General features: G+C 39.2%; 3 protein-coding genes across 3 annotated transcripts; 2 read left to right on the top strand and 1 right to left on the bottom strand.

Moving 5' to 3' along the window:
• The first annotated feature begins 9,525 nt into the window (after positions 1–9,525).
• zfand2a (zinc finger, AN1-type domain 2A) lies at positions 9,526–13,982 on the top strand. Its single transcript, XM_083931665.1, has 10 exons — positions 9,526–9,642; positions 10,805–10,905; positions 10,988–11,082; positions 11,446–11,577; positions 11,652–11,803; positions 11,897–12,037; positions 12,131–12,206; positions 12,303–12,379; positions 13,403–13,487; positions 13,671–13,982. Exons 2-10 carry the CDS (start codon positions 10,851–10,853, stop codon positions 13,707–13,709), a joined length of 852 nt encoding a protein of 283 aa, XP_083787791.1. The 5' UTR covers positions 9,526–9,642; positions 10,805–10,850; the 3' UTR covers positions 13,710–13,982.
• Positions 13,983–33,943: 19,961 nt separating this feature from the next.
• galr2b (galanin receptor 2b) lies at positions 33,944–39,754 on the top strand (the record flags this gene model as incomplete). Its single annotated transcript, XM_083931271.1, has 2 exons — positions 33,944–34,317; positions 38,971–39,754. 2 exons carry the CDS (start codon positions 33,944–33,946, stop codon positions 39,752–39,754), a joined length of 1,158 nt encoding a protein of 385 aa, XP_083787397.1.
• A 9,472-nt stretch (positions 39,755–49,226) lies between these two features.
• On the bottom strand, positions 49,227–71,779 carry axin1 (axin 1). Its single transcript, XM_083930718.1, has 11 exons — positions 71,655–71,779; positions 68,132–69,103; positions 61,825–61,965; positions 60,680–60,776; positions 59,473–59,610; positions 55,864–56,393; positions 55,606–55,770; positions 55,294–55,488; positions 54,989–55,096; positions 52,375–52,524; positions 49,227–50,761 (listed from the first exon to the last, which is right to left on the bottom strand). Exons 2-11 carry the CDS (start codon positions 69,025–69,027, stop codon positions 50,635–50,637), a joined length of 2,547 nt encoding a protein of 848 aa, XP_083786844.1. The 5' UTR covers positions 69,028–69,103; positions 71,655–71,779; the 3' UTR covers positions 49,227–50,634.
• Positions 71,780–72,089: the final 310 nt, after the last annotated feature.

The following is a 72,089-nucleotide window of genomic DNA, read 5'->3' as shown; positions in this document are numbered from 1 at the left end:
AAGAAACTCTGCCTCGAAAATTTCCCTCTGATCCTACAAATTCTCTCTCACTCTAATCCCACAATTAAAAGTTTCCTCCCATCTAATTATCTGTAATTGTGCCGCTGTCAAAGTAGAATGGAGAAGTGAAAGCGATTGATTTGGACTTTTAATTCAGTTCATTTCTGATAGAAGAGAAAGTAATTCCCTTCAAATTACCTCATTCAATCCTGACACCCTAATGCCCTTCAAAATCTTTTTTTACTCCCCAGCATTTATATATTAAAAATGAAGCTAGAATGACTAGTGCCTCCTAATAATAATAACCAAACTTCCATTAGAATAATAATTTCATTTCAATTAAAACTGACTTATCACCTTTGCTAAAACGTGCTTAATATGCCGAAAATTATCAATGCTTGAAGGAGCCCAAACTGGGGAGTCTAATTGTAATCAGCAAATCAGAGGTGCTTGTCGCTGCCGTGCCTTTGCAGAGAGGCAGTCTCGGAAATAGAACTAATTTACTCAACTCCCCCGGGAAATCCGCTCAACAGATTAACATTTTCAAAATATAGTAATGATATAATTTGAGAAATGGTGACGCCAATTTGTGAGGAGCCTTTGTGCAGGATAATTTGCATTTTTTTTCCCTTCACCACCGCCTGCATTTTGCCCCCGTTAATTACAGCTCCGCAGATGAAGGGTGTGCTGTTTGACTCAGTGCTTATTATTCAACTTCAATATAATAATTCAACTCTACAGGAATATAAAAAAGTGTAGTCTATCCACATTTTAAGACATCCTCCATATAATCCCAAATGGTTTTGGATGGGAGAAAATATGAATAGGTGCATATAGCTCCGCCTGTCACTGTGGATATGTGTTATTAAAGCTCATATAGCTGCTGTGCATGACTATATGTTTATAAGAAAGGCTCGAAAATCATGGGTTTGTTTGATTTTAAGCATCTTGGACAGCATCAAACACCCGTCCATTACAATTTCCTGAGAGAGATAAATAAACTCCACTTCACAACATGTCCCCTTTTACCTGCACATTATGCACGTGTATTCAACTGTGTGATGCATCTGCACTCTACATGTTGACAGGACTTACATCCTTAAACTTTGGAGTATAAAAACTGAGGATAAAGTTGAGACAAGGCCTGAAAATGTAGTTATTTATTATCATCATCAAATACTAACTTGCTCGGCTTGTGTAGTTTATTCTGACTGCAGCCAAATTGGAAGTGATGGCAGGATAGCTAAAAGTCCCTCGCCATTTCTGCACATTACAAAAGATCTGGTAGAGAGAGTGGTGACTGTACTCTGCAGCCCAGCCATCTGCTGCTGTACAGAAAATACCATATACCCAAGAGATATTTCCTGTAGAACTACACTGTAGCAAAACAAGACAACGTGTTCAAACACAAAAAGACAGATTGACGCTTAAATGTGAACTTTTGAGATATGCTCAGCAAACTTGAGGGATTATGTTTTACCGTTGCTATTGCTGTTCTTTCCCACAGAAAATTATGTTGCAAAACATATATACATATACATACATTTTGGGCATTTGGTTGTTGTCTCAACATGTCGTTCGACAAGTGGACTTTCCTGTCACATTCTGCAGGAACACAATAACTCGCTCACCCTGCATTTTGTGATAAATCACTCACACCTTCTATAAATATATATATATGGCCACACTAGTATACCTAAAGATCTTAAGGCCCTTTTGACCTCTCCATCCGACCAAAACCTCAAAAGACCCGCTTCACTTGCATAAAAAGACCTGTTGTGCCCTCTAGTGGCTGTTTGCTTTCCAGTGTTTATTCTATATGGTATGCCGCAAACAAGAGTATTGACAGATACACGTAAACAAACATAACAAACAAATGTTGGGTTTACCACAAGGATGGACTAACTGTAAGATTGGCAAACAACTAGGACTGGGTGATATTGGTAGAGCTGGGCATTATGATGATATCGTATAAACCATATAGAAATGTCTATCTACTTTCCTTTATTGTTTCTATTGCAAAACCAGCAGCCAAACTGCATTACTGCAATATTTGGATGATGCTTTACATTCTGATCCCTGCATGTTATATTCATTTTGCACTAAAGATCTTGATAAAATTATAAAAAAGTCAGTACTTTTCAATTGTCAAGTCTTTAATTCATACAAGAGTATAACAAAAGCGAGCTTTACCATGTACCGTGTGGTTATTAGACTAATAGTAAACTATCAACTTATTGAATTAGCAGAAAACATGTTACATCCTTATATACATCCTTATAGCAGGGTAGAACATTCTGGCAATATCGCCCAGCCCTAGATTCATTTTGTTTCTTCTATCCTGATATAGGTCGTTTCATATCTCAGAAATGATATATATCACAATAATTCATGTCTTTTGGTAATTCAATAAATGAAATAGATAAGAAATAACCACTGTATTTTTGTTTATTCCTGTGTGAACCAAAAACTTACTTAATTAATACAAATGAATTTACTGAGTTCTTATTTCATCAAAAACATTAGTGCAAAATGCACAAGGATCAGAACTTAAAGCATCGTCCAAACGACATAAATATTGCACAGCTCAACATTACAATTCTAACTGTATAGATTAATACAGACATGATACATTATCATATTGTTTTGACAATATATACGTCATATCACCAAGCCCCTACAAACAGGAGGTCCTAGTTTTCTCCATCACTCACCTGACCTCTTGAGTTCACAGTATTCAATCGGTTTGTTATTACTCTTTTAGATGTTACAGTAAAACATTCTGACTCACACAGTGGCCCCACAGACTGAATGACATTTTACACTCTACTGTGACTGGTAAGGACATCAAGGGCCTGTGTATGTACTTTTTTTATACACACTCCCAAAATAATTCAAGCTGCCGAACATTCAAAGAGATGTAGCTAATAATGTCATAAGCACAATAATACTAATATTTTGGTATATGGTCTGCAATATTTATTTGTATATATTTTCTTCTTTGTTTTGTGAAGATGACTGGAAACACATTTCAAGTGTTTTTTGTCAGCACCTTCCTTTTCTCTGCTAAAGAACAATGGACAGAAAAATAGCCTTTTGGCTAACACTAGCACCTTTTCAGTGATGTTGATCAATGCGCATTGTTCCTGATAATAAAATATACTCTAGATAGCATTCAACCGCACTGCTGACAGATTCTGTAATCCTCTAATATGACTGATAATTGCAAATTTAACAACAACTGAAGAAGAGGAGTGGGTCTATGGCCTGTGAGAGAGCTGCTGGGACGTGTGTGGAGGGCCAGGTGTTTTCAGAGTGGTGCCATCTGGACACAGCGTTAGCAGCTTATGAAGCAGGTGTTGCAGAAGGGGAGAGAAATGTACGCTCTGTAACTGCCCGTCTTTTGCTGGTGATGCACTCTCACATTACATTTAATATTTCAAAAGAAGAAATTTGTTCTATTAATGCAATTTACTTTATTGATCCCTTTGTAATAATTTGGTTCTCAAGCAGCTGAAATATGCAAAGGAGTAATGGCAACACTGAAAAAGTCATGACTATCCACTTAAATATTCATATATATTATATAGAATGCAATATAATATATATTATCATATAACATATTTGAATAAATGCAATATTCATTCACTCTTCTGAGAATTTAAAATAATTATTATGTAATGGATATTATGTTGTTGCACACAAAACCTTGTAATTGTATGCAGTTTTGTAGGGTTCATTTTATAGTGAAAATTAAATGTCAAAATTAAAATAGAACAAAATACACATGTTGTATTTGCAAAGTGTATATGTCGTCACTATAGCCTCTGATCCCATGTATATTCATGGTTCCTCCTCAGCTCAGTGGCTTGCAGAGGAATCCTGCTGCCATCAACTGGTAACATCTGTAAAGACACTACTCAGTCTGGCAGCATTTAAACAAGAAGTTCTCTGCTCTGATGAATTCACATTTTAAGCCATTAGTCTGCACGAAATTTTGGGCTGTTTGCCATCTACACCATGTTGGGGTCGATTTTCGTCCATTATTCTCGCTCATCTGACAGAACAGTCGGCCTGTGAATATTTGTCCAGGTCATCGTTCCCCAAAGCAATTTCAGTCAAAAGCAACTGGACTTGGTTATTTGTCTAGGAAGACGTTTCACCTCTCATCCAAGAGGCTTCATCAGTTTGTGTACGCAATTGACCAGGCTGGGACTGGTCCAACTAACTGGTGTGGAGATCCACTTATTGAACCTCTCACAAGGCCGATGATGTCACTGGAACCCTTTGTGCTCCAAGTGCCAACGACCGTCATTAGAGTGACAGTCGTTGGTGGGAAGAAGGTTTCGACTTCATTAGTGCTCTATTGAGTTTTAACGACAGTCGTTGGAGTCACAGGAGGCCATTTGTGAACAGTTTGTCTTTGAGGTTAAACTGTTGAATCTCCTGGGAAGGGATGAAAACGCTGCATTGTAAATTGGAGATAAGTGGTGTCTCAGACCTTCTCCTTTGTTTAGCGCTGGTTTCTCTACTTTACATAGATGGCTTCTTTTACTCCTCTCTCAAACCATCTGTCCTCTCTGTCCAATATTTGGACATTGCTGTCATCAAAGGAGTGGGCTTTCTCCTTGAGATGTAAGTGGAGAGCGGAGTCCACAGGAGTTAGCTCTCCTGTGTTGGGCCATGCATTTATGCGTTGGTTGTTTTGTTTCTCCAATGTAGAGATCTTTGCATTCCTCATTGCATTGGACAGCATAAACCAGATTGCTTTTGTGGGTGTGTGGTGTTCTGTCCTTGGGATGTACTAGTCTCTGTCTGAGTGTGTTACTGGGTTTGAAATACACAGGGGTGTAGTGTTTGTTGAAGATCCTGAGTTTCTCTGATACCCCAGCCACATACGGAATGACTAGGTTTTTTCTCGTTTTCTTTTTCTTTTTCAACCACTTTGGATTTCTTTCTGGAAGCAGCTGTCGTTTTCAAAAAGGTCCAGCTGGGGTATCCACAAGTTGTGAAGGCGACTCTCAGGTGCTTGCGTTCTTCCCCTTGGGCCTGTGAGCTGGTGGGTAGGTTATCAGCTCTGTGTTGCAGTGTTCTGATAACTCCAAGCTTGTGTTCCAGGGGGTGGTGAGAGTCGAACAGTAGATATTGATCTGTGTGAGTGGGTTTTCTGTATACCCCAATGTGGAGGCTCCTGTCATTATCCATATGGACGTCACAGCCTAAGAAAGCCAAACTGTTCTCCTTGACTTCTTCTCTTGTGAACTTCATGTTTCTGTCCGATGAGTTTATATGTTCGGTAAAAGTTTGCACCTCTTTGGATTTGATTTTAACCCATGTATTGTCCACATATCTGAACCAATGGCTGGGGGTTACTCCTTTGAAGGAGCCTTGTCCTCCATGTATAGATTTGCCACAATAGGGGATACTGGTGAACCCGTGGCACAGTCGTGTTTTTGTCTGTAAAAAGTGCCATTGAACTGGAATAAAGTGGTGTTCAGGAACGAATCCAGAAGTTGGCAAATGTGGTCTGGTTTGAGATTTGTTCAGTTGTGTAAGGAGTTGTCCTGTGTGAGCCGCTCTCTTACCGTGGCCAAGGCCTCCATGGTTGGAATACAGGTGAACAAGGAAGTCACGGTGGTTTCATCTGGATCCATTTTCAAGTCTCTGACTTTTCACAAAGTCTATGGAGTTTTGGATGTGGTGTGGGGTGTTGCATACCAGTGGTGCCAGGATATTGGCTACGTACTTGGCAATGTTGTAAGTGACAGAGTTTATGCTGCTGACAATGGGTCTGAGCGGGGCCCCTTCTTTATGGATTTTTTGGAGTCCATATAAGCAGGGGGTTGAGTCCTGGGGATAGAGCCTGTAATCTTGTGATTTGTCAATGACCCCTTCTTTCTGTAGTTGTTGTAGAAACTCTATAACCTTCTTTTTGTAACAGCTGGTAGAGTCTTGTTTTAGAGTTTCATAAGTGTTAGAGTCACTGAGTAGTGCAGAGATCTTCACCTGGTAATCACTTGTATTGAGAACAAGCGTGCATTTACCCTTGTCTGCTGGAAGGATTGTGCTTTTGTGGTCTTGCTCAATGCTGTTACCGCTTTTCTCTCCTCAATGGTGAGGTTGGAAGGGGGGGGGGGCATAGCTTGGAACAATGCTGCTGACACTTTTAACCTTAGCTGTTCAGCCTCAGTTCCAGTAAGGTTGTTTTTCTTTATAGCAGATTCTGTAGCTGTAATCAACTCCACTATGTGTACCTCTTTTGGTGTCATGGCAAAGTTCAAGGCCTTGAGAAACAACATAGTCTTTCCGTATGTGGCTGGGGTATCAGAGAAACTCAGGGGAGACTAGTACATCCCAAGGACAGAACACCATACATTCACAAAAGCAATCTGGTTCATGCTGTCCAATGCAACGAGGAATGCAAAGATCTTTACATTGGAGAAACAAAACAACCACTGCATAAACGCATGGCCCAACACAGGAGAGCAAAGGAAAGAGGAGTAAAAGAAGCCATCTATGCAAAAGTAGAGAAACCATTGCTAAACAGAGGAGGAAGTCTGAGACACCACTTATCTCCAATTTACAATGCAGCCCTTTCATCCCTTCCCAGGAGATTCAACCGTCTAACAAATGGCCTCGTGTGACTCCAACAACTGTCATTGAAACTCAATAGAGCACTAACCAAGTCGAAACCTACTTCCCACCAACGACTGTCACTCTAACAACGGACGTTGGCACTTGGAGCACAAAGGGTTCCAGTGACATCATCGGCCTTGTGAGAGGTTAAATACCTCGATCTCCACACCAGTTAGTTGGACCAGTCCCAGCCTGGTCAGATGTGTACACAAACTGATGAAACCTCTTGGATGAGAGGTGAAACGTCTTCCTAGACAAATAACCAAGTCCTGTTGCTTTTGACTGAAATTGCTCTGGGGACAGAACAGTCCAAACTCAAATTCAAGAACATACTTTAAGATCCATTTTCGGTAAATTGTCAAAAGATTGGATGATTGGACTTGAGTTTAAAACATTTATGTCAAACTGTGATATCGGAATTATGCAGCTCTATCTCACTTTTTTTAATAAAACCAAGTTACACATTTTAATGAATGCAGAATATTACTCTAGGCTTTTTCAAAGACTCTTTGGGGGTTTAATATTTAAAAATATAGCAAGCACGTAACTATTTTTCTATCTGGCTCCCCAAATCTTCAATGGACAGTTTATCACAGCTGCTGTCGACCCACTGAAGAGAACCTTACATTTCCAGGTTTACGATATTGAATTTATTATGACTCCTATTAAATCTAAATCAACCCTCAAATTGGCTAATCCTGAAATAAAGTTAAATAAAGACACTTATTTAAGATATTAGATTATTTATTATCCGAGGTGGAAATTTGTGCGTTAAAGGAAAAAGTCTGAAGAGGTAGAAACTGTTTAAGCGGTTTTAAATAATAAATACAGCAAAAAGACTCATGCAAGGATAGTTAGGAGGTAGTGGGTAGCCTCTGGAGGTGTAATAAAGCAATGAGATCTCACAGAATGTAACTGCAAATCTATTTAAACTAATACCAAGAGTTCCCATGGCAGCTAACAATCTAATATGGAGTACTCCGGACATAACCGGGATCAGGGCATTAGGTAAGACATTTTCTGTAAGCCTAATATTTTCTCAGTTTATTACCTTTACTGTACGCGGAGGGAGGACAGCTCAAATCAAACAAGAATAAAATGCAATGAAGTCAAATTCTACTTTCTTCCCTGATTAAAGTAAATTTGATTAGGACAAATTCCCTTGTATCTCCCATGAAATACTGTAGATAAAAAAGTTGCTCCTTAAATGCAACATTCAGACACTGCCCAGCTAAAGGAAATGAGAAAAATAATACTTGCAGAGTTCAGTGAGAACATATATTTAATAAACCTGCAGTTGCCAATTGGCCTTATATTAAGCAACCAACTTTAACTACTCTCTTGCTGGACACTTAATGGGAAGCTCTCAGGTAAACATGTCTTCACACAAACACACGCACAAACACACACACACACACACCCTGTCTCCCACCCCTTACCTTAATCACTGATCCAATGGGAGCACTCATTGACAGGGTTCGGGTTTTCCAACATGTTTTTTGAAAAGTATAGTATAAAGTGTTTACTTTGAAACGTATATTTCAGGAGTGTCATCTGTCTCCTCATGACTCTACCTCCACCCCAGCTTGCAGATGTGTAAAGATGAGGTAAAGGGATTCCCTAATGAAAAGACTCCTGCAACCTGTTGCATCAGCTGTGTGTAACTTCATTATTACTGACTTGTGATTCATGCATTACAAAAATAAAAGCAGATCGTCAGATTTTCTTAAAAAAAATTGAGTTAGTATGTGCTTGTTATTATACATTTGACGTAATTGTGTATCGCGATATATGATTACATCATGATGCGATTCCATGTGAAGCAAACACACTCAGACATTACTCCACACACACACACACACACACACACACACACACACACACACACACACACACACACACACACACACACACACACACACACACACACACACACACACACACACACACACACACACACACACACACACACACACACACACACACACACACACACACACACACACACACACACACACACACACACACACACACACACACACACACACACACAGGAAGATTAGTTGCAACTAGATTAGGAAGTAGACTACAACTGTGGTCATTGCAAACAATTTACATAGACTAGTCATAGTAAAAGTGTATTCACAGGACGTTATGCCATAATAATGTGTGCATCGATAGTTAATGCTGATTTGACTAAGTTAATGTGTTACAGTCTCCCGTCTCGACCACTGGAGGGCAGCAAACACTCATTACACATAGGGTTGCCTGTATGAGCTTTCAAAACAAAAACAAACTGCTGTATTTTTCAGTCTGTATATGATAACTTGCCAAATATAATCGGACAAGATAGAGGGAGACAAATATAGAGGGATATTGGGGGCAAATACAACAAAATCAACCCGACATTGTATTGGCACACACCATGCTCTCATTTTAAAATTGTCTGTATATTATCCTACAGTTATGGTGCAATGAATCCCTCAGTGCAGCATTTCCCTTGCACATATGCACTTTTTTATATCTACAGTAGATATTTGTGTAATCCTAGTGTTTCTGTATTGTGTGCTTTTCTCTGGTTTATTATGGCATCTCAGATTTGCTCCAAACTAAGTTTCGCTGTAGTTGTGTACAGGGACAATTAAGTATCTATCTATCTATCTATCTATCTATCATTGTGCTCATAAAACGAATACAGTATTATGACATGAATGTGTAGAAATGATGGAGTAGTCTTTCTAGACCTTTCCAGACATGACCACTAGCTCTTAACTTCCCATGTCATGATGACTGGTGTTCTCCTGACGTCATTACGGTGACGCCTCTGTCGTTGGGAGGAGCGTGCGTGACGCGTCAAAACTTGATGAAAACAGACAGATCAGCGACAAACAGGCAGTGGTGCTCAGGGATCATATTAAGGCACGGCGGCCACAATCGGAATTTAACTGGATTACATCGTTGCCTCCAAGTATAAAACACAGCAGACCGACGAGAAAACGGGATTAGGTGAGTGAAAAATTAAACAAGATGAGCTGTCAGACACGAGTGACGATCTTAAGCTTTGATTAACGTTTTAAAAAACAAAACAGTTAGCTAACGTTAATACTGTTTACTGTATTTATGTGGAGGGAGAAGTGTATCACACATGTTTGTCTTAACCCGAGTCAACAATCCTTTTAAAACAAGAAAAACAATGTTGGTTCAACGTTATTGCTAACACAAATTAGCTGCTAGCATTTGTGTGTATCGTAGCTGACGTCACTTTACTGATGGCCATTTGAAAAAGGAATATTTACATGATTTGGTCACAGTAACAATAATACGGTCATTTCTGTTTGCTGTTAACGTTGGTTTCATCTGTAAAGCGGATGTATTTAGCTAGTTATGTAACCAACATAATCGTATAAGTTAGCCTGGCCTAGTTAGCGAGTTAGCAACCTCATAACATTTAGTTTTCAACTGTTTCCTGGACCAAGATAAACTTTTTACAGCCAAAACCAGCATCATTTAAGCACTTTAAGTGCACTAAAATTGTCCTGCTAACGTTATAAGACATGGCATGTTGATATGATAGTAGCAACAACTAACATATGAATGACACAGCTCATTTCAAGGCTAACGTTTTCTAGCATGCACCCTTTTCAGTGTTTATCTAGTGTGTGTATAAGATTTTTTTTTTTAATTCAATCAGGTTTGTTTACTTATTTCTTATATTTTTATTTAAAAATGTATTTATTTAGATAAATATACAAGAAATTATAATATATTAATATATATTTATATATATATGATAGGAATACATAAGGAATACATTGTATTTTGTAAGATATCTGTTAAGTTACGGGTAAGGGTATAAATTTGGTTGAGTTTGAACCATAAAATAAAAAATATATAGGAAGTGGTTAACTATATAACAATACATTATGGAGAAGGGTTGGGATTTAATAACTATACACACTTCTTCCCACTCCTTTTTGAACATGTCGAAAAAGAAAAAGGAGAAAGTATTTGTTATTCATGTATCTTTATGCTTTCTAGTTGTGTTATATAATTTCTCTGGATTATTCTATATGACCTTTTCTGTTTTCTTTTTTATATGTTTGAAATAAAAAAAACACACTCTTCTGGTTCACACAGACTGAACATGTTCTTTTCTTCCTTCCTTCAGGTTGTTCAGATTTCACCACTGTCGGCTGTCAAGGTTTTTCTAAGTGATGGAGTTTCCAGATCTGGGAGAGCACTGCTCCGAGAAGACTTGCAAACGTTTAGGTGAGTACTTCTTCAGGAACGATGAATGTCCTGCTAAGTTTAATTTAAAACCTGAATTTTAACACCTCACTTGACATTACAGATTTTCTTCCTATGAGATGTGACGCCTGTCAAGAGATTTTCTGCAAGGACCATGTAACCTATGCACATCACAAATGCATGTCATCCTACAAAAAGGTAATTTGATGACTGTTTTGCAGTGCAGCTTTTGTACTATATTTACAATGTTATCTTTAGTTTGCATTTAAAGGCCACAAAATGAACAGACATTTGGGTTGTTTTTACAATGTAATATTTATGTCTAATTAAATCACTAACTTTTTTATGGTTCATAACCTGATTGCTGTAAACTTGAGGAAAATAGGGAATCTTATATCTATGTAGTGCATACACACATTAGGTTGCATTACACAAGTAATTGATACATCTGTATTCTCTGTCTTGATATTGTATTCCTTTATACTGCTAAGGTTGCAGTAGCCATGCTGATAATATTTTCTCCTGTGTTTGTTAAATGTCTGATTTAATTTGATCTTGTAGGACATCCAGGTCCCAGTATGCCCTCTGTGCGACATCCCCATTCCCATAAAGAGAGGGGAGATGCCTGACATTAAAGTTGGTGAACACATTGATCGGGATTGCAAATCGGACCCTGCACAGAGAAAGAGAAAGGTTATTATAAAGCGGTGGTGTATTACCTTACAATTAATTTGAATCCAAACAATGACACAATTTTTTTATTTCAGATTTTCACTAATAAATGTTCTAAAGGAGGCTGTAAGCAGAAGGAGATGATGCGAGTGACCTGTGACCAGTGTCATTTAAATTACTGTCTTAAACACCGGCACCCACTAGACCATGATTGTAAGACTGATGGGAAGCCACTTTCCAAATCAGGGTGGGTATAGTGGTGCTATACATTCAGATCATGCTATCTGTTAATCTGAATATTGCATTAAGAATAGCAGACTTTTTATTTTTTTTGTCGTAGAAATGCTGCTTTAATGAGGAGCCAAGCTGCTTCCTCCACCTCGACCTCCACCTCTGCCTCTGGTTCCAGTTCATTTGGTTCAGGATACTCTAGACATGTTTCCAATGGTGTGAGTGCAAACAACAGAGGCAACAGCAATGGGTAAACAATTTTACTTATTTTTTATTTGAAATGCATGAAAGAAATTGAATCACTTTTCACTTTTGTTGTCATGTTTTTAATTTATTTCCTCAGCACTACCCAGCGGATCCCTACTTCCGTTTCAGCACAGAATGTAATCCCACCATCAGCATCTTTTCAGGCTGGACTGGTATGTACATTATTTCCCTGACATTGCTTGATTAATGGTTACCAAATGCAAGGAAAATATAAACATGAGTATGTTGCGGTGGTGCTGTCATTTCAGACAGAGGAGCAGGCTTTACAAAGGGCTCTGGAGATGTCTCTGGCTGATTCGAGGCCGACAGTTCAGCCAGCCCTCACGTGAGTAAAGGTTCATTTAACACACACACACACACACACACACACACACACACACACACACACACACACACACACACACACACACACACACACACACACACACACACACACACACACACACACACACACACACACACACACACACACACACACACACACACACACACACACACACACACACACTAGGTATTACAGAAGGAAGATGCTTGTGGCTAGGGATGGAAATTGATAAGATGTTATCAATACTGATGCCGGTGACGATTCTCCTCATCAGTCCGATTCCCTTATGAAAGTAGACCTACACTGGTTTTAGCATCAATGCACAGTTTCATAATCTCTGAGTCTGAACACAGTGTAGATTAAATGAGAGAATATTTGTATAGCATTTGTTTTCATTTAGGTTTTATTTATAGGTAAAATAAAAAACTGCCTACGTATTGCAAGTGTTATTATAACCGTTAACAGACGTGCTGGGAGGCAATGGCACCCGTGTAGTGTCAAATACATGGACTCCCTGGAATTTAAGCCCATGTTGTGTCGCAAGATGTTTCAGCATATTGCTGGTGTTATCACCCTACAAGCAGCACTGTCATCATCTTAAAATGTGTAATAAATTAACTCTTTGGACGGTGTCTTCCTCTCCGCTATGACTTCTTGTTGCAAATTTCCAGCAGCGCAGACACATGCGTTTAGTGTCATTGTTTTGCAATGCTCAGTTGTCATAACAAACATGCAGGCAATGATAAAAGGTAGTGATAGGCTCAGAAGGCATACAAGTCTTGATTTCCATCCCTACATGTGAAGATTGAGGAACAGTTGGTGTAATTGATGTTGTAATTTGATTTAACAAACTGCTCTAATGCTGGCAAGGCTATCAAGATATAGGTTAATATACTGTATATGTATATACTGTACTATATCAGACATGTGGACAGATGTAGTACCTTTCTTAATAAGGTTACAAGGTGTTGCTTAGTTAAAGCAAAAACATTAATCAATACGTTTTCTTTGTTTGTGTCTCAGCCCTCAGGAGCAGGAGGATCTGGCTCTCGCTCAGGCTCTCGCTGCCAGTGAAGAAGAATACAGACGTCAGCAGCAGAGACAACAGGTACCCGGAAAGCTTAGCCGTCAGTAGCATGCTTACAGGAATGCATGTAGGTACACTGTTGTTATTGCAATCCATCCTCTTTGAACCTTTCTTTATTGCCAGAAAGCCAAAATTGCCTTTCATTGGTTTTGAATTAACTCATTTAAGAGTCTTTGTTTCTAACTGTATTTTCTCTTTGTTTAGGGGAGAGAGTCCAAACAGTCAAACTGCAGCCTTTCTTAATCTCAGACCACCATTTAGACCGCAAGCTGCGCTTATTATCAACCAGAACCTGCACATCTGGGATATCGATATCCAGGATCAATGATTGTTAAATGAAGAAATCCTCTACCAAGTTGCTGAAATATTACCGCCTTCTACAATAAAAGCACACACTTTCCCAGCAGGATCTGTCATTTTTACTAATGCTTTGCTCTGTAAATATTTTATATGCTGCTCATGATGAAACCATTATATTACCACATCTGAATATTGAATAAATTATTTCAAAAAATGCGCCCCGAGTTGTGAATTGCTCAACTGATTTGAAGACACACTTAACACTGAGACTCTGATGCCCGTTTCACTGGAACTGTGGAATTTAATAATCAATTTATTCAGCTCTTCAGCAAGAGGGTTTGTTTATAGACCTTTTTAATGAAATTCCATTGCTAGGCAACAGCCTTGGCCCTTGTTAACTTCCTGCTGGCTGATGTCACTCACCTGCAGTGCAACAGGAAGTAAATAGGGACACATTTAGAATGTTTACAATCCTTGAATAGGTCTATAGACGACAGGCAGTTTCTCACTCATTAAACAAAATAAAGCATCCGCTATATTGTTTAATAACACTTTGTCTCTCAGACTGTCAGCAGGTAATGAAGTCTCAGGACTGAAACACTGTAAATAAAAGGCCGCACAGGTGATCAACAGTGTACAGGAATTTTTTGTATTAAGACCTTTGTAGCAATTGTTTCCCAGACTTCAAACTTTAGGATTTATATCACAACTGCTGTGGGTTGAGACAGTTATCTTGACAGACTTAACGTACATTTTTGTATATTTTATGTACAAGAGGGATCAACTTTGACTATTTTAGGCAGGTACATACTGTATATTCTAATTCAGTTCTTATGTTTTAAAGTGATTACTGACATGGAGTTAGTTAGCTACAACTGTAGAGATTATATGTATATATCTGCATGTTTTCACCCCTGCACTTTCTTGCTACTAGAGCTTAAAGAATTAGCAATAAGTGTTGATATCAATTTAATAATTCATGTCATTCATCAAGAAAAAATGAGAGCCGCTGCTCCTTTGCGTTGAAAGGAGCCAGTTGAGGTGGTTCAGGCTAGTAAGGATGCCCCCTGGGCGCCTCCCTAGGGAGGTGTTCCAGGCACGTCCAGCTGGGAGGAGGCCTCGGGGAAGACTCAGGCCTAGATGGAGAGATTATATCTCCACACTGGCCGGGAAAAGGGAAGTTTGGGGTCCCCTGCTAAAGCTGCTGCCACACAACCCGACCCCGAAAGAGCGGTTGAAAATGAGATGAGATTTTGGGTTTCAGATCCCTGACATTTGAAGATCTGTTCCTTTAACTATGTTTGTATATCACTGAAGTACATTTCTGTTGAGTTTTGGATTGTTGATCGGACAAAACGAGGTATTTGAATAATGATTGTGGAAACATTTGTGGCTATTATGAACCGTAGAAGAAAAAAAAAAAAGTAAAAATGATTTGAAAATGTACTTGTTGCAGTGAGAGTTATCCAGGGTTTGTACAACAGAGGGCAGCAACACCTCATAGATATTTCATTGCTTCCATGTTTACTTCACAGCTGCTTGTTGGAATATACCCCTGCTTTTTTCGGTTTATTGTTCTTTCACAGATTAAATTGTTTTATAAAATCCGGCCACTGCACCTTTTGTTCCAATATTTTTGTTTATACAATGAGGAGAAGCATTGTCAAGGTCGACTGGGGAGTTTGATGTGGCACAGCCATGCCAGCAGTTGAAATGCTGTTCTGGAAAGCAGAGCTGTGAGTTGTGACGACTGACCAAATCCATTTATAAAATATTAAGCATGGCTGAAAGGTGTACAGCTGCTGAACAAGACCTTCAACCTGCTGCAGGTAGCATGCGTCACAGTATACGCAATCACTGTTATCGGATGCCAATATGGGAATTTTGAGGCAGATGTCTAATGAATGTAAGCCTTTTTTTTTATAGATTGTGCAGTGATTTTGTGCAGATATGACTATGAAGGTGCTCAGAAGTGTTACATGAACAATATCAGACAATTTACATGAAGAATAGATTTAAATAAATAGCTATAAAACACCATTTCTAAATCAACCCGAGTATCGTTTTTTGCTTAATGTATTCTGTAAAAAAGTTTTCATTTCAGTGCATATCAAAAAACATATACGCCGATACTGTTATCTTTGTGATAGGCCAATATCATATCAGTCTGGCTCTATTACAGTTCATCAAAAGACACTGTACTCAATATTCAGAACACATTCAGTAGCATCAAACAAATATTTGCTATGCAAAGATATAACGGATAAATGGCGTCCAGAGCGGAGACTGAAGTCTGATCCAATTGCAGCATCTTGCTGCTGCATACATTTGCACATTCATGAGGAAAGTAATTTACTCCACTTCTGTAAGAATAAAACAAAAGTTCTACATTTGATTTGGATTTTATTTATACCATAGTAAACATGTCATTAATATATGGATGACCTAATCTGCTTATGTTTATATATGTGATTCTCAAAGGTTTTGAGGAATGAACCTTTTAGTGTAATATATTTGATATTTTGTCTTCATTTCATTGCAATAACTTCCAGTTTTCCATTTGAAGTGTCTGCACTCACTAAAGAGGGAAGTAATTACTTGCCAAATGTATTTTCACATAGATATCAAACATCTTTGTGTGTCCCTGGTACGGTGCAGTATCTTTTATGAAGACACAATTATCAAAAGGAAGAATTCTGCTGCCTTTGGGATCAGTATTACAAATAGTGTTAGAAATTCAGAGAAAGACTGCTCAAAATTGGCTGGATGATTGCAGAATTCTCACATCCAAATATTTTGTGTGAAGAAGTTATTGTTAAGGCTGAGTGAAATTCTAACAAAAAAGGCTTTTGTATAGACTGAAGATACAAATAGAAAACTACATTACTACAGATTGACAAAAGGGTATTTTCTCGCTGAGGAATAAGCTTGATGCATCCCTGTCACACGTCAGCATCCACTCAGCAAGACAAAAATTATCTTGTTAATCTTGGTAATGATTAGACACTTAATGACCTCCTTTGTGTCGTTTTGAATTTATTCAGGGTCACGTCAGCGCACATGAAGGTTTTCTGACTGACTGCTGCTTCATCAAATGTGGAGGCATTTTGCTTCTGAATAAGCTTTGATGATTCTCTTGTGTGGGGGAAGGAAATGACTCGGCCATGAAATGTGACCATGAATCCTGTGGAGATCTTTACAGTTACTAGTACAACACGTCCTTGTGCTGGCTGCGATTTAAGGTAGAGCTGAAAATCACAGATAACATGGATGGAGTGGATGTTCTTAGCATTAGCATCAGTTTGCAAAAGTAAAGGTTTTGAATTTGATAACCAGTTTGCAAAAGTAAAGGCTTTTAATTTGATAACCGTAAATAAGTGAAAAAAGGATTTTACTGGCATATTAAAAATAGCCAATAAAACATGCAACACTTCCTTGCTTTATTGCAGAAACACGATTTTGAAACAGAATCTAACTGAGAATGACTTAATTTATAATATCCTAGATAGGACTGCAAGATATGAGGAAAATATGTGATATGCGTTAAGGTAGATCACGATAATGATATTACTTGCCATAAATAGAACAGATTTTAAAGTGCACTCAGTTCTGCCTTTCTCCTGCTTTAAGTACACTGTCAGCATACAACAAATTGCTTCTTGAATAAATAAACTAAAGTAGTTTCTACTGAAACTCTCCCTCAAAAAGTCTATTGCGATGTGCCGCAGTCTTTTCAGATGTGTTTACTGCGCAAGTTATCACCTTAATGATAGAAAAACCCTAATTCTATGTCAGAAAATCGCATCAGTTTATAAAAGCAAATGCTGCGTAAAGTTTCAGGTTGTCGTCATTCACTGTTCGTACATATAACTACACAAAGTAATGCATTGTAATCTATGTGTAATCCATATATTAATTATTGTAGAAATTATTTCTGAAGCAAAGCAGTAAATCGGCTGACGTAGTATAAGATCGCTGAACTCCTCATAGGGAGGGGGCTGGGGTGAGTCCCAAAACACAGGACTTTAACCCAGGATTCGTATCCCAGAGGCGTTCATGTCCGAGAAGTCTTAAGCCAAACCATAACATTTTTCTAGTCTTAATTTAGTTGTTTTAATGCCTAACCCTAAGTGGTCATGGTAGTTTTGGTTCCTAAACACAATCATCACCTTTTCTTACTTAAACGTAACCTCTGCTGTTTACTTGTGGTCGGTAAATAACTGTTCACATGTTAGCAACAGGTGTTAGTGTCACAGCTGGAGATTTATGACCTGGAGGCTGAGGGGGAGTTTAAACAGGGCTCCAACTTCCTGGTATCAGAAATGTCATTTCACATCACAGCAGGAAAATAGGAGAGTGGACCAGACAGTGCTAATGGAAAAGTTGTGAGATGCAGGCGAACAGCATCGGAAACCTTCTTCTGAAAAGTTTCATTCAGGTCACAATAAACATCCACTAAGATGCAAATTAAGTAGAGTTTGAGGGGAATTTTACAGAACCTGTTGCTATGGTAACAACTGTGTGTGTGTGTGTGTGTGTGTGTGTGTGTGTGTGTGTGTGTGTGTGTGTGTGTGTGTGTGTGTGTGTGTGTGTGTGTGTGTGTGTGTGTGTGTGTGTTGGTGTGTGTGTGTGTGTGTGTGTGTGTGTGTGTGTGTGTGTGAGAGAGAGAGAGAGAGAGAGAGAGAGAAACTGATTCACAAATGCAGACTGCTCATGTGAGAATTTCACTTCAGCAGAACAGATGGTGAGTGAATATGGAGAAGCTCATCAGCTGAAATGTGCATCATACTCGAGATGTCCAACGTGTTCACCAGCAGCGCCAGCACCTGGGCATGTGGTCTGGCACAAACAGTCCACAACAAACCCCACACAGCTGACAATACTGGCACCGCCATACTTATAACTCAGCACGGTTGGTTATTCATTCAACTCTGAATGCAGAACAGAAACAGGGAAAAAACACTGCTTTATTATAAACAGTAAATCAAATAAAACACTTATTTAATTGTGCAGGTACCACATTCTGTACTGTAGTGCTTTTTAAATATTTACTACTCTTCTTCTACGACCAATAGTGTAATTTATGTCTTTGGATATAATTACGGATGGAAACCTGATAAGAGCTTAGCGGAAAAACACATTACTTACAGCCATTTAGACAGAGTAAGCCAGAGGCTGACAGTAAGAGCCCTTAAACTCAGTGGATATGATTTTATTCTGAGTATTAAGTATACTTGACAGTCATTGGGGTGTGAAAGTGCACATACTGGACAGGAAAAGCTCTGGCTGAGTGTAATTCTTTTTTTGTCAATGTAAAATATTGAGTCATTGAACAGTTGAGCGGTGTACAAGTGTAAAACACGTTTTAGTATGGGACACTTACAGCAGATTGTAAGCTCTCACTTATTCATTAAATATACCTTTTCACATAGTGGGAAGAAGTGTACAGATGAATAAAGGGAGCTGAGGTCGACATTCTCACTCTGCTCTGCTCCTGCCGGTTTCAATACAGTGAAGATAGATTTATGCAAACTACTGATACAGTATGTTGTACTGAATTTGAAAGTTAAATGGTCCACATAGGGATGCACAATAACGTCGGCACGCTATCTAGTATAGGCCAATATTGACTTTAAAATATTTTATCGGATAACGGCTAACACGACAATATAATAAACCGATAAATGCTGCTTGATCACATCAGATTAAATGCCCGGCGGCGGGAGAATCACGTGCACAGCATGACGTGACACATAGGATTAATGTTACTTGCTTTGTTTAAAAGAAATTGTCATAAATAAATTTGGCATGTTTTAAACACAAGTTATGAGGAATGGATATTTCATAAGTTTTATTTTAATGCCTGCATTTGCCGGTGTGCCAGCATAAGAGACTTCATAATAATATGTTAATTCAACTACAGAAGAGACTTCATGATCCCTCCAATTAGATGTGGAAAAAAAAGAGTATACATCGCTATCGCTATCAGTCCAATGAGTTGCAAAATGTCAGCATATCAGATATCGGCAAAAAATCCAATATCTTGCGTCCCCATTTCCACAAACTGATGTTGGTGGAAATAAATGTGTAAGTAATGAACAGACCGGTTAGACGTCTCCATTTCCTAACGCTGTACAAAATCGAAAATATCACAGATAGAGGCGCCACCATGTTGTAATTTGGCAACCAGAGTCTGCACAGTCGTGACTGGATGGCATGGAAACGCCGTACACCCGCCTGACCAATTGTGAGTAGGGACTGGACTGCGATTGGTTTAAAGAAAGTAGTTTTATTCCTCCTCGCAACAAGGTTGAAATGACTGAAATAGAGACTGCATTTCTGAGTGCTGCCAATAGTTCCCACTTCAGCTTCCAGGAATCAGGTTGTCATTCTTAGTTCTATGGCTCTGTGCTCCTGCTCCTAATTATCTATGCTTCCAATTTCCCACCACATTCATGCTTCAACAAGCCCCAAGGACACACAGGAGTGTCTGCACCATGATCAATAACTAACCAGTTCAGTCAGGGGTGAGGCACTCTTTTGGGCAAATATATATCACAGGGTGGATTATTTCAGCAGGTCATTTGTGTTCTTCAGAGACAAAATAGGTTGTTCTATTATTACAAAAAAAAATTAAAAAATTAAACAGATTTTGGCATATTTTCTGTGTTAAACCCACAGATTCATCATCATGGATTTGTTGAAGCAATGGTGTGGCACCCAGGGGTGAAGCCTGTCTTCCATCTGCAGAGGGTGCAGCAAAGCATTAAGGCCTCTGCCCAGCTACGGTGAGCATGTCAACTCAAAAGAAGAGCTGATTCCCAGTGACATATCAGAAAACAAGACGAAGAAGCGTCTACAGCCATGCAGAGCTTAGAATTGGCGGTTTGTGGGTCGGGTCTGGTTCAAGTGGTTGTGCAGATCTGCTCACAAACACTAAACGCCAACGACTCTTTTGATTTCATAATGCCTGCATGCTTTGTGAAATCACACCTGGGGCTGCTTGGTTCTGTGTGAATTAACAAAAAGCATATTTATTTATTATTTTTAAGCTTTTAAAAGCGAGTATGCCCCTGGACCAGCCTCCCATATGACCCATGGTCCACCAACCACAGTCCACTCACCACATAATCCTGTGGAGAGCACTGAACCATAGGTTGGTGTTGTGCTGGGCAGTATACCGTATTTAATTACTCATATGATATGACTTTTACCAGGTCCATGCCTATGTTCGCACAGCCCTATGTTCCCACAGCCTTATGTTCCCACAGCCTTATGTTCCCACAGCCTTATGTTCCCACAGCCCTGCATTCTCACAGTCCTGCGTTCCCACAGCCTTATGTTCCCACAGGCTTATGTTCCCACAGCCTTATGTTCCCACAGCCTTATGTTCCCACAGCCCTGCGTTCCCACAGCCCTGCGTTCTCACAGTCCTGCGTTCTCACAGCCCTATGTTCCCACAGTCCTATGTTCTCACAGCCCTATGTTCCCACAGTCCTATGTTCTCACAGCCCTATGTTCCCACAGTCCTATGTTCTCACAGCCTTATGTTCTCACAGCCTTATGTTCCCACAGCCCTGCGTTCTCACAGTCCTGCGTTCTCACAGCCCTATGTTCCCACAGTCCTATGTTCTCACAGTTCTATGTTCTCACAGCCTAATGTTCCCATAGTCCTACGTTCCCACATTTGAGATCTATCACACGATGTGACGGATTGGGAATGCTTTTTACCCCTAACCCTAACCCCAACCCCTAACCCTGACCCTGACCCTAATACAAAGGGTCTAATCTTGAAAATAAATCTTAGAATGTGGGATCATAGGGCTGTGGGATCATAGGGCCTAAGTGTCAGTGAAAAAAATAAGTTAGAAATGTGGGAACATAGGACTGTGGGGACATAGGGGTGTGGGAACATAGGAATGACCATGATTCACCACCATACCAGTGTAGAGCTGAATTCATTTATGCAACTATTGTATTCTATCTTGTTTTCATAAACACATAATATAGCACCAACACAATGACCAGTCACAGTGACTATGAAAGTATATGACCCACTGATCCCTCCACCGTTTGGGCAGCAGCATATAAGAGCAAAGCAAACGGAACAAACCGTAGCAAAACATCACCTGCAAGCATGCAGAAGCCCTAGATGTCTGTTATCCATCATGCTCTTCACAATGAATCTAGGACAGCAACAGCACAGCAGCGACATTAACAACAGTGCAGACACAAATGCAACCTGTGCACTGGAACAAAATAAAAGCACAACAGCAGACACTTACCTTTCACCCTGGCGTAATGGCGTGTGGAAATACGGTGAAGAGGCCCCGCACAGAGTGGTTGAGGTCCGACAGCAAAAACATATAACTCGCCTGCTGTCCTGACAAACAGCTGGCACACAGACAGCAGGTAGAAGAAGACACGTGACGCGCTACCATTCTTTATTCCTTAATAAGTATTCGAAAAAAGTGGAGCACGGTGTGTCAGACCAGCTGTGGCAACAAACAAACAGCGTCGGCATCAGCTGTGACAGGTTAAAATGTCCGCGTTGCACACCTGCGTGGATATGATTGGACGCAAGCTGTGAATGAGCCAATCGCTGTGAAGCGTATTGCAGAAAAAGTGCGGGCACCTTCAGCCAATAGGAGCACTAAGTCATTGCTCAGCCTAAATCATGACTAGGCAATTCCGGTGTTGTGCCGTATTCAGCACCCCTTCCGTGAAATGCATTATAGGTGATATTCTGGATCAGAAGGCTGTTGTTTCCACCTATAGGAGTAGTTTATATACAGGTAACCCACAACGGTCAGAACATTGGTTACTTACAGTCTTTAAACTATTTTAAAGAGTTTAAAATCACAAACTTGGATAATAGCGAACACAAAACAACACCTTTTTGTATGTTCTGTGGAAATATACCCCAGCCATAATTACAAAATGAATGAAATGGATCTTTTGAGCAAGTTGAATATATTTGATTCAGCGTTTCCTGAATATAATCCCAGCTTTTCTTGCGATTCATAGGTTCATAAGTGTGTGCTTTTAATGTGGTTACCTGTATATGAACTACTCCTATAGGTGGAAACAACAGCCTTCTGATCCAGAATATCACCTATAATGCCAGGGGGTGCATTTCACGGCAGGGGTGCTGAATACAGCACAACACCGGTCCTGGAGAGCCACTGTCCTGCATGTTTTAGGTTTATCCCTACCCTAACACACCTGAGTCTAACAATAATCAAACTGTGACAAGCATCAGCTGCTTGAAGAAGAAGAAGAAGAAGCATTCTATTTTTTCACTCTATAATTGTTATTCATTTTACACACACACACAGGCCCGAAATACACACACATGCACAGACAGGACCTTTATACATGCAATTAATGTAGAGATGTTAGAGCGAGGGGGCTGCCAGTGACCAGCGCCCCGAGCAGTTGGGGGTTCAGTGCCTTGCTCAACAGCACCTCGGCAATGCCCAGGAGATGAACAGACACCTCTCCAGCCACCAGTCCACGCTCCATTCATGGACCACACAGGGACTCCAACCGGCGACCCTCTGGTTCCCAGCCAAGTCGACTATGGACTGAGCTACTGCTGCCCCATTACGAGCAAATCATTAGAATCGAAGGACCGGAACTGCCTACCCCTGGCCTAAATGAACCTGCTTAAATAGCCTAGCCTATCTGATGTTTGATTATCAATAGACCTAATATCAGATTCACTACATTTGTTCCTATTTTTTGCAACCTAAAAGCAAGGGCTTTTCCAAACAAAAGTTGTAAACATTTTTGCTTGACTTTTAAAGGTAGTGAATTACAGTCAAACTCAAGGTAAGGAAAAGCTGATGGTCATTTGATAGAAGAAATGTTTAGCTCATCATATGGTGGTTGCATGCACACCGAAACTCACATCTTTCAGTAATTACACACATGAACATTTAATTCTAGCAATAATGTAAGCAGCATATCGTCAGTCAGCTTTGTAGCACAGCCCGTTTATGAACACAAAACATTCAATACATTGTGTTCTTCTGTCTGAGCCCAAGGGCAGACTTCAATGGTTTCAGAGCCGTGGTTTCACAATGTTCTTAGCAGCTGCAGATGTCTGAAAAATCTCAGGAAAGCAGCTCTGAGGCTGAGAAGATAGAACAACTCTAACATTCCTCAGCTTTTTCTTGTTTATTCCGGTTTATTAATTATGCTGAAGCAATCATTTGTTCATGATGCTGTGAGCGCTCTCCATCTGTTGTTTTGATGATGTTTAGTTTGAAGTGGTGTTTCTGAGGCTATTGAATGCTTCCCTTTTCCTATTGATCAATTATGTCAGTCAGTCACAGGGGTTTGCTGAAGTATTCTTCATGAAGCCAAGCATGCTTCATTCACAGTCAGTGTGACGATATAAATCAAGGTCAAAATAAACTCACGTCCGTCTGCATGATTTCTGATAAAGGCCCTTCAAAGGCACTGCTGACAAATCCATATTCTCATGACTTTACAAGGTGGATTTGAGTGTGGAGCTGGATGCATGAACAAATATCAGTAATCATATTTGCAGTATGAAGGAAAATGCTTGTAGGGGAAGTGTAAAGTGTGAGAAATTATTTTTTTATTGCGGCTAGAGAACAAAATAGAGTTCATACCCACAACAAAAATCCTATAATCGTCCCAATACCTCTAAATTGTCAGTTTTCGGGAAATGCCAAAACTCTGGAAAAATTGAAACGTTGTCAAATTCCGGCTCCTTAAGAAGCTGCACAAAGATGTTTATAAAGGCTCTGCTCAGCCTCACACGTTTCTTCTTTTGTAACTGAAACAAACGACAAGACATCACCTGCACTGGTTTCTATGACAACCAGGGAATAATGATATAGCCTGTAAAGTAGTAGGCATATGTAGTGAGACCTGGACTGACCCATTGTTGCATTTTGCAATAATGTAGTATTTTCAGACTGCAATCAAACCTCATTTTACTGTCTGCGGATGAGGTTGATTTATTTTCTCTTCAGACATTCCTCTGACTCCGTCCCAGAGATCACTACTGGTGAAATGGCTCTTAGTGTTTGTGCACCAGACATTAAAAAGACTGCTATTTGTTCCTTAGTTTAAAACATTTATTGAAAACCCTAATTTTTAGTGTATTTTCACATAAAAAATGTATTTAATCCACATTTTGCTATTATAACAAAACTTTAAAAGCGCAGACAGGCTATGTTTAGTAGGTATAATGTTTACATGGTTCACCATCTAAGTTAGGATGTTTACATTTGCCAATAAGCATTAAACACAAAATATAGTGTGGGCTGAATGCCATTCGTTTTGCAAGAATTTGGTTGCAAAGAAAATTAAAATTTGCCAGAGTAGATCAACACAGTTGTTGTATGAATGTCTGTAACAGATTTCATGAGAAAGCAGTTGTTAAGACATTTTGCTCAAAACTACAAATGTGAAGTTCATGGTGGCACTACAGAAAAAAGTCAATCACAAAGTTATTCAGATTCATCCTGTGGGCACAATGAACACCTGTACAAAACAATCCATCCAGTGGTTGTTGAGATATTTCACTCTGGACCAAAGCGGTGAACAGACAGATATGATCTTCCCCATGTTTAGGCAACATGAGCCTTACTATTTTTGAGAGTTAATATCTGAAATAACACTACTTGATCCAGTGTGTCACTTTTATAAATATCTAAAGGATATTATTATTCAGTCACTGAATATTTTATTTCACATACTTAAGCTGATATGCAAGCATCTTACCTTCTTTCTGTCCTTCCTCATATTTCTCCCACAGTCATCTCTTTTCATTAATATATTCTATACACATATTCAACTATCCTCTTTTGTAACACTGCCGAATTTGTAAAAATATCACGAGTGAGTGGATTCAATAACAATACGGTAAGTTCTACAAAGCTTTGTTTTTACACTAACTTTCATAATTTATGCTCCTCTGCTCTTTTCTTTGTAGAGTCATTCATAGTGGTCTGTACACAAGGTAAACTTCTCGCATCTGTGCTGACATGGCTGTGGAGAAATAGGTCAATACGCCTTTCCCAGAGGTCCAGACCCAGGCCAGAAGTGAGTGTTGATGATTGCCTGTTCTGCTCTGTGTGCATAATAATTGCTGTTAGGCCAGATTACTGAGGGTGAGACTGTTTAATGTAAAGATGCACAATCAGAGATTTTGACGTAACATACTTAGTCAGTAGCAGAAATTAGCTACATGTACTCAACTAAGTAAACATTTGAGGTACTTCAGTGCTTCTTTTTTGCTTCTTTACAATTTCACTACACTACACTTCAGAGAGAATGATTGTACTTTTGAATCCACTCCATTTATTTGACAGCTAAAGTTACTATTTACTTTTCAGATTACAATTTGACATTGGGAAAAAAACCATAGCCTAACCTTATAGAATATATGCATAGTTAAAGATGAAACCAGTGGATCCGAACCTTTGCTTTTGTTTTACCTTTCATTGATAATAATATAAAAGTATAGGCTACATAAGTCATAGGGGTCGAATTAGTACTTTTCAACACAGTGAAGGTACTTCTCATTTATTTCACTTGAGTCTTTGCTCAGTCTTTCTTCCAGCTAATGTAAATGCTCCAATGATCATAAGCCACAGGTGTGCATGTTAGTGCAACACTTCAGTTCATACACCACTCATTTCCTCTGAGGCTGTTGCTATGATTAGTCCTTTGTACAAGAGCGGTCCAATAAAGCCAGATCCACATGCTGCATAGTATTCAGTCACAGTGCTGCATGCTCTCTTTTACACCTCGGCAGAAGACTAATTAATAAGATGGTCTGTTCAAAGTAATTGGTTTGAGAACATGTAGTTCTTTTGAGATGATGAATCTTGAATGTTAATGAATCCATCAGTATTTTTGTCACACTTATTACAGGAGCTATTTGATTGTTTGTCGACACAGAGGCTGCATATTGCATGCTGCTTTTATCATGTCAGAAACACATGCCACTGCATGCCACTTTTAGCAGAACATGACTGCAAACAATGAATCCATGTTAGATATGATGAATACAATACTTGTAAAACGGAAGCATAGAGTGATGCTGTGTTGTCACATGCTCTCTCTTCATGATAAAGTTATGTATGGTAGAGACAAATTACTGATGAGTGTTGTCATGTGCCTGAATTTATTAGGGGGATATGTTTAATTATTGTTGGCAAACAGTAAAAGAATAGCCAACTCTTCAAATACCATCATCGTTATGTTGAATTCTACAGGAACATCGTTGAGATATTAGTTAGAAAAATACGAAAAATATTTCAGTTTCTGTTTGCCTGAAGCAATTCACAGATCCACTGCATTTCTATGCAGACTACTCTGTAAAACGCCAGTCTACTCCTTTTGTTCTAGGCGGAAATCAATCCTGTTTTTTCTGTCGTCCTTTCAAAGTGATCTATCTGCGGTTGCCATGGAAACGCTCACATGTAACAACACCCAGAGGTATTTTTTAATGTTAATTTGCCTGCCTTACTCTGAGGCCAGAATCCGTCATTGTCCGAACTCTGCTGTTTGTATCGGCCTAATTCCTCACCGTCCTTTTTAAAGAAGGGAGGTCCTATTATACAGTATAACAAACCAGCGGAAAGATGGATTTTATCTGGACTGGAATCAGCCTGGTCACTTTATTATTCAGTGTTTATTGTTGCTACATGCATGTATACTGTGTAAAAGATGCAAAAAATGAATGTTTGTAGTTTTAGGCTTGAACTGTGCGTAATGGTAATGTAATGTAATCGATGAAAAACTAATGTTTCCCACAAATTGTTTCTCATTGTGGATGATACTCCATCTTGAGCCTTTGTCTGACCTGGTGTCATGTACTTTGTTGATGGATGATAACTGACACCAGCGCAGACAGCATGTCAGAGCTTGTGATTGGAACGGGAGGAGGCAGGAATGTGTCAGACTGAAGGTTGTGAGGCTGCATCATGCATAAATGTTACTTGAATCATGATTCAGGACCCCGAGCCAACTCAACCAGTGGGAAGAGCAGCCCCACGCGGGACTCTGTTGATTTGGCAAAATATTTTCTATTCACATTGTGTGCTAGAGAGGACGATGCCTAGGAACTTGAATGACTCAGTTGCAATTGAACGAATGAGTAAAAGGACGTGGAAGTCAGTACTTGTCTCTACCAAGAATGAGAGGTGACAGGAACCACCGGGTGATGTTGGGGCCACACACATCATTTGATGGATGGTTGGATGGTTGGAGCTATGACTGGGTTAAATGAGCAGCAGAAATGCATGATGAGCACACATTCACATGTGGACATTACATTCTCAATACAGTTTTTAAAATATAAAGCTCAGTGTGCAAATGTGTCGGGAGTTTAATAAATAATCTTTAAAGAATATTCATTGTACTGTTTACATTACATTTCATTCAGCTGAAGCTTTTATCCAATGCGACTTCTATTCGCACCCATGCACAGCACAGGGAGCAATTAGGGGGTTCAGTGTCTTGCCCAAGGACACTTCGACATGTGGACCAGAAAAGCCGGGGGAGACGTGGATCAAACAGCTGATCTTTGGTATGGGGCACATCCACTCTGCCCCAGGAGCCTTGTTAAAATGGGACATATCCATTTGCAGGTTCATATTTGTATTTTGGGTTTCTACTAAAACATGTTTACATACTTAAATGTATAAGAAAACTTGTTTTTTTTCGTATTTTCTATCTGAATATACCTGTATTCAGCCTACGTCTGAAATTCTTCATTTTAGCGGCTGTCACTTTAAGCCGCCATCCAGAAAAAGTTCTACTCTGATGGTCAGCTTTTCCAGGTCTTCTGCATCTGCACTCTCTGCATCTCTGCACTGTCATTCCAGCTTGGAAAGACTGTCACAGCACTGTACTGACACTTTCTATTAATAAACTATTGCTGTGACATCATAACTGTACAGGATTCCTGACTGCTTGTTTAAAGACAGTTTCTGAATAAGGGCTGTGTGCATTTCTCAGTGGATTCAGCAGTTTAATGCTTTCACAGTATTTCTATAGCACCTCCAACTGATTTATAATCAAAAAAGACATGGAAATCTCACTTTTTACAATAGGGGACCTTTAAAATGCCAAATATAGACCTGCGTATTGTTTCATGCATTTGTATCATAAACCTTCAAACCTATTAATGTGTCATTAAGAGGCTTGTTATTTCCCCAGCTGGCATTGGTCGTGACTACATGACTCATAGCAAAAATAAGCAACTGATGACATTGTTCCGGCCTATTCTCTGTTTTATGAGTTCTTGTCCAATGTTCCGCTCGGACGGGCTGTATTCTGTGTTTTTTATCATTGTTTGTTTGATTGCTTCTTTATTTGGATCCCCATTAGCTGCTGTACCATGGGAGTTATTATCTCCCCCAGGCATGAGCCGAAGACATGCACATGCACATACTGCTTGACCCAACAGCCTCATATTTTTGTTTCACATTCATTGCTTAAGGACCTCTCATGGTTGTGGATGGTGGGTCACAATTTTTGAAAACAATATTTTATTGACAAAATCACATCAACTGGGCTACAAACAAGCCTTACCTAGTCTGTTGCAGGGCACATTTTAGCCTTTGTTGAGGCAAAAACTTTCATTTTTAGAACAGTTTGGTATCTGCAGATAAATTCCATACCCAATATGTAATGATCCACTTAAGGTAGGCATAATATGAGATGAAGAAATCCCTTTTTTTTGTTATTTTAGCTGCCATCTTGACTGTACGGGAGCTGGGAGGGACAGTGCGATGATTATATGAGGTGTGTGACAACAAAATATTCAAAATAAATAACAATATTGGAATTGAAAAGTTCTGACTTATCGTCCCATTTATTGTTTCCTTGTTGATGAACCAGATGTACATCAGTTACGCATCTAAAAGAAAGTTAAGGCAATATTTCACTCCAGGCAAGGAAAATCTAGTAAGATACGATACTAATACTAAATGCAATACTAAAAGTTACATTTTTATACAAGATATATGGGATCTTTGTGATTATATTTCTTGTAAAAAACGGGAAGGTCTTTCATGCAAGCATTTCATGATAACCTTCCCTGTAGGCCAAGGCAGTTCAATTACTATATTACTGTATCTAAACCCTCCAAAGCTGTTAACCACTGAAATCCCGGAACCGTTAGTCATGTATGTATTAACGTTTAGCTTGACGGTGTGTTAGTAAAATGGTCATGAATAAAGATGCAGCTTTAACACAGACTTAAAGCACAATACTTCTATGCCCAAACCAGCAGCATATACTGTTGACATCTCGAAAAATGAGTTTAATTAGTTTAGATCAATTCATCTTATCCTAAAGGTTAGTTAGGGGGTTATTAAATAAGAAAATAAAGCAGTTGTCATTGTCTGAAGTTGCCCACAGATGCAGCACACAACAGGAGATCGTCTGTGCGAGACTAATTTTCTTTTCGGGTAGAGTCTGCAGGAGACAGGACATGATGCGCATTACACCGTGGTCATGTAGCTGATTTCAAGCTGTCTCTTGCTGTTCCTTGAGTTTGTCTGACAATCCCGGCATTGGTCCTTACAGAAGTTCCCAAATCTCTTTGTCGCTTCAGTTAGACATTCTTGCTACTGTCTTCGTGTAAATCCCCCTTCTTCTTCGCCCTCAGATGTTTGCTTTCTTTAGGTTTAGAAAGTTCATCAACACACCCATATGCTTGCTGTAATTTCTCACACATGGGCTAAATTGGTCATTACACAGACTTTGTTCTAGGGAGCTTACAGAGTAAAGTCAGTTGGATCCAATTGACTGGACATTTGCGTTCTCACATCCAGATTCTCCGTGTAATGTCAGGTTAATTTCAGGTTTGTGGTGCATGTGTGAAAGGGACATAGACTATTTTTGAATATGCTACCCATGAATTACCCTCACATTAAAGCTCCAACAATGTCCACAAAGAGAGTATTATTTTCCAGTGTCCCACCTGAATTGATTGGCTAAATTGTGCTCTCTATCAGCAGACAATGGTTTCACTTAATGCATGACAAGCCATGGTAAAGATTAGCAATCAGTGTTGCTTAAGGGGGAACCTCCGGATTATGCACTGATTGTGAATAGATTGCCCGGGCGCTGCAGCATCCTCCCATCCCTCTGCTCTGCAATCCTTTTCTGCAGTGAAGAGGGAACATTAAAGAGAATGTGGAGGAGGAGTCCACACTAGGGGGGAAAGAGGTGGGGGTGGAGGAGGGGAGGGGGAGGCGGAGAAAGAGTAAGATACCACCAACACTGGCAGATAGCGATGTACACAGGGAGAACAGAGGCTTCGGTGTACTGAGTATGAGCATTTTAACAGAGCAAGTCTGCTGGGAGTCTCATTCTTAATCTGAGAGGAAGCTTTGGATACTGTCCACCCATCATCCGCCTGGTAGGTTTATCGTACTGCATCTGCCTGATCTGCATGCCGATAATGCTGATTATGTGGAATAGGAATGTTGGAAAGCTCATTTGCAATTCAAATTTCTGACACACAATCAACATTTTCTTTTGAATAATTTGACGACAAAATGCAGAAATGTTAAAGCTACTTGGCTGGTTGTTAATCTGTGTAAACACCTGCCAGGTTAAGCTGTACTGCCATGTGTCCTACTGATAATAATGCTAAATATGGTTGTGTCGTCTTATCAGTGCCTGCTCATCAAAATTTTGAATGCTGAAGACTCTCCTGTGAAAATAAAGATGTTTTCCCACAGAGTCTGGTTAAAGCTGTGCTACGTCCCCATCACCCTCCTCCGCCTCTCTGGCTCCACTGTTTTTATTCGTCATTTTTTTCATTTTCAAAAACTCTAACTAAACCCTCATACCTGAGCTTAGCCAAAGTCTGCAAATTCCACCTGTCAGCTCCCACGCACTCTGTTAAAGCTCCTGTATGTCAATGCCCGTTTGCTCTAATACCCCCTGAGACTCTTGCACATGTTCTGGCTGGAGTGGTACAGCCCCGATATCCCACTGCAGTCAGAAATTTAATATCAGTGCAGATTGTTTTCCTTAGACAATCTAGGTAAGAAAAGGGAATCAGCCTCACCCTGAAAGAGGCTGCTGAAATCAGGCGCACTCACAGCTGTGAGGAAGATTCCTCTGTCACATCAACCACAGATGCTATAACCCTACCCCTGTATGAGGTTTAAATAACACTTTCCTATGATATCAACTTCAGAGTGTTATTTATCTGCCGTCGACTTTGAACAGTCAATCCTCTTCATTTTGCAGTTGGTCACGATTCAAATTATGCATGCAGATTGGCAGCAGAGTTTATACCCAAAGCATATTGAAAGTTAAATCATATTTAATAATAATAATTTTAGTTGTTTCTGAGATTTGAGGAATATAAGTAGTGTGAAAGCCTGAGGGTGATTTAAACTACAGTTTTCATTGGTCTATACTTAGAGAACTTTAACTGTCCTTTCTGGCAAGACAACTCCCAAAATATAATCTAATCCTTCCATCTACAAGTTGCTTCGCTGCAGTCTAAGCTTCTCAGTGCTGCGAGGTCAATTAGGAGTTTTATGTATGTACTGCTAAAGAAACGTGATGGGGCTTTAATTGATCATGAGGCTTCTCATACATATGTTCCAGTCTGGTAATTTATGTAGGATAATTATCAACCCTCATTCATTCTTCTTCAGTTCAATTAGGATCAAGCTGCGTTCTTGCTTGAGGGTGATTCCATGAAAAATAATCTGATGGTTGTACCCTAAGATTGGCATACAGGGCATTGTCAAAGAATATGGGTTGTTTTCATGCTTCATGAAAGGAAATTGCATTTGTAAATTATGTGTTTTTTTTAGTAAGAATATAACAGAATTGGATCTGCAGTTTATCTACTGCTCAATTTGGGTTTTGTTTCCACACAAAGAAAGCTCAGACATAGTACCATTTAAAAATGAAGGTTGCCGATTGAAGATGATGTAACACGTAATTTCTTTCAAGTAACAAGTGGTTCTTTGAAGTTTGAATGGTGGAAACATGAAAATGTCCTCATTTTTTTCAGAAATCAGAATGAAGAGCTTATTAAGAATACACTCGAAACAGATATGCTGCATCTGCTACCAGCTGCCCATCATTACTTCCAAGACTTCTGAATGGCAGTTATAAATCAGTATAACGTCCAATCCAATTGATCAACCCTGTCTCCCCTGAAATTTTGTTTAAATGGTCTTGTTATGCATTATTCTAATTCAGATTAGGTTCAGTTCTCATAATAAACCAAATCTTAACAGCTACTCTATAACAAAAAAGACATGGAAATCTCACATTTTGGGACCTTTAAATGATTGAAGACATCATGCTTGTGTGTGACTCAACACCAAGAGCACATCTTTACTTTCAAGCCTCAATTTTGCACACTGGATACATCCCTTTTACGAAACTGCAACACGTCAGAAGTAGTTGAAGTACTGGTCAGAAATTGTCAGGGAGAAATCACTGCTTACCATGAATGGATGAATTGTTCCGGGCTGAAATCAAGTTCCCCCAGATGAGATGGATTTGAGGAGAGGAGGTGAATTGCTGGCTGCGAGTGGCTCCGTCCACTTCTCTCTCTCTGCAGTGAGATTAAATGGCAGAATAACATTTCATTTTCACTGTAAAGGTGACCCTTTTTTCTCAGCGTGAGTGTGACAGCAAACCTCTCGAAACAAATTAAATAAAATGTGTAATATAAAGTATCAATTTAGCATTACCATTTTAATTAATCCAGTAACATTTCCATTTAAATTGAACTGCATTGCAACCTTACTTGTAATTAAACTGTGAAAAAATTCCCTAGACACATCTGACAATACGTCACAAGCCAATTAAAAACAGCCAATCTTGTCTTGTTGAGGACTAACGAAAAAGAAATCTATTGGTCCATGCAGGCTTTTTTACCTTATATAATTTTGAAAGATGCAAAGTATATTATCATTAAATCCCCTCAGAGTGAGCACATTTATCATTGTATCAATATCGACCTGCAGTGCATGAGAAGTGGAGGAAATGTAATTGCATAACAGTGTTCTGAGTTGTTGTGATTACGATTTACACCCAGAAGACACGTGAAAACAATCAAAAGCTCTAGGAAAGTGATTATGATTTGCTTGACACGTGTATCCTTTCTCTTCTATTGTATTCCAGACTGTAAAATGTCTGACTTTGAGGATTTCAACAAGCCAGGAGGGCAAGCGAATGTATCTGAAAGTTACCAGCTGAATCCCACCAGTGTGATTGTGTCAGTGGTCTTCTCCCTCATCTTCCTGTTGGGCACCATCGGCAACAGTCTGGTGCTTGCTGTGCTTCTGCGGAGCGGGCAGGTGGGATACAACACAACCAATCTGTTCATACTCAACCTGAGCGTGGCCGACTTCTTCTTCATCATCTTCTGCGTTCCTTTCCAAGCCACCATCTACTCTCTAGAGGGCTGGGTGTTCGGCTCCTTTATGTGCAAAGTGGTCCACTTCTTTATCAACCTCACCATGTACGCCAGCAGCTTCACACTCGCTGCTGTCTCTGTTGACAGGTATGTTAATTATCCATCTATCCCAGAAGAGAAAATATTTAATTGTGCACTTAAACCAAACACAGCTAATCATTTTAATTTCCACCTACCTACCAGGCTCATATGTGACATTTGAAACATCTGTAAACACAAATTCCCTTGATGACATTATACGTCATATTACTTAGAAATAATTATGATAAACAAATTTGAGGACAGGGGAGATGATTGTTAGTATTGTTAGCGCTGAATTTCCCGAAAGGATGTTTACTTCCTGTTGCAAACACAAAGGTATTCAGTAAACAATCATATAAAGCTGCAAATATTCACATTTGAGGAGCTGGAACCAGAGGATGTTTGACATTTTCAGTTGATGAATGGTAAAAAAAAAAAAAAAACCTGTTAAGAAATGATCAGAGTCAGCAGTTGTTGTTACTTCTTGTATCTGTTTCGCTTTGCTTTACTTTAATGATCTACTGTCGGAAATGTGCAGGGTGTGGTAAGTGTCAATGAGGGGAAATAGGTGATTAAGTCCTAATTGCAGTCATTTAAGATCTCATATCACTAATTCATGCACTCATATTCCCATTTTTTCCCCTTTTTATTAATGTTGCCCCATCAACTTGCTTTATTCCTTCAGATAAATGGCTGTAGTTATCTTGATTTCATTTGTCTGTGTCTTCTCCACTGTCACACAGGCTATGAAACACAATATTGTATTTTCTCTGAATTCCAGACCTATTTACAAGATAACAGTGTTTCAGTGTTAAAATATTGATGCAGGCGTAATAAAAGGTTCTGGTGCAGCAAATGTAGACACAAGGGAGAAGAGCGATATAATAGATTCAGGAAATATTTAATACATCAGAGGCACATATTGTTAATTTTGAGGTGTGAAGAGCAGAATGTTAAATGCAATGCCGCAGGTGTTTCAACAGTAACACAAGCATCACATTTTATATTCTCATTGAAATAGCTTTGTTGTTGGATGCAGACATCTACGTGTTTTGCACAAGCTAGGGGAGTGGGAGATTAATAATACTTATTATTATGAAGTATTTATTATTTCATTATCTCTATATTTAGAAAATGGACAGCTCGAATCAAGAAATCTGATTGGTTGATAGCTGTGGTGGAATTCCCATAGACCACGGCTATGACGTCCAATTCCTTGTCACAATTCTGTATCACTTATACAGTGTAGGGACTTAAACATGAACTTGCAGAAGAATTTAACATGTTTATAAAGTGATTGGTTCGTCTTATTTAGTAAGTTATGTATAATTTCATATTTTGATAATGACATAGCATGATATAGCATGTTCTCTGGTAACTCAGCAAATAAATAACCTAATCTAATTTTATTAAGATCGTTAGTACAAAATGAACATAATGCGCAAGGATCAGAATTTAAAGCATTCAAAAAGAAATAGAAATGGAAATGATATAGAAAAAAATATATACAATACACATTTTCATTTTGACAATATCTATCTTCTTCTACTTCCTTCTTCTATATCCCCTAGTAGGGCTTATTCTTAATATATCATTGTATCTGTGTGGTAAAAATTTGATCGTTAAACCAAAACTACACTTTTCAAATGATTTGAAATGATATTTCCTCAGGAACTTCAGATAACATTTTCTGAGGAGTTTTAGTTAATGTGTTTGCTGTTCAATTGAGAGAATGTACTAATTGTGCATCACAAAATCTCAATCTGTTGTTTTTACCATAGACTATAAAAAAACGTGGTCCGTTCTCTCAACTTGATCCAATCCTCCTCGCCTATGGGAGTAGCCATCATGTCAGGCTTTGACTCTGCCTCATTTCCTCTTACCAAAAAAGGGCAGTGATGTGGCGCTGGGAGGAGGGACACGTGTCCATCTGGCTGAGGAGAAGTGAAGGCCAAGGGCTAGCTGTCACTCAAGACGCCACGCCCCTAATTATTCATAAACTTGAACCTCCAATAATATAAAAACTAGCCTGGTATAAAAACAATCACCCCCCGCCCCCCTGTGTTGCCATGGAGATATGGCAACATAGGTTTAAATATGCTGTGAAAACGGCCTCCCAAGTCTGGAAAAGAGCAGGGACATTGGAGTCGGGATGTTAATGGATTTCTTCTGTTTTCATCCTCAGTTGCTGTGTAACAAGTAAAGAAAAGGCAGCAGCTTACATTTACACTTTGGACGAGGACTCCCCAGCAGGAATTAAATCACAGTTCAGCGTGAATGAACAGCAGCACACACTCTCAGTCTTCTGACTGAAAGTATTTGCTGCTGCAGTGAGTCGCCCACAGGCAGATCACTGTGGTTTTATGCCAGAGAAAGATTGCATGTGAAAATGAATCAATATTAAACAAAACAATTTGGCTTCTAATGAGTGAGTGCATTTGCACAAATACCTTTCATTTAAATATGTAAAAGTCACTGGCTGTCACCAAATGAGGTAACAAAATATTGAGCCTATGGCCCACTGATGAAAGCACTTGCATTGTTGCATTTTCATTATTATAAACTGGGTGTCGACACATTCACAGAAGCAAATAAAACTGGCATACTGCAAGCAATATATTTTTTTCATAGGATGGCTAAGACATGACCCGCTCTACTCTGCCTCCGATTAACTCACCCTGTTACTCCTGCCCTAACCCTAACCAGTCTCACGCCTCATGGTTTTTTTTTTGCATACTGCGCAACTGACACTCAAATTAGCAGCTAGCTAGCTTAGGTAAGGGTTAGGTTGGTTAAAAGATGGGGTTAGGTTTAGGGTTACATCTCATTACCTATGCGGTTAGTCATATCTTCATGTATAATTAATTATAAAGTAGATTATTATTGCATTTGACCTCATATTTATTACAATGTCACATTGTAATAAGGTTCAAATAACCGTCTCTATGTTGATGGCTGTGCAGTATCCCTGTGTTGTTGTTCGGTATCTACATTCTAGCATCTACCACATTCCCCGGAAAATTAGTAAACAGTTAGTGACGCAGTGATGGGTTCACCAGAGATGGTGAGAATTAAGTCATTTCTGGCTCTAACATCACCAAAATCAGTTCTACATGTGGGAGGAAAATACTTAAACAACATTTGGATTGAGCCAGTACATTGTGAAGTCATGGCTAATTTTAGAGGGTGGTGATTGTTTATTTCGTTCAACAGTGCTTTTCTATATTTTAATTGTCCTCTGATTCAGCGGACCATTTAGAATGGTAAAACGCTAAAGGCAAAGCATCATGTCAGACATTAACCTTAGCTTGTGCGTTCTTATAAACAACTGACAATTCCAGCCATTACAGAATAATGTCTGTCGGTTTGAGGTGCTTCTTCCCTTTCATGTTGAATGTTAAGTGCCTTTGGCTCCATTTCAGTGAGGTTTCAAAAGACAAGAGAGGCTGTTGCCTCTGTTTCTGAAAAGCTGGCTGAAGTGTCTTGAGAATGTAGAGGACAGGCGGACATGGATTTGCAGCTTTACCCAGAACCCCTGCCTCAAGAAAAAAGAAGCTGCAATACCTCAAATACTCCCCCTCCCTCAGAGAACAAAAGCTCATAAAGCAGCACGTTGAGTAAGGAGAATGAGGTTTCACATGTTCAAAGAGGTGACAAAACACAGGTGGCCATTAGGCAATAACTTAACATCTGAAAAGCAGTGTGATGTCAGATTATTGAAAGAGGTCGGTGCCTTAAACAATATGTCTTTTTCTTTCTTCATAACGTGTTGGGAACTGCGTTATTGCCTTCCTGCTCAGCAATATAAAAAGCACAGAACAAGGCACAGTAATGGTCTGTGTTATTGTGATGGTTTTATCAAGAGATACATGCATGATCAAATCCTATTGGAAATCTTACAAAACCTTTCTTTGGATATAGCAGCAAAAAATCCTGTTTTCTTTTAAAATTTTAAAACCCAAAATGGCTGTGAGCAATGATGCTCGTAACAGTGAGATCGGAGGTGGCACCAGCCTCAGGGGCTTACTACTTTCATATTCACTGCTGAAGTAACCCAAAATCAATTGTCGTCTTCCCTCATGCAATACTCATTTGACTTAACATGTATTTCCTAATATGAGGGGTGAACCCTTGACACCAGAAAACAGTTTTGAGTTGAATTTGCGTGATCTACAACTGAAAGTCTAAATTTAGTCTCTCCAAATTAAATTAGTTCTGAGAGGAGACACGACTCGAAAAATCTCATTCAAATCAATTATCAGGACATTTTATTGGGTTGTACTCTGAGATGTAAAGTGACCCAATAATTAACAGAAAACCCTGGAAGAAGGGGAACAAAATCTAAAAAATACCCCAAACTAATATATTTCCCCACATTTTTAATACATGTGCATATTTTAGCACTTGAGAATCATGGATTAGTCTGCCATCAGTCATCAGCCTACACTCAAAACACTAAGGAAGAAATCAGAATCAGCATGGGCTAAACAATTACATTCATTGGGTACTGAACTAGTAAAGTGTTTCACTTTATGTATTTTGTCAATATATTGTGTAATTTGTTCCAAAGTTTAGACTTTGATGTTAAGCTTTAATTGTGGAAAAACTACAATATTTCAGCTTTTAATTATCCCACTGCACCACACTGGCTCAGCATGTTAACTAGTTATCATGTTCATATGGTTTGGATCACATGACAAAGTGTTATTCTATTTGTAGGTACCTGGCCATTCGTTACCCGCTGCGCTCCAGAGAGCTACGGACCCCGTGTAACGCAGTGGTCGCCATGGTGATCATCTGGGGTCTTTCTCTGGTCTTTGCGGGTCCTTATCTCAGCTACTACGATCTGATCGAGTACGACAACAGTACAGTGTGCATCCCTGGCTGGGAGGAGCAGAACAGGAAGGTGCTGGACACGTGTACCTTCCTGTTCGGCTACGTCATCCCTGTGCTGATTGTGAGTCTCTCATACACTCGAACCATCAAGTACCTGTGGACGGCTGTTGACCCGCTGGACGGCATGTCCGAATCCAAGAGGGCTAAACGCAAAGTCACCAAAATGATTATCATTGTCACTGTGCTTTTCTGCATCTGCTGGCTGCCGTACCACGTGGTGATCTTATGCTACCTGTACGGAGACTTCCCTTTCAATCAGACCACGTATGCCTTCAGGCTTCTCTCTCACTGCATGGCCTATGCCAACTCTTGTGTCAACCCCATCGTGTATGCTCTGGTGTCCAAGCACTTTCGCAAAGGCTTCAAGAAAGTGTTCAGCTGCATCCTCAGTAAAAAAGGGAGAAATAAGGTCCATGTGGTGCATGTAGCCAACACTGTTCCTGGGTTTGAAGCCGGCTCCACAGAGGTGTCGCAGATGAACGAGGAGAACGTACGACAGAATGAATGTGAAATGATTAACAGGCCGATCGCTGAGCCAAGGGAAGCCACAGTGACACTGAATTTGCCCTTTCAGCGGCAGGCTAGACAAGTGATTCAGCCTCGCTGACAGGCTCAGTGCAGATTGCCTTATGAGAAAGACTTTGCAGCAAATATTTTGAAGAAATGTGTCATCTCCTCACCATGACATTCACAGTTTCTTTGGCAAACGGGAGACTAGATAAAAGGAAACATATTTAAGCAGAAAAATAGTGTTATGTGTATACAGGAGTCAAAAATGTGTTTATTTCATCATTTTCGTCTAACTCCATTAATGTTCTACTAACAGATATATAATCAGTCAGAAAGGGTATGGTATTTACTAAAATGGTACAAATTCTCAGTATCTCCTGTTTTCCACCATTTGCCTTAACAACAGCCTGCACTTTGTTGTTCACATTTTCTTCAGTATTTGAGATTCCACATTATTCCAGCACTTTTAAGAGCAGCACAGAATGTGACTCATAATGTTACAGTTATGTTTCAGATTTTCAAATGGTCCCAAAGATGCAAATGTAGGCAAAAATTCACGGAAATTCATGTAAGACTGCACCATTTGCTCTGCGTTTGACTTCAAACTGCTGTCAAATAGTGCGCTTAGGAAAAAAAACTGAGGGAAATGACCAAGAACTATCTAAGTGGCAGCCATAATTAGAGCAGGCTGAAAAAAGAATTTACAGTACAGTAAGATGAATTTTTACTTGTCCATCATTGGAACATTGTAGTTTCACCATGTCACTAACGTGCCGTTGCATAATTACATAGCAGTGTGTGTCTCTTAGCACCGCGGTTTGTGATTTCCTAAGTCCTGATGAATTCTCCTTCATGTCTTTCCTTGACCTAATGACGTTTTGCATTGCGGTCAAGGAGAAGTGTTTAGGAAAAGAAACGTTTTTGACTATTCAACCGCAGCCAGGGTTTGAAGGAATGACATTCCCCTGCAAAGTGGTGCTTCTCCTGTAAGTCAAGTCAAATGGACAGGCCAGTCATTAAAACACTGCAGTATTTCTAACACCATGTTCGACTTTAGCTTTTATGCTACATTGTCTTTTCCTCGCAAAAGCTCAACAGCAACTGTAATCTTCAAAGTCTGATTTTGACTGGTTGATAATTCTATTATTAAGGTTGTCATTTTTCTAACTGGAGCAGGACGTTACTTAGTCCGCTTTTCTTGTATCTTGCATGCAGATGCTGTTCTGTCAAGATATTACTGGTATATTTGAATTATTTGTTATAATGTGGTCATAAAATTGTGTCCAAACATTATTCGATTTCATACCAGTATTTTAAATCTCAGTATTTTGATTGCAAGATGCTGGTGTAAGAAGACATTTAAGAATCAGGTGTGAAATATTTCGTATGATGTTTATAAGTTTTTGATAAATATTATACAGATGTTGGTAGCAGATTCAAGTCTGTTTTGGAGCACACTAGAATACTGGACACATTTTCTTGCTTTAATTGTGCTTTGCAATGATTGTATTTATGGCATGTTTCTCTTTGGTGTAAAATATGATATATTTAAATCAATATGTTTATCAATGAGTGCACTTAAGCAGAGTTGTGTATTTTAAAAGATGTGTATTTTGTGTATTTAAAAGCTGTGAAATGAAGATCATCATTTACAGGTTTTTTTTTAGTTTCTTTCTCTAAATGAAAGCAGACCCTCAGCACCCCCCCCCCCCCCCCCCCCCCATCTCTGTAAGTGTGTCCTACCTCAGAGCTGTAAAAAAACATGTGTTGATGTGTTCTGCTCAGATTGTGTAAGATGCAATTTCCCCCTCATTAGACTCATTTTTAGACTCTCCTTTGCACTGACCAATTTTCCTCTGGTTTGTTTCCTGTGATTTTGCCCGTTGCATCTTAAGAGTATATAAAGTTTCTCTCTGTATGTTCCGTTTCATCATGTCGACTTTGTAACATAACAGCCTGTTGACTTTAAGAACATATTCAGTATATATTTAAAAATATATTTATCAAACGTTTTAGAACACAATGTTATACAAACCTAAATGATGAAAATAAAATATTTTCTGCCGTGAGAATCAAGTGAAGTTATTATTCAATTCAAAGTGCTTACAGTATATCCAAGCACTGATGTTTTTCTGCTGCTTACCAACAATCCATACTGTAAAATTTCATATCTCAGTTTGCTCCAAGCAATGTTTAAATATGCTTAAGCTACCAATGACCTTTCACCTGCTGCTTCATTGCAGATGGATTCCTGTTTTTTTTATTTGTAGGTTCACCATGTAGTACATTGATGATTGCCTGGGGAATGGTCACACTGTCCATACATATGACTCCACATGATATTACTCTAGTCGGTCTGAGATGACTTCTTACTTACTGGACATGACACAAATTACACCGGCAGTTCATAATTTGGTCAGAAACAACCGAGTCTCTTAGCGTTTCTTGAATTTGTCTGACAATTTCCTCTCTCCATTAAGACATTTCCATTGCTGTAACTGTAAATGTAAATGTGCTGTAAATCACATTTGTTCTCCACCCAAAGATTTTTGCTTCCTTCCAGTTTTCGCCCCAGCCGCATGAAGAAACGTCATCAACAAACCCGCTTGCTCTATACGAATTCCCTGGACGATGAGCAGCTCTAATCACACATGGGCTCACTTGTACTAGCTATAAAGGCTGTTTAATGCCCAGTCCAACTGAGTCGGACATTTGCGTTCAGCTCCGCCAATTAATGTCTAGATCATTTCAGGTTTGCACTGCATGCATGAAAGGGCCTGCAGTGAGTGACAAGGTAAACACACAGCCACCGAATTTACAATAACTCTTTGGGGAAAAGTCAGAACCATGCTTTATATTAGTTCCAGAAGGACACACCTAGAAATATCAATTTGCTTCTCACTGCCTGTTGATTTATACCTACGGTATAGATGCTGTTTTCTGCTGCAGGAGTAAAAGGTGATATTAACAAGCACAGCAGAGCAGATCCCCAAGAGATTTCAGATGTCTGAGAGGTGAGAACAGAGCTGCATGCATCACGGGCCACACTGCACTCAAAAAGAAGGATAGATTAAGCTGTAGCTGTTATAAAAAGGCACAATATATTAACATGACATAATGACAACGAATGAGATACATGATCAATAACCTGTGATGTTGTACAAACATACTGTAGATGCATTAATCCATGATAAATAAAGGGCTGCTCCATGAGCAAGTGTTTCCCATTAGTGTGATAATCTGGAGAATGTTTTCAGACAGCACTGTTTATGTCTCTCAGACATTGCCATCAATGTGGCAACATGCCTGTGGAGTCTGGAGTGGAATAATTAGACTCCTTTTTAGTGATTTAAGAATCAACTGTTTTTCAATTGCTTGAGCACATTTTCCGAACACTGTTGCGGTTCACAAAACAAGCAGAGCAATCACCCCATCACTTATTTAGACACTTTTACTTTTTTCCTCTTTATGAGCAGCCTGTTGTCACGCACCGATGACTATGCTTAAGGGGTACTCAGTGTGTTAAAATGTAAAGCCAAAGGGTCCTGAGCAAGTAGCCGTATGTGACCAGTTGGAAGTGAGAATATGTTGTTGTGAGAAAATGAACTGTGGATTTAAAAATTGCACAACATTTTCTTAGAATAATCATTTTCAGTCAACATCCATCCATCCATCTATCCATCTTCAACCGCCTGTCCCTTTCAGGGTTGCGGGGGGCTGGAGCCGATCCCAGCTGACATCGGGCGTGAGGCGGGGTTCACCCTGGACAGGACAGCAGTCTATCTTTTATTAGTGAGGTATGGGGGGGGGGGGGGGGGGGGGGGGTTAGTCCCATCTGATGCAGCATGTCAGTAATAATTCCAGAAAATGTTAGTGAAAAATTACAGCGATTTTTACCTTCTGTACAACAGTCTGGAAAAATATCTCAGTTAATACTAATCCCTACTGAATGCGACCCTCTGTACAGCATATGTTGATGACATATGTTGTCATACCCTGACAATATGTACTTTTCACATTTTGTTGAGCATGGAGGTGCTTGCAGAAGCATTATTAATACTTTTTTAAAGATAATCAATTCTGTCCTTTAGTTTCGTGTCTAGTTAGTTTTGTGATACCAGGAAGCTACGTAGCCCGCACATGGCGACAGTGAGGTGACGGCAGTGTAAATGCATCCTATTATTTTACTTCTCGCAAAGATTTGCGATACCAGCGCAGGATCATTTTGTGGTCCTCTCAATAGTTCACTTGGATAGCACTAATATCATTTAGCTGCCTAGAGCCCAATCACTAATGTCTAATCTATCGTATATCCTTTGTTTCGCTATAATGTTACCATCCCCGATTCCAAGGTTCTTCAATCACCTACCATAATCTATCTTAAAGTTCTGCCACTCTGTATTCTTTAGTTTGTTTGTCGTAAAGTGCTTTATGCTGGGAGACGTAAATCAGCTCGTCATGCCACTTTGGATGATGATGTTTGCATGCATTGTTGCGCCAAGCGGTCAAACAATTAGCAAACTCAGAAAGTGGAACCTGTACGGAAAACTTCAATGTCAGATAAATGTTCCAGAGTAAAAGTGACACAACGTGTGGGCATATTTATTTTTAAACATGTGACAATTTTGGATGAAAAATAAAGCAGGCAAAAACCCCAATAAAATAATAAATAACACTGCTAGTAACAGACAACACATGCAATCTTTTTTTAATCTAGATGTAACCTACACTCATTGTAAAGGTTAATTCAGGATCAAAATTTGATTGACAAGGATTTGAGAACTCATCATAAATGTTTTGTTTATGGCCGTCCGTAGTCAGGCAGCAGATGACATAAAAGGATGCAATGATCCGCATCAACAACATCTCCATTATCAGAGAAGTTAGATGTACTGCCGCTGAGGTAACAAAGCTTTTATCGAAACACTTGGATGACTGAAAGTGGGGTCAGAGTGGGTGTTTTTGTGTGTGAATGCATTATGTGATACGGGAATTAGGCCTGTAAGGGTTGGATTTGATTGAAGGAAAATTATAGTGACGGAACTGACAACCTTGACAGAGTCTGTCTTGGTGCTGTGGTTGCTCTGGAAACCACACTGCAATTAATCTGAGAGATTTTTTAAAGGATATAGTCAAGTTAAAGTTTGTTTAAGAATTTGTTGAATACATTTTGCAGATGATGCTTTATGGTCTGAAATTACATCAGTGCCACACAGATACAAACATCTACTAAACAGCTAAAGATGTGAGGAGCAGATAAAAGAAGAAGAATTTCTCAAGCTTCCTATTCAGGTTTTACAATATGAAAACCTATTCTGCCTCCACGGAGCCTCAGGTAAATGAGACTTCGGTTTGGTCACATTTGGCCGATTATTCTCCCCAACGTGAATCATTTGTTACTGAAATAGACCACAACTGCATTTAGCAGTGGTGGAGATTTGATGGAAAAAAGGGGAAAGCAGCCAAACAACAAGGAAAAGCTAATAATCTCAGCTCATGAGGACAATGGGAGAAACTTTGGATGAAGCTATCACTTCTCTCCAAGGATGGCTGACGATGCAATTTAAGCTGTAGATGGAAGTGATTGGTTTATAAGACAGTGCATGGTTTGATCATTAATCACTCTCGTTGGAGTCAGATCAGAAAACACCTCATTATGTATTTTGGAGAGACTGAAAACCATTAACTGCAGCTGCCTCTATACAGCATCTGTTTGCTTGGCAAGGCTGTGTTTGTTGAGGCATTAACTGACCATGAAAGTTAATATCAAGGACTTTAGCGCGCTGACATTTTCTCTGTTTGCTTCACCTGCTTTTGACCATACAACACACATTTAATCAGAGAACTTATTAAAGATATCAATACATCACACTTTTACTGTACAATACTGTTAGAGGAATACAGAGATACAATCACTATGATCATAATTATGTGTCTTCAGTGGGTGATTTACTGTTTTGGTGAGTTAATCTTAACATTTTGTGCACTTAGGAAAACTGAACTGATCTTCCTCAAAAACCATTATATTTCTGTGGTCACTGGATCAGCCACTTGTTTGTTGTATCGCATAAAAATCAGTACATCCGTTGCATTTCAAGAGGCTCATATTTAATTTCTATCCAACCTGAATTAAATCAATTAAGGTTACAAACTCATGCCCTTGTGACTCAGAGGAGGAGGTGAGTGACATGAATGGCCTGTAAACTCAGGTCAGAATGTAGTGTAGTGTTAAATGTAGTGTCAGTACTGTTAAGAAACAACAGGTACAGCATGATGAAGTATTTTTAGAGGTGTGAAATAACCGCAGCACCACCCGCAGTGCAGATATACAGCTCTGTTCACTAAACAACTCCACAAGGTGCTTGAGGCAATGACTAAACAACGTGCTGATATCACCCAAAGAGGTTGTTTTTATTTTCTAATCTGAGCCGGTTAATCAATCTTGAGTCTATGACGGAACCCACTGGCATGCTACAACACAGTAGCATTGACTGTAAGACCCTGTTCCTATTGATTAGCTTGCATGAGTCAAGGCAAAATCAACACAATTCCTGGTAATCTGCAGGAAATTATCATTATTTATCCAATATATAAATCAAGTAACGAGCCAGAGAAAGAGAGAGGAGTGTTTACAGTGTTATTTTTTTTGCGTTCAGATTTCACAGTGAAACAGTTCTCTTCATATCCGGAGGAAAAGCTATTCAGAAATTCTGAATAAACACTGATCCACATTATTTCTCTGTATATGATCCGAAATGCTTGTCAGAACAACTTTGGGGAAAGAATCACCGTAATGATGAAAACAGTATATAAAATATTACCAGTAAACTAAGAGTGCCCTCTTCAGTCTGTGGCGTAACAATGCAGTTGCTGTTCATATGTAGCATTCTGTGATTTCAAAGTGTTGGGGGAATCATTTTAGACTTTTCTAAACATTTTAGCAACATTATCAGATCAGATATTGGTAGAATCAAGAGTTCTGCCGAGATCTTTTCTTTCATTAAGTGATGCACAAACTCATTCATGCTTTTGTCTCAGCATTTGCCAGACTGCCCCAGAAATCAATCAACCACCTCCAACTTGTACAAAACACAGCAGCTAGGTTTCTCACTAGAACTCCATGAACACGATGCAACCACCACCCGTGGTGTTCAGAATTTATTTTTAAATTGTATTGGTTGTTTTTAAGTCACAGAGCGGCCTTGCCCCTTCTTGCATTATCGACCTTCTCACCCCTGCACGTACACAGATCTGCAGGCCAGCTGTGGCTCAAGTCAGAGGGTAGTAGAGAATTTGCTATAAGGACTCTACAATTGTGGAATAACCTTCCTTTCAGAATCAGACAAGCTTCTTCAGTGTCCTCTTTGAAAACTGGTTGAAACGCTTAGTTTTTTAAAATTGAATGTTTACTTTCTAGCTACATCAAACGTATTCTAATTTGTAATTGTACTGTGTATTTTCAGCTTTTTTATGTACATGAAGCAGTGTGCACTTGTTTTTGAAAAGTGCTTTATAAATAAAGTGTATTTATTATTATAACCTTTAAATTATAATCAACACAAATACATTTTACTAGATAACAAAGACATGTCGTCGGCAAACATGCTGATCTATGTTTAAATGCAGCAAATGATAATGAAGATTGGGTCAATGACACTCAGAACTCAAGCGCAGGTTTATTGCATGTATTTATTGTCCAGGTACCTTTAAATGGTAACCATGCTAGTTAGTGAACAGAAACAGGTCCAGGGTACTGAATGTGCTGACTGGGCTTGTGGTTGATGACAAATTGAAGTTGTACATATTTACATAGAAAAGCTGGAATAGTGACAAACAAAAAAAAGTCTATGTCAATAAACAAAAAATATATATAAAAGCAAATCCCTGGTATTTATGTCCCCACATTTGTTTGAAAGTCATACAGCAGACATCATTAGCATAGTAATAAAGGCACTCTGATGTTTATTATATACATTTCATTGATCTTAAATAAGGGAAGTTTACTTTTGGGGCTTTCACAGTAACAATCATATTTGATACTCTATTTCAAAAGAAATAAACAATGAAAATCAAGATAACACATATAGTATTTAACTTGATCATGTACTCAATAATGTATAATTTAACAGACAAAGAATCACTGAAATATATTAAAGCTAAACTGATTTTGTTAGGAATCTAAAAAAAGGCAGCATCAAAAAACAGCATCTCTAAGAATGAGACATAGCTCACACTGAGTTTCTATACAACACACCTACAACCCAACACTCTGGTTTCAAGGTCCAATTATCCTTCTGCCTATTATTCCATAACAAAAGGCTTTCATTATATCACATTCCTCACTTTGGGCCTTGAATCTTAATGTCATGTTGCTCCCCAGCATCATTCCACTCTGTGCTATTCCAGTGCAAGAGTTTAATTTATACTGCCAAATAGAGAGGACAGGAAATACAAATCTGTTTTTCAGTGCTGCAATAATAAGGTCTTAATGTCCTGCAAGCATCACGAAGAGTTCCATATGAATGTGTTGCTTTTAAAGCCGAAGATGCATCAGAAAACCTACAATCATACACATCTTGTTCATTGCAAAGAACATTCTGGTCTTTCATGCAAGAGCACAAGGATACTGAATAGTAAGTGCTGCCCAAAATGGGGCAATATCAGTGTGAAAGAGTAATTCAAAAGCGTGCCTACCATCTACTTTTTTTCCTCTTTGGTGTAACGTGATCTATCATGTAGATCATTTCCACTTAACAATTAATTCCTGCAAGACACAGGATGTAGCTGTGATAAGTTAGACAAGGCTACAGGTTAGAGATCAGCCCCTTCTTAACTTATCGATCAATTAAAGGTTTAAGATGGTAAGTCTTGAGGATCATAAAAATGAACATGTACTGTACGGGCCTAGAAGCTGCAAAAAACGTGATGTAAACATAAACAACTTTTCCGTGTCTGTTAGCCCTCCTCTACGCCGACTGTAAAAATAGTACTTACAGTTTGTTTAAATATGCCTTTAGGCCACCTTCATCGCACAAACAGTATTCTGATGACATTCACTGGCCTTTTCATTCAAATGCTGTGATATGGTCTCCATGGAACAGGTTCGAGGAGCCTCTCTGCACTGCAAGTATGACCTTGATTGTGCAAGTCAAGTGGGAGCACTAACCTCTCAAGCTGAAGGCAGTACTTAAAATAACCTGAACCCTGTCATTTATTGTTCAACCGGGACCAATTAAAAGAAAAGCATTAAACTGAAGAAAAAAACCCTATCTGAAATACACTAAAAAGGCTTTTAATAGTCTAACTGTCCTTACATGTAGCCTCTAATTGCTTTGCAAATGTGTCTAACTTATTTACTGAGTTAATTCATATAATGCCATTCTTTCTTTCTTTTTTTTATTAGGGGAACCAACTTGCATAGATATTCACCTTAGGCTTTTCAATCATATGTTGTTGTTTTTTTACAGTATTATTGCCTCTAATGTGTTGGGCAATTTTCTAAAAAATTCAACTGGGTTGGGTAAACAATAACTACATTCACATACACACTTATATTCCACTATTATTCCAAATATAACACTCTTTCAAATTTGACATGGGTCACGTCAACAGCATATTTCGTTTGGATACTCCAAAATAAACGTTATTCCAAATATAGCATTTTACGAAAAGGATGGGTCATATGCGAATATTATTCAGGTTTTAGAAGTATTCTTTGGACATGCAATCAGCCCATTTAGAACATGCGTCTCAATTGGGGTTTAAACCGCAGTTTGCATTAGATTACGGCCTTTTGTCTGCTTATGGTTCATGTTCAGCTCTGTGCATTCCTGCGGTTGAGGCTGGGAATGGGATGCATGCAAGCTCGCATTTCTGGTTAGAAGGAGAAATATTGTGAAAGTTTTGAATCTTGGAAAGAAAGAAAGAGGGAGGCTGTGTTCGCATGTGCGCTACTGGTGAAAAATCCTATTGTGCACAGCTGCATGTAAACAGGAACATTAATGGCATATTCATTTTCATCAGCCACATAATGAGCTTACTAACAATATTGTCTTTCGAATCAAAGGCAAAAACCAGAATATTTTGTGCATGTAAACATAATCAATGCATAGCCAGCTGCTACGTACACACTAAATGACCAGAAAAATAAAACATGCAGAAATGCAACTGACTAAAACAGCCCTACAATAAATAATCACTTTGCAAAAAGTGTTTCTTCCATCCACATCAACACCAGCACAAAGTTTGAGCCTAAAAAATGACAATGAATCCTGAAGTGTGGAACAATTACCATAATCTTCTTAAAAGACACAGGGCTGTTGAGCTTTCTGGTCCCTTTTGTTTGGTGCATTTTTAATTCAGGTTGCAGCCTACGCTGAGACATAGTCAGTGGTATATAATACAATGAAAGTGCAGCCTAACTGAATTCCACAAAATAAATTACTGTTAATTGAAGTATTAAAAAACACTAAGAAGAGCACATACATTAGAGCACAGAAAGCTCTTACAATGAACAAAACAAACAAAAATCAGCCCTAAAAAGGATTTTGATCGTCTTCAACAGGGGAAACACTCCCGCTTTAATAGGATTGAAAAGGAGCATTTTAAATACTTAAATAGATATAAAATTTTGTTATCTTTTAACACAAACTGTACACATCCGGTACCAATACATATAAAAGTGTTGTTACTTTAGAAAGGACACCTTCTGATACATCATATCAAAAATATGTAGCTTTAGTAGCACTTTTGTCATAATCCAGTAAACTTTACAATGCTACATTACACTCCAAAGAAGTGAATGAGGTCTTTTTTTCTCCTTCTAGTCCAAATGTCACTGCAGTGGCTACCGAGCCTCAAAAGTCACAAGTTGTGCACTTTGACCACTGCTTTCCTCTTCAACTCCACTTTTCCTGTATCACTTCCCTCTCCTCTCACTCCTAAAACACTTCCTCTTCACCACCTGAACAATGAACCTCAATCAATTTTTTCCACTTTCCCGATAATCTTCTCCTCAAAGATGGGTAAGATAGCGTCATCTTCACGCACCTCTTCAAACACCACGCCACAGTCAAACTCGTCGCTTACCTTCTTGAAATAATACCTGAAAAAAAAAAAAAAGGCAAGGAACAAAGTTAACTTTTCCAGGTTTAAAGCTTTGACCTTTTCTTACATTGTGCCCAGCAGTGGGGTTACATTCTCCAGTTTGAGACAATTAAAGGTTGAATATGGAGAAGGAACAGAACAGCGCCATCTAGTGTCTCAAGATCGTCGTCACAACAACAAAAATAATTCCAGCAGTAAGGTTGCCAGATTGGTTGCCAAGCGATCAGCCTGTGCCATGTCAAGTGATGAATCATACAGGGTGATGACTAATTTGGACTAATCAATTCATTTTACAACAGAATTTAACGTGAGCCAGTCTTCAACTGGAAGTCTTTCTTTGAGTAGTGTGTAATCGATTAGCTAGCTAGCTCGCAAATTCAAAATGATTCCTTGTTTCTGTAGCCTAACAACAGACAACCCGCAATGCCGTTCGCTATTGGTTGGTACAATGTTAACAGAAGGTGACAAAAAGTCATTGTCAAAACCAAATTTAAAAAAATATATTAATTCAAACTAAATATGCTTTATTTTAAAATAGAAAATAAATACTTTCATTCTGTACCCCTCAAAGCGCCCCGTGGTTGTATTATTATTAAAAAATATAGCTTTTAATAAATATTCTACATATTCAACCTTTAAGTTTAAAGATCTGAGATTCACTTGTAACACCCTTAACCAAAGAAGAATATCATTTTAAATCAGTGCATCAATGATCAATCTGGAGTTTAACTGGCTCTACTCACATGATGATCACATATGTGTTACTGCTATATCTTTGAGTGAAAATACTGAAACACAGTCCCATCAATACTTGTTTTGTTTTTTAGAAAATGATTTGAAAGTTTAAATAGAAACCCAATTCTATCTACCTGACAATATTACGTAATGGGAGACACTACAGGTGAATACGGTAAATATCTAAACTATATCACTTTGAAATGTCCCAGTTGATTACTTACATTAAGGCAATACTTATGTATTACAAGTTTTCTGTTTCTGTACATGTCTAAATATGCAAATTAGGCATTATCTTATTAAATATGCATTAATTTGAAAAATCCAGAACAGGTTGGAAAGAGTGAGGTTCAAATGTTTTTACAGAGGGAATTTTGGACCTCTCTTTTATCACTCCATAAATCCGAAAACACTGTCAACAGCCATAAAACAAAGAAAATCAATTTCCACCATGTTTCTACTCTAAATGATGTATGAACAAACCTCTGTAAAACCTTCACAAACTGGATGGTTTGGTATATATGTAAGTGCTACTGAAGTGGAGTTTTACTGAGTATGCTTTTTTTCTGTGTGGAAAATGGCCCTTAAAAGATATGCATTGTAAACATTTCATACGTTTTTTAAGTTAATACAGCTGAATAGGGTAAAAAACAAACAATTAAAATAAACCACCATGATAAGGACAATTATTTTTGTATTAAAAGTTAAAGTAAAGGACTTTAAGTATTGCTATATTTTGCAGTCTCAAAGCAAGTTGTGTTACAGACGATACAATCTTCTAGCAATCCTGCTTACCGCTTATTAAAGATCAGATTTTAGTTGTGAAACATCTTTGAAGTTATGTCCATAGACATCGAACAGCACCATATATCTCACCTGTAATTTCCTTTCTTTGTTAGCAGTTCTTTGAACTGGCCCAGTGTGACGACCCTCCCTTTGACAGACGTCCTGTACGGTATCAGCTCCTCACAGAAGTAATACGCCACAGTGATGTTTTCACATGGCTGTTTTTTAGTGGCTTTGTGCCTGCAAATTAAAAAGGCAGAAAATTACAAAAAAGAAAATTGTAAAACTTCCCCATTATAAAAGCTGGGTTTGGTAACTTTGAATGATTATTTTTCCATGTTTGCATAATGTCACTATATCCTGTCAGCACAATGAGACTGGAAGATCTGTGAAAAAGTAATGTACCTCTACTTCCACTTTGTGTTCCTGTCTGCTACCAGAACCTTATCTGCATGCTCATAATGGCATCTGCTAGTTTCCACCGCACCCGAAATAAAAAAAAATCCGATTAAACTGTGAAACTAGGCAGTGCTGATCAAATATGACTCTATATTATGTTACTGCATTGCATATTTCTTGCATTAAGTTTTTCAGAAATATTCTAGTGTACTGTTTAGCAGTAAAATGAGAATGTTTGTAAACATGTTGAGCAAAAACCGCCTGGACAAACTTTTCGGGTAAAATGAAAAAGTTTGTCCGGGCGGTCGGCATTATGTGAGAAATATGTAATACAGTAACAGAATATTGATTCATATTTGATCAGCACTGTCTAATTTCACAGTTTGATCAGAGCTCAGAGCAGTCAGGTGCAGTGGATCGAGCAGACAACACTGGGAGCAGACAGAGAGAGTTAAGAGTGACATTATTATTTCACAGATCATCTCTCTCATTTTGCTGTCGGAGTAGAGAGACAGCTTCAGTAAATATGGAAAAAAAAAAAACTGTTTCAGCTTTAAAATCTTTCATTCCAAGTCTAAGTTAAATATGTTTCACATACAAACCCTAGCTTGTAAATTTTGTTTAGAATGGGACAACACGATTCTGAACTTTAACAGCTTTCTCTAGTGACAGGAAGTCCTATACTTTGTGATGTGAGGTGTCTACATAACCTTAACGGAAATGAGGAGCACAAGACCAACGAAGGACTAATGTCATTACAATGTTGCATCTCAAAAGGTCAAACTTTCTCATGAATTCCAATCCTGTTGCTTTCTGGTTCAAATGCTGACTGACTGCTAACCAGTGAAGAAAAAGCAGTGTCCTTCAATAATCAATTCTGGAGGAAACAACACTGAGGCTCTCTAAGGACAGCGTGTATATACAGAAAACAAAATGACCATGGTAAAAAAAGAAATGACAAGTACTATTTCAACAGAACATACAGGTGAAAACTACACAAGAAAACAAAACAAGCTAAAAAAAATTCATGGATGCCGTAGATGAGTCAAAAGCAAATACTGGTGAGCCCAGAAATATTCACAAGTATTTTTGATTAACATAACCTTTAAGATGCTTGCAGCTGGGCCTTCTGATGAGGGGTAATTATAAGTCTTCCAAACAGCAACTTTTAGTAAATGTCTGAGTGGGAGAGGCCCTGGATTGGATGATCTTAAAAAGTTATTGAATTTGCAGTGACATTAGAATTTTATTTTTGTTGCAAAATTTGTGCTTTATATGTTATACTATTTATTCTCTTTTTTGTGAACAATGCAACTGAAATCACCCCCATGATATTTAAGAACAACAAGCATCCTTTTTTTTTTTTTTTTTTCAAAATTCCAATCTTTCAACTATGTTTCAGATAATTTACAAACTTAGACACTGGAGGTACTGAAAGGTTCAGTCTGTTTGTGATTCAGGTTGGACACCAAGTCCTGAAACCCCATCCTCACAGGTCTGACCGGAGGTCATATTTGCATCTGAGAGGGCAGTTCAAACCGAAACATGTCTCTGATAAAACATCAAAATGCAGACCCTCGCCAAAATACCTCTGCCTCTGCAAAAACACAAACATTATACACTTTTACAACCCCGTTTCCAAAAAAAGTTGGGACACTGTAAAATATTGTTGCACTACTTTCTAACAGTCTTTCACAGAGTTACTTCAGAAAGACTCTCTCTGCGTTGCTCCTATTATACACATCATCATGTCGCTAACATGTTGCCAGTTAACCTAATTAATTATGAGATGTCCCACCAGCTGCTTTCTTTTAGCATTTCACAACTTTTCCAGCTTTTTGTTGCAACTATCCATACAAAGTAATAGATTTATATGTTCTGTATACCTATAGATACAAATACCGCAATTGGCCGGCCGATATATTGGTCTAGCTCTATTGCATATGGTTCTAAAAGGTACTTTACCGAAAGTTTTCTATGGAAATGTGGCTATAGATGTTTCAAAGCTTAACCATAATTCTCAATCAATATTCAAAACTAAGTTACAACAATTGCTAGAAAGGAAAAAACACCAGACAAGATACCACATTAATACAAACTCAAAGTTAGAATCTGGTACACGACATAATGCCATTACAGAACACAGAGGAGGAAATTAGGGAAAGGAACTGCTCATAACTGATTTCTAAATGTCCTGGGTAACTAAACTACCAATGGTGAGAATGGGAAGTGAAGTGGGTTGCCGTGACCTATGGGGAATTTGGAGATAGTGGGAAAAGTTACAGTTAGGACACGGTGGACATACTCGGGCTGAGAGAGCTCGCTGTCAGAGACGGCGGGCACCATGCTGAGTGGAGGGAACAGTGCAGGCCTGACTGCGGTCCGACCCCTCTGGATCACCTCCATCACATACCTGAGGGACCGAAAAACCCCAGTAGTTAGACACAAACCGGCCTTAAGGCGCACACAGGCTAGAGAACAAAAAGTAACTTATTAATTTTGACTAAAGAAAAAAGATAGATCCGACTTCTTCCCCAGTGGATCAAGTTGAAAACTGCACTGTATAACTGGACAAATAACTATGATAATGGGACATGTCCGTCCACTTACCTTTGCTTGGGCTGTACAGTTCCAGACTTATTCTTCTCCTCCTCGAGCCGTCGGCGCACCTCCTCCAGCTGGATAAGGGGGCTGGGAGCTGGATTTGGGGGCATGGTGGGATCCTGGATGAAAGGGTGAGACGGCTGCACATTGTTCCGCAGTTGGGCCTCATGGCCTGTGGTCCTTTTGGACCCAGTGGTACTCCTAAAATATAAAGTCATAACTTATTGAATATCAACATTTAAACTAAACAAAGCAAGAGTATTCAAAGAAAGCGCCTGTGTTGTGAATGCTTGCACTGAGTTAACCGTCACCACTGACCCGTATGGGCTCCTCTTATGTTGAACCATTTCTTTCTGCCCTTCCATCAGCCACAAAAGGATCTTCTGGTTTTTCTCCATCTCTTCCACAGGTGCTGGCATTTCATAAGGCCGCATTTCCTCACCTTTCTTGAATACCCTTTTACACTGTGTGCCACCTTTGCTGCTGAATAATAGACGAAAAATAACTGTTAAGTAGGAAAACAAAAAACATTAATTAACGAGAAAGAGGAAACTAATGCTTGAGATTGGTGCGTACCTATACCCTGTATGCTCCATGGTGTTGGATCCCATGCCATCTGCGTAGCTGCGAGACTTTGAGCCATAATGACCAGTTTCTGTGCTCCAGGGATGGCTGCCATGCATACGCGCAGCAGCCTCTCCCTCCACCTGTTCTTTTGGCTTCCCGACGCCCGCGTGGTGGATGTGGTGCATGTGCTTGTGGTGGTACAGGTGGCCGGTGTCTCCCTTAAGACCGTGTCTGGATAGATGCTTACCCTGCACCATTCCAAGTCCCGTCCCTTTGCCCCCTGAGACACCGTCTGGCGAGCGTGACTTGGGAGAGTGACGGCCTGTGCCTGGCGACTGGCAGCCAGGAGTCTTCATGACGCGCTGGACGTGGTCGTCTAGGATGCTCTCAGGGTTCTCCTCGTGAGCATCTCTCAGAATAGGCCCACTGTAGGTGTTGTCAGCATAACGTGAGTTGTAATTCTGCGAATAAGCACCAGGGGGGAACCTGTGACTGGACAATGATGTTGCTGTGGACATGACTTCATCACCTTCCTCCTCCTTTAGAACAAAAATACACACACAAAACAAAACATAATTTAGATTAAAAATAATGTATCTGGAATAATAAAATTCATGAAAGCCATATAAAATATATCTGTATGCATTTTATTATTATTAACAGATTATTTTCTAACATTTGACACAACTGAGGATTTTTTTTCATAAGGGTGTATATGTTGTATTCATTTGAACCTGCAGATGGCAGATTTCCTCCACATGCACACATGCCTTCTCATTTCTACTGCAGAGGTTTAGAGAAAAATCAAGATACACAACAGTATCAGTGAGATTTGGGGGCACTGTGCATGCACACAGCACATTCGTGTTGTTTCATGTAAGGACAAGTGAACCGACACAGTTCTGTTCTAAGTGACTGGTACAAAATCACAGTCTGACAGATTCGTCCCGGGTGGATCATGGGGCGGGGTGCTGCAGGGACTCACAATAGCTTTTGATAAACAAGCTCTGTAAGGAATGGAGGATGTGGAGCAATGAAATTAAACAGCAGTGGATGGTAAAATGCAGTCATCTAAAACTGGTTAAGGATCAAGTTGTAATCCTTATGGATCATACCACAATTACCACAAAATGTTATCCTCATCCCAATATTTTCTTTCTGGAGCTGCATATTTGACACAGTTTGTTGTATAGATAACTATTTTTGTTTTGAATTTGAAAAAAAAACTGTCACATAAAACACTACATGAATAACAAAATATTCAAGTACGAATTATATTGAGCAGTATTCCCCATCAAGACTTGAGAGTGATGGGAGGGGAGAGAACAAAGAGATTTAGTGGTACAGCAGGACAGTAGGTAGGGGTTTCACTTTTAGCCAGCCCATGCCCATCTCATGTCAGTTACATTAATAATGTAATAAACCTTCCCTTGTGTACAAACTAAGTTTGCTGTTGCCCATCCATTTGCCATCATACTGCGCCTATATAAACGCAGCATCTGTGTACCCACTACTTTCTTGAATTCAGCAATACTGTAAAAGAAAAAAAAGTTATATTATTCTATAGGTTTTTAATAATTGATGCATCTTCCTATCTCTGTACCAGATCCCAGATATCTGTGTAAGCTGAAGCCACTGCAAGTTATTCATGGAACCATGACTTCTTCATTTGAGCACATTTTTTCATTTGAAAATGAAAAAAAATAACAGCAATATATATGACATTCTACAAGATAGCTTAGGTGGTGTATGTGGGATTTACTGATGAGTCTAGAGTAGTCCGTTTAATACAATACCGTGCCTGTGAGGAGTAATAGCATACGTGGTTGCATACTTGGCTATCTTGTCACCAAATAAAAATCCAATTCAAGCAATGACCCTCTTGCTCAAGAGTCTTTTTGCCATTGATTTAATTTCATGAACAGCATGCTGCTGCTTTTGCATGTGAATTATCCTGTGTGTAGTTTGGCCACACAGTCCATTGTTCCAAAAATATTACACTAACTGAAGCCATAATTTCATCCTTAGCAGACTGCGTGACAGGCCTGTGGCAATAAGTTAAATGGGACATATTATGCGATTCAGATTCATACTGTTACATGTAGTTTCTACTAAAACCTGTTTACATTCTTACATCTTACAAAAATGATTCAAAAATCTCCTATTTTGAATCACACCTGGAACAAACCCTGCAATGAAATGGAAATCTCACGTTTGACAACATGGGACCTGTAAGTTACTCAGTTAATCTTCTCCTCACAGCAATAAAATGATAACAGCTCTTTTTAACAAGAAATCCTTCATGCATTATAACCATATCATTTTTAATACCTATGATGGTTAAGAAGCTAACAGCTAAACGCTCAGAGTATCACTTGATGAAGGCAATCATTTCATGCTTGCGTCCAGGTTTAATAAAGCAAACCTTGAGCTGTGTGATGGCAGCTTCTCTCCTTTCAGGGCCAAACCACATAAATTGTCTGCCTTGAGACTAAGTACTTGGGTCTGTGTACTGAGGGAGATTTCCTTTGTGGTAACAGAAACCATTTCATCACCATTCAAGTGACATCAAACGGGCGGCACGCTGTTCCAGGCTTACAAGTGGCCGAGTGTGCAGGTGCTCCATCTTATTCATCGACAAAGCCAGATCGCTGACAGGCCAAGGATGGAAATCTCCAAGTGATTAATAATGTTTTTTTATTCCCCATTCAAATGGCTGGCCTCATTAATTTCATTAAGGCCAGACGGATTTAAGTCTCCTTTGTTTCTGACCAAGCCCAACGGCCAGAAACACATCTCGCTTCCCGGCTCAGGAATGGGCTTTGGTGGTATCTCGCACACATTGTTGATACTGATACTACTGGTATATTCAGGTGAAAAAGAGCCCTTTGAAATCAAGATTTGTGGAATGAGGATTTAAAGTGTGATCCTTAAAACCAGAACATGTACATGTTAAACCAGGAGTCTGAGAGAAGAAAACTAATAGCATTTGAATTAAATATTCAATATAAATGTTGCCAAATAGAACACAAACTGGAGAGCCAAGTTTATTGCTCAAGATCCGTTAGTTGGCAGGACATTTATCTGCAGATCTGCAAACGTGAAAATTTCTGTTTTGTTTGTTGTTGTTATATATGATAGTAAACTGAATAGCTTTTAGGATTTTGTACTGTTGGTCATATTTAAGAAAAGGAATTAACAGAGCCATGAGAAGAGGCATTTCATTCTATTTTCTAACTTATTATTGATGAAATCATCATAAAATAATTGACAAATCTAACAATTGTGATAAAAAAAAGTTGTTAGGGGTCCATTATTTTTTTTCTCTCCATCTGGCCAATAATATTAACATTAATTATTTCTGTGTTAGGAGAAGCCAATATGGCCTCATATTGCTTGGATGTGTAACTTTACATAGTAAGAGAAGCGCAGAATCACTCGCAGGGTCAGAACATGTGTTCCTAATTGTATTCTGTTGGAGGTAATTTGGTCTGCAGACAGTGACCTCCAGTGTGAACCTCTGCAGAAACTTCTTGTGTTAAACCAAATTAACAAAACAGTGAATCTGCTTGTGCTTTGAAAAGTAGACACTGATTCAGAAGATGGAAGTAAACATACCAATCGTACTCTCTTCAATCGCTCCTCCAGCTTCTCTTGAGCCTCCCTCTCCCTCAGTACACCCTCCAGTCTGCTGATCAACTCTGCTGCAAACCTTTCCGGCTCCACGTGTATATCCTTTGGAATCCGGTTTGTGCGCTGGGGGGGAAAAAAAGGTCAAACTGTAAAACAATCTGTGAATTTTTGTCACTGCTGCATTACTGTCAGCACAATGTGGATAATTTTACCACCCTGACCCTTTACATCCTTACCCTTACCTTGCCTTTCACTTTAAGCCCCCATCCCTACAAAGACCAGTGTTTCTAGGTCTTCTGCATCGTCATTGCAGTTGGGGAATGACTGTAATAGCACTCATATATATATATATATACACTAAATACCTGTGTGTATCTAGTTATGATTAGGGTTGGGCATCAAACTCACATACGGAGTGACACTACATTTGTGTTATTACAGAGAAGGTGCTGAATACCGCTGGGTACCGGTATTGGTCAAATGTGAATAGTACCCAAACCCTATACTTTCAAAGCATTAACATAGCACCACCTGCTTTATAAACAAAAAATAAATTAATGGAGAAATGAGTGACACTTATTTCCTCATCTAATAGCACGTGTATTGCACTATAATCATGACACTTCAAAGTTGTCAACTCCTGATGTGGAACCACTTTGTACAAAAAAGGGTTGGAAAACAAAGTGACATTTTAAAAACACCTACAAGCCCTGTCAATTTTCTTATTGCCAATGAAGTGAAGTCATGATTAATTTGTTGGGGCAAGGAAACGTGAGAGTGGTGCTTTGGGGATTTTTGCTCTACTATACAGTCAATTCATGCATTCTAATAGGATGCTACGTGTGAAGTTTTAATTTGACTCTGTACTCTGAGGCCTAATTAGGGCCGGGGTTTTCCTACCAAGAGACAGCCTAAGCTGCAGAGGGAGGCATCAGGCTGTCACAGGGGAGGGTTCATGTCTGCTAGGCTTCAGTGCTCACAGCTTAGGAAAGCATCAAGCTTCATTTAGACAAGCCTTCTCTCTCACCATCAGCTATTCTTACACCCCATCACAGGCCCTGCGACAAAGCAGAGCTTAAATATGCACATCTCCAATGGTGCAGGAGAGAAAAATAAGGCAGAGACAGACAGTTAAAGAGAGGTGTAGAGGCAGAAAGTGAGAGGGAAGGGAGAGAAGCCATGAATAACTCACTGGAATATGAGGTAGTGACACTCGCCCATTTGCTTTGGCACTTTCGTGCATCTTCCGGCGATGCTGTTTGCAGTATCTGTAGGGTGGAACCCCATCTCTGGAATTAACAACAAAGACATTTTCATAAAACATCCTCATGAATAAACAACACAGGCAGCTTTGAAGTTGAAAGCTTTTCCACTGCATTTTTTGCCTAAAACGAACATCTTGTAAGTCTTGATTAATCAGTACAGCAGGACAGACATTCTTCCAGGCTTATCGTGTCCCACCTGCACCACAAGTGGTCTGGCAGATTACAGTTACATGTTAACACATCCATCAGTCAATAATTCCATGTGGTATTGGTCATGCTGAGTTTCACACTCTGCTGTGCTGGAAGCTCTGGACCAATTAGCTGATAACTGCCCCTAATCCATTCAGCTTCAAACACATTTTTGTCCAGTTGTGCGAGCTTTGAAGTTGGCATTATACCCCGGTGCCATTTGCAACTAGAAAACATTAGCCCATTTCTAAAAATCTTCTTTCACCAGCACATGCATGGTTTGCACACTCAACTGAAATAGTCCTGCTCACATGTGATCCCAGATGGTGCAAAACATTGCCTTCATCTAATGCTTGTGCCCAAACAAAGTAACCTCTGAAAAGAGAGACATTTTGCTTTGTTCACCCCCAAACTAAAAACTGGTACTATAAAGAATGACTTTAGAAACACAACCTAACAAACAACCCTGTTTGTTGGTTACATTGCAAAAGATCTCAGAAGGCAAATATTTTCATTGCTGTACATTCAATCAGACATGGTTTTATGTCTTGATTCCTAATTAGCATTATAGATCAATTCTAACAGCTCTTATTGGTTTGGCTAATGAGCAAATAGGGCTTTAGTTGTTCCCCAGATCCTTAAGATCAAACACAGGTTAAAAACAGGCAACAAGTCTAATTTTGAAATTAATTAAACCCTTATTTCTGTCTCTGAGAGATGCAAATATGACATGCCTTCCTTTTTAATAACAACTGGGAATACTTAGTAAAGGCATCTGTCTTTCATGTTGATGATAGAAACCCTATGTCCAAGCCAATCATACAGCCTGGCATTGCCTTTATGATCTGATATAACAACAGACAACAACAAAGAAAATACATACACGCTGCTGTCGGTAAGGGAAATCGTGTCTGTGTCGCTGGACATACTCTGTTGCTCACTATCGTTGGTGCTGGTGGCAGGAGCCATAGCATAGCCAGTGTTGACATAGTATGGGTTGATGGGCTCCCGACAAGGTGCATGCCTGAAAAAAAGAAGACAAAAAGGAAATGCTGAGAAAACTGGTTGGAGAGGAAATGTCTGTACCTTTGCGTTAGCAGCTAGCAAGCACAGTACAGTTAGCTTTGTTACTAGGTGCAACAGAACGCTGAATAAGACAATTTTAGGAGACCAAACTGTTACAATATACTTTGATGAAGTGTGACTACACACACTGAGGGTTAAAGACTTTAACACAGACAAAACCCTGAAGTTCAAAACTATTTTAATGTGCACAGTGCCATGGATATGCATAACTAAACCTCTATCCTATCTATTTTATACTATATGTCTCTGCTTCACAGTTTACATTAGCCCCTTTTCACACTGCCCTTTTGTTACAAGGCTGTTGCACCTTTATTACACTTCGTCGTCAGTGTGAAAGGTACAGAGTTGGAATGGGGGGGATCTGTTATGCCCCCTTCTCGAATGCTAGCGTTCTGTGTGAAATCACAGCTGGGGCGGCTTTATGTGAATTATTAAAATGCTGGAGTAGTGGCATTCCTTCACTGCGGCAAAGGCAGCATTGCAAAGGCGGTGTGAAAGGGGCTTTTTAATGAAAAGGGCTATCACTTAAAGAACACAGGGACTTTACTAAAAGGGTTATACTTTATTTGTGATTTAGGAAGAGCCAAATGTCTTCCATTTCTGCTTTTCTGGTTTGGTTAGAAGGCTAAAAGAGAGTTGATGCTCCTTCTGGATTCAATGCAACACACTTTGAGGTGAGTTAAGAAACATGATATGAATGAGCTGATATATAAGATTTGTTTTTGCTCACAAATATCAATATCAGCCTCCAAATTCCAGGATCGGCCGTGCTATAGTAGCCACGCCAGCTAACCATTTAAAATGTGCACACAACCTCATTGCTCAGACGTTAATACTCCATTGTCTGCCATTTGTCAACCTTTCAGGCTCTGTCAGTCACTGCAACTCCCCTTGCTTCTGTTTGGCGTAATCCAAACAAACCTACAGCATAAGAAAGCGCACTGGCGTTTGCTACCAACACCATATTTCACAGTATTTCAACAGCCTTTATGAATACACCAAATTCAATACCTGGTTATTGAACGGTGGGATAGAACTGCAGCTCATATTCTGGGGCACACCCTTCCAGAGTGTCTACAGATATATGGGAAAGCTTCATTGTTTCAACCTTCTACATTCTCAGTCATTGACTTTGCTGAACACACTTCTTGCAGGGCTTTGTACACATGAATTAAAGATGTTAGGCATCATCTCTTTTTATTCAAATTGGAATTCCCTGAAGCTTTCTCCCTGTTTGGAATGCAGAAGCACCCAGAGTTCAAAATGAAACCTTTGTGACCAGCTGATTTTCATTAGCATCTACATTCAGCAACAGCGAATAATTGCAGTGCCAGGTTAGTGAAGGGCTGGGACAAATAAAAAGTGAGGTCTACAGAAAATGAGTATTAAGTTGTGATTGTATGTGGGAGCATTTCTGATGATGAGAAATGATGAAAGGGAATCAAGGGAAAGGAGCAAACATTCAACCGATCTGTCATTTCAAGAACGATAGATGAGCAGAGTCCTTGAGCAAAACTGTTCTGCAACACCACTCACAGTTGCCGTTTCCATTTTGGAAACATGTATTTCTCATATTACCAAAAATAAATGCTAACAACAGTGCAATACAGTTCCTGTCATCATATAAAATCACTTGACAGTCACTTGAAAAATGCTAAAATCAAGTGTTAGACTAGCTTCTGAACTGATTCTGTATCATGTTTACCAAAACACAAAAAACATTATATAGTGTGTAATAATTCCAACTAACTGATACAAAATAAAACAGAAATAAGAGACATAATACAATTATCAGCTTTCCCATCATCAAGAGAGCTTGGACATAGTGTATCTCCAGGTAAGAAGTCCACATAGTGCAACCCATTTAAAAAAAAAAAAAAATACGATCAATATAAACTCTATATTTATTGTTTTGAATATTCACATACTGTATTTTGTTGCTTCCAGCTATGTGAATTTAATTGAATTAACTTGCAAAAGTAAGAATCCCAACTATTAAATATAAAGCTGTATTTTGTCAAACATGTTTAATATTAGGGCTGCGCGAAATAATTACCTTCATTATCGTTTAATCTGGTGATTATTTACTAGATTAATTAGTTAATCGTCTGGTCTATTAAATGTGAAAATGCCCAACCCAGTTTCTTTTAAATGTCTTGTTTTGTCTGTCCATAACCCAAAACCATTCCGTTTGATAATATAAAACAAAGAAAGCAGGGTATCTCCATATTTAAGAGGCTGAATACAGCATTTTCTGTCATTTTTGCATGAAAAATGACTGCCACGACTAATCGCTTATCAAAATACTTGGGAGTTATTTTTCCGTTGATCCACTAATTGATAAGTCGACTAATTGTTGCAGCTTTAGTTTTGTACGTGCATTTTTGAAAGATGGTGTCCTCAGTTGCCCTCCATGCATCAAAATGTCTGCATGCCACTCCTTTTTAATGTGAGCTGTTAAATACATGCAAAGGACAAATAAATCCTGTACAAAAGAAAATGTATTGGTCCCCTTTCTCTAAAAAAAACAACTGAGTAGAGAACATGATGAAACTTTCATATTATATAACCATATTGTTATTCCACGTTTGTCTCTTGACTCACATTTCCAAAATATCCCAAAACATTGATGACAAATCAAGTCATTTGATTTCTAAAAGCTGATCTGAAAGATTATTAAATGTTTTTTTGTTGTCCGTCTCTGAAACAACTGATGTAAAATATAGATTCATAAAAACCCAATGCGTGCTGCTTAAAGGCTTTTTAAAAATGAAGCATGTCTTTCTGTAATTCCAGCCAAATGCTGAAATAATGATGCAAAAATACGCCTAAATCTATGTTTCACTCTCCGATTAAAACTGTATTTTTCTTCTATATTTTGAAGTGATTTCAAGCAAATACTGATCTCCAACGAAAATTGCCTTTTGTCATGTTTGCCAAAGAAAAGAAAAAATAAATAAATCAAAGAAGCATTTGGTTAATCTGCATGCCACTGAAGAAAGTAATGAGACACAGGCAAGGCGAAACAATAGAAAGAAAAGAAAAGGGAAAGTCGCAGAAGTCTGCAGCTCCAGTTCAGTTCTTCAGCTCTAACTGGCCAAACTAGTCTAGAGTACTACTGCTCTGTGTCCACTGTTTTAGTCACAGAGAGGGTCTTATCTAGAAGGTATTGTCTGTCTGTCAGCTGATGGGAATTCCTGTCCCCGCTCATAACACTGGTGCGGCAGCAGTAGAGGTCAAATACGGGAATGTTTTCTTCTTTCTAGGGTCTGACAGTGACGTGATTTTCAATTATTCTGTTGAGGACCAACATTGTTTCAAACTAAACAACGGCAGCGCACACATTAAGATCTTCAATCCCTCTTTTGGGTTAATGACAGTACATGTTGTTCCTTACGAGCATTCACATGTTGTTATTGGAGGGGTTTTTTTGTACTGCCGGTGGCCTTAATCCTCAGTTGAAGATGTAGCCTGATTACATAATAAGCTTCAGAAATTCAAATTCAGCAGTGGCATTAATGCTAGTGAGCAATTATTTGATCTTTCATTGTTACACTTTCATTTGCAAAGACACTTAAATCATAAGCACGTAATTAATGCTAAGCCACTTCTCATTTATTTAACATAATTACAATTTTTTATGTCGGAGGATCACAAATATGTAAACAAGCATCCACAGTCAGATTATTCAGAACCTTTTCGAGTCAATCAGAGTCAGTTTTTCTCTCTGTAATTCTAGCGGCTGAGGTGTATTAGTCAGATACTGTACAGATTAAGCCCAATTTTAGCCCCGAATTAGATGCCGCCTACTTATTTTAGAACTAGGACATATTTCTGCCAGATTGGTGGACATTTGATGCACAGTTTTAGGGGGGTCACAGCACCTGATTAATTTCCATGAGCGGATGAATTTATGGCATGTCAGAAATTACGGTTGGCTGTCTTAATTCCCACATGGCTGTTGTCAAAAGATCCGTCGTTTAAAAAACCATACTGAGCTTCTTTTAATGTTATCAGAGTAGTATTTTACATGTAGAATTCCAAAAAATAATGCTGTCTTGATCTCGTTTGAGTAAACATGGTTGAGAGACTGGGAAAGGCTGAAAGGGGGTTCTGTGTCAATTGACCCATAGAGTGTGAGCATAAAGATTGATGATTCTGGCTTTGCTGAAAGAGCAATCAAAATGCAGTGTCTGCCCAGCTTCAGAAGGATTCAAAGCAAATGATGCCCATAACAGTCCAACAGCTATCCAGCAAAATCACCAATGTATGTTTTCAGGTGATCGAATGCAGATGAACATAGTCAACGGCCATCCGTATGAAATGCCAATGCGCTCTGGCAGTGTGACAGGGAGTAATATTTACACCTGTGCATTTCCTGCAGTGACATGTCAAAATGTCTTCCATGAAAAAGCTGCATAGTAGAGATTAGAAAGAAGGGCATGTCCAGGTCAAAACAATTACAATTATAGACCTATGCAAATCAACAACATAAGGTCAAAAAGATGACTAACTGGATATGCAAGAATGGTATATAGCCACAAAATGCAGAAAAGCCAGTCACATGAGAGGCAAAAGAAAGGAGCAGGAGAGATGCCGGCCTTTCTGTTAAGCAGCTGTAACCTCAGTATTTATGCCACTGAATAACAGAACTGAACATTGAATTTTAATCTGAGCACAGCCCTCGACTTATGTGTCTACATGCAACAAAGAGCCTCAAAGATAATGTTTCTCAGCATCAACCAGCTGACCATGAGCACATTTGGTATAGCACAGATTAGAACATCTGGGTGAATCCACTTTGACCTCTCACATTGAGAATGAAAAACATTTCTAAGCTAAGAGGACAGTATTTTTGCACTTCTGCAAAATCGTCACTGGAAATCACAAACTTTCAAGACTATCTAGTTGTATTGATAGGTCAAGTTATTTGCTAAAAAATGAACCTGGGTATTACGATGAGTCTTCTACTTTAAATATGGAAAAATTGATTGTGATAGAAAGATTTATGAATAACGCATTTACAGTTTCTTTCCAAAAGCCATCACCAACCTGAACTCACACATGCACTGACTTCATAGCCTTACCCCTGTTCTCAAGGACTTCCCTCTATCCACCTACTGTCATTCTTTTTTCAACATGTGCAATAACCCATACTGTATATATATATATATATATATATATATATATATATATATATATATATATATATATATATATACACACTACTGTGTAAATGTTCAATATGTGTAATAACCCATACTATAGATAGAAATCCTATTTATTCTTTTTATATATATGTATATAGCGCCACAAAACTTTGCAGCTTGGATTTGTCTTTTGCACTATTTATTCAATTTTATATCTTATTTTTTATACCTACATACTTGTCTGCACTTTTAATCTCATTTTACTGTGTATAGGTACAATAAAAGGCATTCTGATTCTGATTGTATGGAGCACAGCAGTATTTGAGTTCAAGTAATGCAATAGGATGTTCACAGCAAATTTGCATATTAATGTTAAATGGATATTAAAAAATATGCATATACCGTTTCACAGTTTACATTAATGTTTGAAATGTGAGTTAATATAATGTTTGTGAATGAAGAATCAGAGGAACAGCTATCAAATCGAATCAGTAGTAGTCAACATCATAAAACAAGTTTTGGGATCTCTAGTCTCAAACATAATATCAACTTGGAAAAAAAAAATATGCAGACTTCAAATTCAGTTGAAGGAGAGGAAGAAGGAAGTAAAGATCACAGTTTCCAGGCTAAGGCTATACAACCCTGTCCAATGGGAAAACATGATTCCCTCAGTTCCTGCCATGAAAACCCAAGAACACCACTTCAACCCTCACACACAACAAGTTAACTTCTGCAGCTAACATTTCCTCAACACCATAGGTGTAAATACACCATCTTCCTCTCATCTTGTCTCAGCTGTCTCCTGTGCTACTCAGACTCTGTTTTCATCTCAAACTTCAAGCAGCGCTCATGGTATTGTGGGGTTTCAGGCTTATTTCTAATTCAGCACTTTGCAGAGACAATCTGTGTAGTTAGAGCTGAAGTGAAACTTTCTAGATCGCTGGGAGGATTTACCTGTACTCGTGACTGTCCTGGAATCTCGAGCTGTTGGCAACACGCTGCGGTGCTGTCTCCATTAGCAGCTTCTGAGTAAGCCGGCTGCTCGGTGTGGGGTCACACTCTGGCTGCTCCTCTGGCTCCTGGTCACATCGCCATTCCTCGTCTTCATTTAAAGTCGGTAAATAACCCGATAGCGCCTTTCCATTCCCGGAAACAGAGCTCTGGTCGCTGTACAGCTTAGGACTCTCTCCTCCTGTCCGCGTATATTCCAAATAAATGTCAGACTTAAGAAATAAGGGATAGGTGTTTTCCTCCATCATAGTCTGTATCTCAGTCTGAGCCTGGTCAAACATTGCAGGATCAATGTGAAGCTTCATGACACAGTCTTTGATGAAGGACTTGGTAGCTGGTTTAATCTGTCGGGAAACAATCCCATTATTGTCCAGGATGTATTTCTTATAGATAGCTTTTGCCAGTTTGACCTTCTTCTCCTCATTTCCCTCATTAGCTTCAAGTTTGCGGAAGCCACTGCATGCAAACCAGAAGTCCAACAGATCTGCACACTCCTCCTGCTTGAGGAATGTCCTAAACAGATGGATGCCATCTTGATCATCCAGTAGGGAGTGAAGAGATTCTGCCCACTTTAAGTAGGGTGGTGTAGGAGAAGCACTTCCCTCCGGTTCATATCCCAGGTCCAAGTCAGGCCGCCTGGGTGTAGCCACAGACGCCTCGCATTTGAGACTCTCGGTCTTTGAGGAGAAGCCGAGGTTGCTGTACGGGGGTCCATCACTGCACACCAGCTCACCTTCTTCCCCTGGGACTGGAGGTCTAGGAGCATCCTCAGTGAAGCTGCCTCCCAGGTCTTCTAAGTAGTCCCTTTTGTCGCCTATGCTCATAGTCCCAGCATCCATAAACCACGTCCCTGTAGAGCCCACACTGCAAAACTATAAGATCCAGACCTCTACTTATGCCACTGCAAAAAAACTCCTGCAAGGAGGAAAAATATATTATGAGACGCAGCTTCATGACATCATTGAAAGGTATAGTAGAGCTACCTTGACAGGGCACTAATATGACAATGTTATAATACGCATTCTCAGCTTAAGGGCAAAAAATATCTTTGCCGCAATATATAGAAACCAAGTACAAGTTAATTCATATAAGCAGATCTAGTGTCGAGAAAGGGTGCATCAATTAAGTGCCATAATCGACATACACCTGGTTAGAAGACGACTAACGTTGAAACTCCACGGACTCTGTAAGCGGCTCTCACGGAAAAACATAGACGACGGGATGTGTGTCTGAACGAAAAGGTGACGAAGCTTTAGAAATATATTGTCTTAGACGGACATGTTCAGCTGAAGCCTCGTCAGAATGGTCAGTCATGGTTATTTTGAGCGGAAGTGAACACAAACAGAAGGGGTCAGCTTTCTCTCTCATGTTATAGCGTCCCTAGTGGGAATGTTCGCATTGCAGCTCGTACTGGCATTGGGTTGCCATTTTCAGGTGGCACAGTCCAGAATGCACCCACGGCAGAAACTGGTCTTGCGTAGCTCAAAGTGTCTGCGTCCGGCTATATTTCGTACAGTAAACCTATATTTCAATTAGGGAATCTATACAATATAACAACTGTGGGGGGGGGGGGGGCATAATACAATAATACACTAAAATAGAATGTCATACACTTCATCAGTGACCACTTATTCTGCATAACATATGCAAACCTAAGCAAAAAACGAAAAAATCTGAAGTAATTTGGCTTAAAATGTGGTCTGATACTCTATAAAGTGGTTTAGATGGTCTATAATTGTGCTGTACTGAGTCACATTCACAGTTATGTGGGGATGTTGTTGTAATCCAAGCCAAGAGTCACAGCTTCAGTGCAGTCTGGCCCTGAAGGCAGCTATCTACTGGGCAGCAGTATGAATATGGTGTAGTGTTAATATCATTTGCAGTAATATCCTCTGATTTATATGCATATCATTACTTTACACAGCTACACCAGTTACATCCAAATTAGTTTTAGTGTATTATCACAATGATACATTCACTTGGGATTTACAGTATGAATAGTAAAGCAGCCTCTCTATCATTTACAGTACTGCTCACGTCAGCTAAAAGCGCTTTATGGATCCTTGTATCATATTCTTTCCTTATTTCATTCCCCTGCTATCACATTACAGGGTCAGCTGCAGAATAGCGTACCTAATGATTTTAGGGCTTTAATATCTTGTTCAAGGACAGGTCCATATCCTCATGTATTCTCCCAGAGCTTTCTTGTTGAGCATAGACACAGTAGTGCGTATACAATATATCTCCACCTCTACGGACTGTACATACAGCTCATGAGCTTCCTAACTACAGTGTCAGAAACCATTCCGGTGTCGATTCCCTAATGTAGCCACAGTGCAGAAAAAAGAGCCAAATTCACTGTCAAAATTCAAACATTCGTGCAGCGGCTAATCTGTCTTGACAGAGGAGGGCAGGACAGAATCTTGGTGACCACCAGTAATGGCTCTGACCCATCAAAAATGCTATATATAGCTCTGTGCATGTGTAACATTAAACGCTAATGGTTTTGGGATTAAAAATAAATCTAAGATCCATTATTTCAGCTGACGGGTGGGTTTACTAGCTGTTATTTCAAAGAAAATAGATTTTTTTTAATGGTTGCCATCACATTACCTTTAGGGCACACCCACTCCCTGTCTTTTCCAATACTGATAATAAAATAATTTTCCTGATTGAACAATACAAAAATTGGCAACAATTCTTCTCTCTGCAGGAGCCTGAAGTGTGAGCAGCACGTGCACTGTGCATAACCAGGTGTGCTGGGCTGAAAACCATAACCAGACAAATGGGGGCTATTAAATACAAACACATCCCCGTGCCTGGCTTATTATCGATGCTGAGGAATTAATGTTCTGCTCAAACAAGCAGTCACATTTGCTACCTGTGCGTAATGATGCGTCGGGACCGGAGACGCTCGCTTCGCGCATTAATATTGACATTAACGGTTCTGCGGTCACAGGTGTGTAGCACGGCAGGGATATTTAGGGAGGGAGGGCAAATGTCCCGTCTTTGTCTTAAATCGTGTCCGTTTGTTCTTTTTGAAGTGAGCCTCTCATCACGTTCATGTCTTGGCCTCTCCAGAACGAGCGGAACAGCAGCGGCGAGTGGGGGAGGGGAGCCAGAAACAAACTCCGTACACACACACACACACACACACCAATACAGTACATACACACACATACAGCCAGGCCTCTCAGCAGCCGACCGACAAGTGCACAACTTTGTCCCACTATTCACCTATTAATATCTGTGGTGTCTCCGCCAACAGCTGCGAAACTAAACGGAACAACAGGAAGACCGCAAACATTCCCCCTACCGTCAGAGGACACAGAGGGAATCCCGGAGCAGTTTCCCGAATAGATTTACAACCAGCAAAGCGATGGCACACATACAGTGTCTCTCCCGACTACCGCAATCCCAATCCCTGAGCTGAGGGAGGAGAAAAAAAAAGTGACATATACTTAACCGGTGAAAATCTTCTTGCTGCTTTCGAGTGCATCGGGCATTTGGACCGGCACGAGTCACCGCCGACAGTGTCATAGTTGCGAATTGCAAGACTTTAAAAATAACAAAGAAAACAGTGCGCTCTCCACCTCTCCATGACTGTCTCTCACTGTCTGTGCGGAGCTGACGCTACACAGCAGATGATGCACAGCGCCTCGCCCGTTCACTACACACATTACCACTGTTTAGTTTTTCTACTGTACATGTGGTAGCCTACTCTGTTTTGTTTTTTTGGTTCCCTGTCTCTCAAGAATGAATCATCCTGTATTAATTATCTGTATTATCTGTATTAAGGTCACTTCTGTTTTTGCACTATTTAGTCATATTTACTCATCTATTTACTCAATACTACGTAATTACAAAACAAGAACAACTGCACTATATCATGTGAATATGT

The sequence above is a fragment of the Echiichthys vipera genome (assembly GCF_963691815.1).
Source record: "Echiichthys vipera genome assembly, chromosome: 17".
In the NCBI taxonomy this organism is placed as follows: domain Eukaryota; kingdom Metazoa; phylum Chordata; class Actinopteri; order Perciformes; family Trachinidae; genus Echiichthys; species Echiichthys vipera.
The sequence above is the reverse complement of the archived record's forward strand: the minus strand, read 5'-3'. Positions and strand labels throughout refer to the sequence as shown.

Bases quoted from the DNA above. Each gene is read 5' to 3' on its own strand.
- axin1 (XM_083930718.1), bottom strand. From the start codon at position 69,027: ATGGATGCTGGGACTATGAGCATAGGCGACAAAAGGGACTACTTAGAA. The intron at 60,777-61,824 runs GTATGTATTTTC...TGTTAATTCCAG, and splicing joins TCCCTTACCGACAGCAGCGT to AGATGGGGTTCCACCCTACA. The intron at 55,771-55,863 runs GTACGCACCAAT...TCTATTATTCAG, and splicing joins ATGGAGCATACAGGGTATAG to CAGCAAAGGTGGCACACAGT.
- zfand2a (XM_083931665.1), top strand. From the start codon at position 10,851: ATGGAGTTTCCAGATCTGGGAGAGCACTGCTCCGAGAAGACTTGCAAA. The intron at 11,578-11,651 runs GTTATTATAAAG...TTTTTATTTCAG, and splicing joins CTGCACAGAGAAAGAGAAAG to ATTTTCACTAATAAATGTTC. The intron at 11,804-11,896 runs GTGGGTATAGTG...TTTTTGTCGTAG, and splicing joins AAGCCACTTTCCAAATCAGG to AAATGCTGCTTTAATGAGGA.